This window comes from Homalodisca vitripennis, chromosome 6, assembly GCF_021130785.1.
Source record: "Homalodisca vitripennis isolate AUS2020 chromosome 6, UT_GWSS_2.1, whole genome shotgun sequence".
Classification (NCBI taxonomy): Eukaryota; Metazoa; Arthropoda; class Insecta; order Hemiptera; family Cicadellidae; genus Homalodisca; species Homalodisca vitripennis.
In genome coordinates, this window is record NC_060212.1 from 150,208,620 (window position 1) to 150,280,708 (window position 72,089).

Genomic DNA, 72,089 nt, shown 5'->3' on the forward strand with positions numbered 1-72,089 from the left:
TCTAAGAAATAGGTCACGCATAAGGCTGTAGAGGGTGTCATGGTAAGAGAGAATTTCTGTACCTTGTCAGTAGCATCTCTCTTGCAGCTGCAGGCCCGGGGGAAGGGGCATGAAGCCGAAGAAGTGGAGGCTGAAGGTCTTGGCGGGTCTCCATCCTCGCTGCAACTGGTCGTGCAAGGTCGAGTAACTATGATGATGGCCATCTAGTCCAGAGTCTTCATGGGCGAGAAGAAGAAATCGAGGAAGATTCGAACTTCACTTATATCTAATGTTTATACTAGGAACGGACTAAAATGACTGATATATATTTGAAAGATAGAGTTTCAAAAGAGAAAATTATTTAGAGAAGATACACAGCCGAAGGGCAGTGACGTGAACTGGACCAACCCTAAGGTGAAAGTAGGTTACCTAGTGAGGACAGTTTTAGAACGGATGTTTATGATATGAAAAAACTTGAGAAATTGCACTAATTTAAAGAAATATTTACTAAGTTCAGTTTTCTATTCACTAAATAAGCGGCACACTAAAAATATCACTGACCACGACACAATCCACCCCCACATTAGGTCCTGGGTGGGTGGTGTAAACAGTGAGTCCGGGATGATGTTGCTAGCATTGGGAGCCCGGTTGAGGGAGGTGGGAGTCAGGGGAGGTAGGGTGAGAGGGGGCGCAGCCGCCCTGCACCATCTCCACTGTTTGCTTCCCCGAAGTCGGCCGGTGAAATTGACCAACGTTACCTCAACCCTTGTGTTCAAACTGGAACTCAAATCGTTACTATGCACTACAACCCGACTGACACAGTTACTGAGCACAGCGTGGGCTCCTGTGGGGAGCTTGCTTTGGTTTCCAGCGATAACTATCTCTAGTCACTTAAATTTTATTATTTCTTTAGTTATTTTCACGTACAATCTTCTCATATTTACTCTTCCACTAGTTTAATTTTATTATGAGAATTATAAATAAGTGTTGTTAATAAATAAACATTTGAATAAATACATTTATTTTACATCCCTTATTTAAAGCATGTCGCAGTTAAGCATCAACTGTAGCGAAACAAACTTTAGGTATACACCGAAAGAGCAATGTAAACTACTTTTACACCTCATTTTTGGGGGTTAATGGAGAAGGCTATCTTAAGATTAGGGTGTGTATTAATCATATCTTTAACATTAGACACCTTCCACAACTCTAAAAAACTAAAAACAAGGTCGTACAGGTATTTGAAGGCATTGTGAGGCTAACATCAAAATGGCTGCCAATATAATCCCGTTAAATATTGTAATAATGTTATACGAAGGGCAACTTGGAGTAATGAAAGTGAAGTGGAAGAAACCAAAATGACGTTTAGTATTCAATGAATACAGGAAATTATACAATTTGCAAATTTCTATAATAAATATCTGAAGAACATGCTAATAAAAACAGAAACAGGTTATATATATATATATATATATATATATATATATATATAAAACTTTATATATATAAAGTTTTTCAACTATGTCATCTTGATTGATTTTCAGTTAAGAAAAATTTAAAGTTATAATTCGTTTCATCCTATAATTATTTATTCCTCAGCAAGACTCATTTGCAAAAAAGAGACTTTAAGCATATACAAAAACTTAATAAATTATGTACCTATGCAAGTAGCCTTAAATAAGACATGCAAGGAAGTGATTAAAATTAAGGGAGCAAATATTTTATTGTTCAATATTGTTAACATGGGTAATTCTAAGCAATATATGGGTCAACCTCGATTTTTTCTCATATTACAATATAATGTTCCAATAGTCAATTAGAAAAGGAAATGACTAGAATTTCTTGCCGGAAAGCAGTTATAGGGAGCAGGCAACCGCCAGACGGTCATATATTGCTTAGAGTTACCTATTAGTGATCAGGGGCACTGACGTGATCTGGACTTCAAATTTGGAACTACTCGAGTTAATTTTTTTCTAAAAGAGCAAGCAGCGCGAAGCGCTCCGCATTGGACAGGCATCGTGCGTGATCCTTTTTTTTATTAAAAATTTCTGATAAATTGCTATTACATATTACAATATAATGTAGGTAATGTATGTAAAACAATTTTAAACACATAATTACATGCTGGAAAGCAAAGTAAACCAATATAATCCGCCCAATACAAAATCTCCGTAAAAATCTGGTAAAGGAATCTGTGTCATTCCTTTGGCCTGAATCAATTCAGTATATACGAAGATCACGCACGATGCTTGCCCGCTGCGCAGCGCTTCGCGCTGCTTGCTCTTTTATAAAAAAAATTAACTCGAGTAGTTCCAAATTTGAAGCCCAGATCACGTCAGTGCCCCTGATCACTAATAGGTCATTCTCGCGGTTGCCTGCTCCCTATAACTGCTTTCCAGCAAGAAATTCTAGTCATTTCCTTTTCTAATTGACTATTGGAACATTATATTGTAATATGAGTTGCCTGCTCCCTATAACTGCTTTCCGGCAAGAAATTCTAGTCATTTCCTTTTCTAATTGACTATTGGAACATTATATTGTAATATGAGAAAAATCGAGGTTGATCCATATATTGCTTATTATTACCTTAACATGAGACTTAAGCAGAGTGGTTTTGAAAGCGCTGACTTTTTTAATTGATCTCTCATTCTGTTGCGTGCAACAAATTATGAATTTTGAAGGTAGGATAAAATGACTAACTACAGCTAGTGTTATTCGAACTGTATTCAATCTAAGTCTATTCTTAAGATATTTAACTTTATGTGTAGATCTAAGTCATTACATTTTAAACTTTCAGGCTTTTATAAAATTGGCACAACAAATTCAGTAGCTTCTCTGGGAAATCGTTTCATCTTTTCTTTCTTTTAAAATTTAATAATTTTTTTTCGTGTTTTTGTAGAAATTTAATGGTTAAATAGCCCAATGCGAATATGATAACGCTATAATATCTAACTCTACGTGTAATATAGAAAATTGTGTACATATGTTGCCATGCAATTTTTAATGTGTTGCTCACAAGTTAAACAAAGATAAACATCTGAATAATAACGTACCGTAAATATTTCTGTCAGAACAATAACCAGAAACGCTTCAAAGTATGAGGGATATTATTTCTTCTTAAAATGAACTGAGAAATATAAATATTATAGATACATTACTAAGGGTATGATGATAAACAAAGTCAAAGGTTTTGAAATGAACAAATATAAAAAGAAAAGAAAAGAATATTTAGCTAAGTAAGTGTGAGCCCATAAACAATGCTTAATGTTTTATTATAATCCATTTTTTACTTGCCTGTTATGTCTCATAATTAGTATTTATGTAAACGGATTAACTTTCATAATTTAAATTTCGGGTCTATACAATTTTTCTCTTGAAGCATCGTTAAACCTCGTGTAGGTATTTTAAAAACAATGTTATTATACAAATGTATCGATTACCGTTCGGCGATTTTAGGTGTCTAACTCTAATATTTTATATATATCTTTGTTGTTAATCCGTAGCTCTTAGTTTTTAATCCACAACAGGATTTGAAATAAATTCGATTAAAGGCTTTTTCATAAAGGATTCCACTGTTTCACTGTTAATCTGAGAGTATATTGTTCAGTTTAAAACAGCTTATTGCTAAAGCCCATGTAGAGTGCTCAGTCCCAATCACTGGCACTATTACTGTCTTTTCGGCGTTGATGACTACTATTTCCAGCAGTTCTATCGTAATATAATAAAACAGTCTTTTAGTGTTTTAATCATTAAACAACACAACATTGCAAACCCACATGTAGTATTATAAACATTTGCTCAGTGTTTCTACCTGTAAGGAAAACTATCACGACAAATTATTTCAAATCAAGGCAATAACATGAAAGCTGTGTTAAATATATCTAATTTTACAAAGATTTATTCTCAACCATTCCCTACACGGGAGAATATTGGTGGCACGGTTTAGATTCTGTCATTATGACAACCCTTGTACGGAGATTTGTACTATTACAGGATTAAGATAATATGTTACAATATGAAATAGAACTTTAGCTAATATAAAATGAGTTTTACTTTTAATTTTAGCATTTTAGAAATAAATATCAGATACGTTGGGCCAGTAAACAATTATGTTTGATTTTTATACTCGCTTTAAACGCATAGTCTAAGGTTTAGTTGCACTACTTATCTACACATGTAATGGCCCTTTTCCTCAGATCAATTTCTGCTCGAAATAAACTGTTGCTACAGTTACGTTAAGTATTACCCTTACACAAAATATATTGCAAAAAAACGCGGGAAGTAACACATGGTGTATCAACAAGTTTAATCATTCTAGTACCCTTTCTTCATGGGACTCGAATCATAGCCTGCAAGATTTATGCCCCCTCAGCCCAGATTAATATAACTAGTGCCCAGCTTACTTTTAGTAATCATAAACAATGTTGCCATTACGTTATTCAGTACATTGTACATCGACATGTCTGATCATTATAGTATCATTTATACTGGGACATGAACCATAGTCTGCAGTACTTATGGTCCCTCAGGATAAATTCGCCTAACTAGAGCCCGAATTGCTTGTAGCGACTTCATAAACAATGTTGTTATTACGTTAATCAGTACATAGTACATCGACATATCTGATCATTGTAGTATCCTTTATCCTGGGATGTGAACTATAGTCTGCAGTATTTATGGTCCCTCAGGATAGATTCGTCTAATTAGTGCCCGGCTTGCTTGTAGTGAGGTCATGATCAATGTTGCCATTACGTTATTCAGTACATTGTACATCGACATGTCTGATCATTATAGTATCCTTCATACTGGGACATGAACCATAGCCTGCAGTAGCTATGGTCCCTCAGGATAGATTCGTCTAATTAGTGCCCGGATTGCTTAGTAGGGACGTCATAAACAATGTTGCGATTACGTTATTCAGTACATTGTACATCGACACGTATGATCATTATAGTATCCTTTATTCTGTGACATGAACCATAGCCTGTAGTAGCTATGGTCCCTCAGGATAGATTCGCCTAATTAGTGCCCGGATTGCTAGTAGGGACGTCATAAACAATGCTGCGATTACGTTATTCAGTACATTGTACATCGACATGTCTGATCATTATAGTATCCTTTAACCTGGGACGTGAACCATAGCCTGTAGTAGCTATGGTCCCTCAGGATAGATTCGCCTAATTAGTGCCCGAATTGCTAGTAGGGACGTCATAAACAATGCTGCGATTACGTTATTCAGTACATTGTACATCGACATGTATGATCATTATAGTATCCTTTATTCTGTGACATGAACCATAGCCTGTAGTAGCTATGGTCCCTCAGGATAAATTCGCCTAACTAGAGCCCGGATTGCTTGTAGGGACGTCATAAACAATTTTGCCATTACGTTATTCAGTACATTGTACATCGACATGTATGATCATTATAGTATCCTTTATCCTGGGATGTGAACTATAGTCTGCAGTATTTATGGTCCCTCAGGATAGATTCGTCTAATTAGTGCCCAGCTTACTTGCAGTAATCATAAACAATGTTGCCATTACGTTATTCAGTACATTGTACATCGACAAGTATGATCATTATAGTATCCTTTAACCTGGGACATGAACCATAGCCCGTAGTGCCTATGGTCCCTCAGGACAGATTCGCCTAATTAGTGCCCGGATTGCTTGTAGGGACGTCATAAACAATTTTGCCATTACGTTATTCAGTACATTGTACATCGACATATCTGATCATTGTAGTATCCTTTATCCTGAGATGTGAACTATAGTCTGCAGTATTTATGGTCGCTCAGGATAGATTCGTCTAATTAGTGCCCGGTTTGCTTGTAGTGAGGTCATAAACAATATTGCCATTACGTTATTCAGTACATTGTACATCGACAAGTATGATCATTATAGTATCCTTTAACCTGGGACATGAACCATAGCCTGTAGTACCTATGGTCCCTCAGGATAAATTCGCCTAACTAGAGCCCGAATTACTTGTAGGGACGTCATAAACAATGCTGCCATTACGTTATTCAGTACATTGTACATCGACATGTATGATCATTATAGTATCCTTTATTCTGGGACATGAACCATAGTCTGCAGTACTTATGGTCCCTCAGGATAAATTCGCCTAACTAGAGCCCGAATTACTTGTAGGGACGTCATAAACAATGCTGCCATTACGTTATTCAGTACATTGTACATCGACATGTATGATCATTATAGTATCCTTTATTCTGGGACATGAACCATAGTCTGCAGTACTTATGGTCCCTCAGGATAAATTCGCCTAACTAGAGCCCGAATTGCTTGTAGTGACGTCATAAACAATTTTGCCATTACGTTATTCAGTACATTGTACATCGACATGTATGATCATTATAGTATCCTTTATTCTGGGACATGAACCATAGTCTGCAGTACTTATGGTCCCTCAGGATAAATTCGCCTAACTAGAGCCCGAATTGCTTGTAGTGACTTCATAAACAATGTTGCCATTACGTTAATCAGTACATAGTACATCGACATGAATGATCATTATAGTATCCTCTATCCTGGGACATGAACCATAGCATGCAGTACTTATGGTCTCTCAGGATAAATTCGCCTAACTAGAGCCCGGATTGCTTGTAGTGACTTCATAAACATTGTTGTTATTACGTTAATTAGTACATAGTACATCGACATGAATGATCATTCTAGTATTCTTTCATCCTGGGACTCAAACAATTACCACACAATGGCAAGTAGTATCTTAACATCCTGTAGTGATTAACCTTTACTTCTTATTATCATAATGTGCATATAACAAATAACTACGCCTGTATGTTTTAGTTCCTGCTTTCTCAGTATACAGGAAATAGGATAGTCTAATCTTTTGAACAACGAAAGTATGATTGCAATTTATAATTAATTTGTGCTTACTTTAAAACCAAAGAGCGTTTTTCATATAAATCTTAATGTTATTATTGGGTCTAAAATATTTCTTGAAATGGAGATAAGGATAACGAGTTGTATTTTTTTAAACCCATCACACAATATTGAACAAAATCGCCAACAAATACGGAGTTTAGTTAAATGCTAGGTAATGAACTAATTAAAAACTAACGTTAGTGAATTTTAGCTAAATTTTATTAAACCTTTTCCTATAACAGCGAATAACCTACAGCTCGCTAAAGCATGTAGGGAGACACGAGTGCTCAAATATTACATATTCAGGGAATGGCGCAACTGTAACTCACTTACAAACAAGTTGCAACCCACTTCTGTGCCGTGAACTTGAGTCCCTGATGTACTGACACACACTATTGTACTATTATCCCATTTTAAAAACTTTATATTAATTAGATTTTTTATTTATTTGTTAAGTACAACGTTTGAAATAAAAATTAAAACAACATTGCAAGTACCAAGATACTTTAAGCTTTGTTCATTTGCTTTTTCGCTGGGAAACCGACCTCCTACAGAACAGAAAACACAGAATATCTGAGGACTATAATAGTTTTGTTAAGAAAACAGCTGTTTTTAACACCAACTGACGGAAGTATGATTCATAGAAAAGTTAAATTTTTGTAACTTGACCTCTAGTATTGTTTTCACTGCAAGCTAGTTGATAAATGGTGTGCCACTTTTTAGTTTAAATTTACTGCTGAAAATGTAATTATCGAACCTTATGTCCCATTTTACATCGTTAAAAATTAATATCTTTTATTAACTTGATGTTTTTTTCGTCTATCTAATAAGTATATATTAGTATACATCCATATCTTTCATGTTTGATACAAAGAACTGTAATACTTAGAGATAGTAAATCTGTTAGTATTTTTATTGCACTATTAAATTAAATGAAAAGTATATTAAAATAGTTTATTTGCAACTTTATCTTAAGGTTTAGTATTAATTCACCTTATTTGTATACAGTTACACTCGTATTAATAATAATAAAAAAAAAAAAAACTGAGAATAAACAAACTAATAGAGTATACACTTTTAAAAACGCAGGTATCAACAATCTTATAGCCTAGTTCCTCCTACAAGAAGCCATATTCATATTCAGAGTTAATAAGTCTTGTAACAGTTCATTTTAATTGATACAAAAAATCACACGAAATATAAAAAAACGTGGTAAACATGATTGGCAATCACAAATCAATAACTTGTTGAAATATATAAGTTGACGAGAGTGATTAAGTATTACATCACCGTGGAGACTGCAACTCTTGGATGAAACTGAGTATAAGTATTCCAATATTACATATTCTGGGAATGGTGCAACTTTAACTCGGTTAATTGCAAGTTGAAACTCAGATATGCTGCATGGACTTAGATCACTGGTGTCCCCGCCCGTGCATGTATTTCATCATTACGCTGCTCAAACAAGAATATTTTTAAGAATGATGAAGCACAGAAATATATTTTAATGCTCAAATATGATATATTCTGGAAATTTTACAGCCTTATTTCAGATAACCTCAAGTTTAAACTCAATTGAGCTCCATGAACTTGGATCACTGGTGTCCCCGCCCGTGCATGTATTTCATCATTACGCTGCTCAAACAAGAATATTGTTAAGAATGATAAAGCACAGAAATATATTTTAATGCTCAAATATGATATATTCTGGAAATTTTACAGCCTTATTTCAGATAACCTCAAGTTTAAACTCAATTGAGCTCCATGAACTTGGATCACTGGTGTCCCCGCCCGTGCATGTATTTCATCATTACGCTGCTCAAACAAGAATATTGTTAAGAATGATAAAGCACAGAAATATATTTTAATGATCAAATATGATATATTCTGGAAATTTTACAGCCTTATTTCAGATAACCTCAAGTTTAAACTCAATTGAGCTCCATGAACTCGAATCACTGGTGTCCCCGCCCGTGCATGTATTTCATCATTACCCTACTTAAACAAGAATATTGTTAAGAATGATACAGCACAAAAAATATATTTTAATGCTCAAATATGATATATTCTGGAAATTTTACAGCCTTATCTCAGATAACCTCAATTTTAAACTCAATTGAGCTCCATGAACTTAGATCACTGTTGTCCCCGCCCGTACATGTATTGCATCATTACCCTACTTAAGCAAGTTTATTGAATGATACAGCATAGAACTATACTATACTGCTCAAATATTATATATTATGGATATGGTACAGCTTTAACAGTTAATCGCAAGTTGGGACCTACTTGTAAAGTCAACAGACTAATTTATTGTTTTAAACTTAAAACAATAAATTAAAATATAAACTTGAAGCTTAAAATTCGGTTCAATAAAATCATGAATTGGAATCGTGTTTTAATAAAAGACCTTTATCATAATTTTGTTTAAGCATACCAGAATATTTAAATAACTCTTTCATAATTTATATTTACTTTAATTACCCAAGTTATTGATATCGGCACACATTCGTTTGTAGGTTTATAATCCGTTAAGGGTGAAAGATTACTTGAATAAACATCTATTAAGAAATTAAGCAATGCCAGTTTATTTTACGTGTTATCGTAAAGTCTTATTACTTGGTTAATATAACGTTATCAAGAGTTTGTTTAGGAATATTTTTGAAGTAGTAAAATGTGCTAACAAGAAATGAAAGAGGTTGAAATAAATAAAACTGAAAATCATATTTGAGTACTCACCGGCCCGTTATTTACGCCACTAACGTTATTATGTTTAGTGTTAACAATTACTGTGACGTATTAAGTACTGTAAATAAAAATTAAGTTCAATAATCAAATCAAATCAAATTATTTATTTTTCTCAAGAAACATAATGCACATAGCAATATTATGAAAAACAATATTATGTATATCAAGTCAACAATTATCACTTTACAAAATATACTTTTTTCCCAGGCTGACCTATATACTAACTTAACTTTTAAACTTATTATAACATTTTTACTAAAAATAAAATACAACTTTGAGAAAAATATAGAGCCCCTAAGATTATAATTAATCTGATTAGGGGTTCCTTCATTAAAATAAAACCAGAAATAAACTTAAAGTTTTCAGAGCTCAGAGCGAAACAGTTTATTTAAAATAGAAGTAGAAATTTAAAATCATCTAACATCACAATCAATACGTGTGCTTACTGTCTATTATTAAATTTCAGATAATGTTAATCAGTTTGAGCAGTTCTTCCACAGAGAAGTAAGAGAGGGGGATTCATTAACGCTTGAGTTGAATTGGTTGCATCATAAAGTACCAATGGTGGCCGGGAGGCACCCCAGTTTTACAAATCCTTTAAGTCAGAACTCACAGGGGATGAGTACTGGAGCGTTCTGATACGTATTTCAATTTCATGTAACACGACTCCTATCTCATCCTTTCAACGCGATACTTGGAAGTTATGATAAGCAGTTATGCGTTTCTTCCATAAAGCAGTTCTCTGGCTTTTCTGTTACGCAATGAAATATTTATTAACTTCTCAAGTTACAGTGTTGCCACTGCGTGCGATTACACTTGGTAACTCATTTCTATATCTGTAAATAAATGTAATATTTCTCCGTTGGTTATGGCTGTTATTAAATATCTTTTACGAGCTAATAAAGAATATTAATTCTTAGTTGAATTATACGATGTCTGATGGATTATTAAACTGCAGTAACTGAATCTTCCGTCCCTCCTCTTCATATTTAAATATATACATAGATATGTATATATATACATACATATATATATATATATATATATATATATACATACATATATATATACAAATATATATGTATATATGTGTGTGTGAGTGTGTGTGTGTGTGTGTGTGTGTATATAATTAAAAAGGCTATTTCCATTGATACAAATTTAATGCAAATAAACGTCATTTGACAGGTATTTGGTCTTCCGATCATATGTTAGTTTGGTTATTTTAAACGCATATGTGACAGATACGGTCAAATACAAAATAATTGAATCGTAAAAAGTGAGGGCTCTGTGGTGTAATGGTAGCACATTTACCCGGCAAGTGAGAGATCCGGGTTCGAGCCCCGGAGAAGAAAGTACTTTTTGTGATACAATGTTTATTGAAATTATATATATATATATATAATTGCAAGTTGAAACTCAGATATGCTGCATGCACTTAGATCACTGGTGTCCCCGCCCGTGCATGTATTTCATCATTACGCTGCTCAAACAAGAATATTTTTAAGAATGATAAAGCACAGAAATATATTTTAATGCTCAAATATGATATATATTCTGGAAATTTTACAACTTTATCTCAGATAACCTCAAGTTTAAACTCAATTGAGCTCCATGAACTTGGATCACACTGGTGTCCCCCGCCCGTGCATGTATTTCATCATTACGCTGCTCAAACAAGAATATTGTTAAGAATGATAAAGCACAGAAATATATGTTTTTAATACTCAAATATGATATATTCTGGAAATTTTACATCTTTATCTCAAGTAACCTCAAGTTTAAACTCAATTGAGCTCCATGAACTTGGATCACTGGTGTCCCCGCCCGTGCATGTATTTCATCCTTATGCTGCTCAAACAAGAATATTGTGTTAAGAATGATAAAGCACAGAAATATATTTTTTAATACTCAAATATGATATATTCTGGAAATTTTACATCTTTATCTCAGATAACCTAAAGTTGAAACTCAATTGTGCTCCATTAACTTTGGATCACTGGTGTCCCCGCCCGTGCATGTATTTCATCATTATGCTGCTCAAACAAGAATATTCTTAAGAATGATAAAGCACAGAAATATATTTTTTTAATACTCAAATATGATATATTCTGGAAAATTTTACATCTTTATATCTCAGATAACCTAAAGTTGAAAACTCAATTGTGCTCCATGAACTTGGATCACTGGTGCTCACTTCATCATTACGCTGCTCAAAACAAGAATATTGTTAAGAATGATAAAGCACAGAAATATATTTTAATGCTCAAATATGATATATTCTGGAAATTTTACAACCATATCTCAGATAACCTAAAGTTGAAACTCAATTGTGCTCTATGAACTTAGATCACTGGTGTCCTCACCCGTGCATGTATTTCATCATTACGCTGCTTAAACAAGAATATTGTTAAGAATGATAAAGCACAGAAATATATTTTAATGCTCAAATAAGATATATTGTGAAGATTTTACAACCTTATCTGAGATGAGCTAAAGTTGAAACTCAATTGTGCTCTATGAAACTTAGATCACTGGTGTCCTCACCCGTGCATGTATTTCATCATTACCCTACTTAAACAAGAATATTGTTAAGAATGATACAACACAGAATAAATTTTTTAATACTCAAATATGATATATTCTGGAAATTTTAACAGCTTTATCTCAGATAACCTCAAGTTTAAACTCAATTGAGCTCCATGAACTTGGATCACTGGTGTCCCCGCTCGTACATGTATTGCAATCGTTACCCTACTTAAGCAAGTTTATTAAATGATACAGCATAGAACTATACTATACTGCTCAAATATTATATATAATGGATATGGTACAACTTTAACAGTTAATCGCAAGTTGGGACCCCACTTGTAAAGTCACCAGACTAATTTATTTTTTTAAACTTAAAACAATAAATTAAAAATATAAACTTGAAGCTAAAATTCGGTTCAATAAAATCATGAGTTGGAATCGTGTTTTAATAAAAGACCTTTATCATAATTTTGTTTAAGCATACCAGAATAACTCTTTTATAATTTATATTTACTTTAATTACCCAAGTTATTGATATCGGCACACATTCGTTTGTAGGTTTATAATCCATTAAGGGTGAAAGATTACTCGAATAAACATCTATTAAGAAATTAAGCAATGCCAGTTTATTTTACGTTTATTTTACGAGCTAATAAAGAATATTAATTCTTAGTTGAAGTATAGGATGTCTGATGGATTATTAAACTGCAGTAACTGAATCTTCCGTCCCTCCTCTTCATATTTAAATATATACATATATTTATGTATATATATATACATATATTTATGTATATATATACATATATTTATGTATATATATATATATATACACATATATTTATGTATATATATATATATATATAAATATAAATAAATATATATATATATATGTTTATGTATGTATATGTTTATGTATTTATATAATTAAAAAAGGCTATTGCCATTGATACAAATTTAATGTAAATAAACGTCGTTTGACAGGTATTTGGTCTTCCGATCATATGTTAGTTTGGTTATTTTAAATGCATATGTGACAGATACGGCTAAATACAAAATAATTGAATCGTAAAAAGTGAGGGCTCTGTGGTGTAATGGCATTTACTCGCATTTAATGCATTTACTCGGCAAGTGAGAGATCCGGGTTCAAGCCCCGGCGAAGAAAGTACTTTTGTGATACATTGTTTATTGAAATTATATATATACGAGATATATATTATATATATATATATATATTTATATTATATATGTATATATATATTTATTTTATATATATATATATATATATATATATATATATATATATATGTAGAACAAGACCAACATATTAATATTAACGTACTATATTTCGCTTAACGCTTCTTCAGGTGAAATAAACAAAATAATGAAACTTATAACATAACCAAAAACATAAAGGTTATGTAACTTGTCATTTTTACAGGGGGCTTAAATAAGGCATTTTTATTTTTTTCAGAGGAGAATATTTTTAGTTTTTTTTATGACATGTTATAATTTTTATTTTTTCCACCTACAATTATACTCCAGTAGCTCAACAACATCGCGGGAGATGTCAGCTGGCGGGGTCCGGCTCGACAGGGTAAGACACGGAGTTTCAGGACAAATCCGCCGGAGTTCGCTTCAAAGGCTGAAGCGCCTTCCAGCGGACGGCTCAGGTACTACAGTACGCAATTGCGCTGTGCCTGGCTGCCTCGCTCTCTCGGTCGGAGTCTCTCAGTCGGAGTCGTCGTCGAGTCGGAGTCGTCGAGTCGGAGTCGCCGCCCCCACATACGACACGATAAGGTGCAAGTAAGTCCTAGCCGTAGTAGGTACTTATTTACCTGCCAAAACACGTTTTTACCTGCACTTGCCCAGTCACTAACGATACGATAAGTACATGACATTACGTACTTAAGCTGCTAATAGAATATTATTTTAGATATAAAGTATAGCAAGAAAATAAACCAGCACGAATAGAATTAGATTCTATTACTAGTAACGAGGAGTTTGAATTTAGTTTAAATTTAGTTTTATTTAGTTTATTGTTTCGTTTCGAGGCCGCTGGGTCGCTTGACGTACGTTGGCACTAGCGTTCCTTAGTTTTGGACTAGGCGTGAATGTAGTTTAGTTTAGCTTATATTTAGTTTATCGTTTCATTTCGAGGCCGCTGGGTTGCTTGACGTACGTTGGCACCAGCGTTCCTGAGCTTCGGGCTAGGCGTGATTTAATTTAGTTTTACTCAGTTTATCGTTTCGTTTCGAGGCCGCTGGGTTACTTGACGTACGTTGGCACCAGCATTCCTGAGCTTCGGGTTAGGCGTGATTAATTTAGTTTTACTCAGTTTATCGTTTCGTTTCGTTTCGAGGCCGCTGGGTCGCTTGACGTACGTTGGCACCAGCGTTCCCTAGTTTCGTGCTCGAGTCGAGCTAGGCGCGGTTTCGAGCGAACTAGTGTTCGCATTTAGTTTTTATTTAGTTTATCGTTTCTTCTCGAGGCCGCTGGGTCGCTTGACGTACGTTGGCACCAGCGTTCCCTAGTTTCGTGCTCGAGTCGAGCTAGGCGCGGTTTCGAGCGAACTAGTGTTCGCATTTAGTTTTTATTTAGTTTATCGTTTCTTCTCGAGGCCGCTGGGTCGCTTGACGTACGTTGGCACCAGCGTTCCTTACTTTTGAGCTCGAATCGAGCTAGGCGCGGTTTCGAGCGAACTAGTGTTCGCATTTAGTTTTTATTTAGTTTATCGTTTCGTGTCGAGGCCGCTGGGTCGCTTGACGTACGTTGGCACCAGCGTTCCTTACTTTTGAGCTCGAATCGAGCTAGGCGCGATTTCGAGCGAACTAGTGTTCGCATTTATTTTTTATTTAGTTTATCGTTTCTTTTCGAGGCCGCTGGGTTGCTGATTCGAGCTTCAGTTGAACTAGTCGTACTTGTCGTTCAAACTGAGGTTGTAAAGATGTGATGAGTATTATTTGATCGTATTGATTTTACGTTTTATATATATATATATATATAATATATATATATATATATATATAATATATATATATATATATATAAGTGTACTTCTCAACTGTGCCATCGATAGTAACTCAAAAACAACTAACTGTGAATTGGGGACTTTAACTTGCTTTAGCGTCCATTACGAATATAAATTTTTATATTAAAAATTTGCACATTCTCCAATATGACGGTCAAATTTAAAGTATCTGTGGAATACCCTAACAGTTTTGAGTATCAAATTAAATCTTAAATAGTTTTAATTCTTTGTCAATGTTTTTTAACATACTCGTTTAGGAGCTAAAGCATACCAAAGTATTTTTAAAGAAGACATGTTAACATGTTAACATTATTTTGTGCCTAATTTCAAACTTATTGAAAAAACTAATAACGTTATTGTTATGTGGACTGTTGGTATTGTGTCTTAATAAATCGTTGTGGAAATCAGTAATAAATCATAATATTATAATATTCATTTCGGGCAGATAATTTTTAAATATTTTGTATTCCTTTCAATGTACTGGGAGTAAGCGTTTTTTTTACACAATAATATTATGCAATGGATTGTTGTAATTCATTTAAATCTAAATGTTGCGAAAGATTTGGTTTGTTACTGATATAAGCTGCTAGAGTATCTTCAATCCTGTTTGAAAAGATAAAAAAGACGGCAACGAAGAAGCTCAAAATGAACTCGTTACATCGTTTCGACATCATAGACCACAATATATAGTGTAACATAGTTGAAGAAAATTCTAATTACCTCATCAGGTGAACAATTGAGTGCACTACAATGTGATAGACAGGATCTCTAAGAGTACTCTTGATGGAGCAACAGAATTTTCTAAACATAAAGAAGTTATGGTAAAGAAGCTCTAGTTTTCAGTAGTCAAGTCTGTAACAGAATCAAATTCCAAACGCTGCAGTAAGAGGAAGGTGAATTGTGGCTTAACTCATCGTTCACACGGGATCAACCCTTCTCACCATAGCTGCGTTATGTGTATAAATTTGTTGGTTTACCTTCTAAAACTTTACTGAAATTAGGGAAAAATTTAAACTGTGAAAGTTGTGTGCCACCATCTTATTTTAGCCCCTTACAATATATTACATTGATTATTATGATACAATGTTTAGTTATGTCGCTATAGTAGTATAAAAAAACACAATTTAAGGCTGACCTTGGGATCTTGTAGCTGTGTCAGGAAGCATTTTTTGGCCAGTTTTAGTGAGGAAAAGTTTTATTCCTCACTCCCAGAATATGTCTTAAACAGGTGTCACAAGTGTTGAGAGAAGTATGTTATACTGCCCGGTTGACATAAACTAAATTTTAAAATAAAATACAAATACTTAAAAACATAGTTATTGTTTTAAAAATTATACTTTCCATTTATTTAGGTAAATGTTGAAAATAAAGTGCCCCAAATAAAAATAGAACTTGTAAAAACTGTCTCGTTCTTGTTGAAAACTGGGACAAAAGGCGAGTGTGAATGGCGTCTCAATTCCTTGGATTGGTAAACTTTACAACAGTCCTGGGTATAAGGGGACATTTTTACTTTGGAAACCTTGTAACAAACGCGTTCTCTCGGTTCACTGAGAAATACAGATTGGATTTTCAAAGTTGTCGGTTATAGAAACCAATTTCAACAGGGTTAGTGAAACAACCCTTTCTCACTACGTAACTTTCTTACTTTCAAATATAATTACATTGTTTTGGGAAGAATATTTGAGGATAGTAGGTTTATGTTGAATGGATAAATTCTGTAATCTGTTTATTGCTTTAATCACAGGATAAAAGTGCATAAGATACTTAAAAATAAAATGTTAAAAAAATGAATAATTGGTTATACTTTTTAAATAATTTTGCAAATTTAATTTTTTGAAAATAAGTTTAATTTAAATACAGTGTAAATATAGCATTACAATAGTCAGCTGTAGTATCAGACGTAAAAATTAAATTTCATATACAGTAGTACTAGTTACAATGTTTAACAAAAAAATGTCCCGTTGTATTTTTTGTTGCTAAAAAAGCTTTTATAAATTCATAGATTATAAACAAATAAACTTAATTATACTATGGTAAAGTATAGTTTGAAAAATATTACGATCTATAGAAATACATTAACACCAAAAATGTTCAGTTTCAGAATTTAAATTTAGAAACTAAATGTCTTGCCCGCACAACGACAAAACACACACACACACACACACACACACACACACACACACACACACACACACACACACGCACACACCCGCACGCACGCACACACAACGGAAACTTAAAACAGAACTGTGAGTTTACACATTATCGGAAAACGCCATACATTGCTACTTCTAAATGGGATTTGGTTGAGACATTGAAATAACATATCTGATATCATTATATCACTCAAACTGATATAGTTCTCTTATCACCTACTAAATTAATCACACAACTCCATAGTGTTCTTATTTCATTGAGAGTGCATTACCAATGCTACGTTAATAATAAAATCCCACAGTGTTGTCAGGCATTAGTAATTCAGTTGCTTGTGTTCTTGTTTGTATCTGTGATTTAATGAATAAAACGACTTTTTTGTTAAGGTATGACTTTTATTGTGTTCACAACGATCCAAATAATCTTGATATCCATTGTCACACCGCTTGGTGTTTTTGAGGTACAATTCATATTATCTAGGATTTATACAGATTATAAGAAAATTTATACGTAGTCACTTTAATAGTAATTGTTTTTACTTAATTATCAATAGTTTATTGTGAATAGGTTTTGGAACTGACACGTTCAGTAGCTTTTACTAATATTCACAACTGTAAAGATTGCTGAAGATAAAGAGCTGTGAAGATAGTGTACTAATTTAAACTCCCAGGGTATGTTTTAGATAAGTTACACATTTTTCAAATAATTCTTTAAACATTTCTTCGAAAAGAATTGCATGGTAATCACTTTTAAGAAAAACTTCAGAGAATGTTTGAAAACATTTCTGCTAAAAAAGACCAAAATGTATGAGAAACTAATCATATTCTTAAGAACTTTCTAGTTCCAATAATCGTGATTGATACATTAATAAAACTATGTTGTATAATTGGAATGGGGTCTCAATAATTAGTGAATATTGAAATACCATATTTGATGTACGTTTCTTTGTGAATAAATTTGTAAATGTCGATTACATTTGTACTAGTTAAAACAGTTCTTGGCAAAGTTTTAGTTCATGAATATCAGATAAGAACTAAGGAGACAGACAGAGACGAGTAATTTCGTACGGGATCCTCGTTTTTTTTTATTAATAAGGCTATTAAAGGATCCTGCTTGATTGAAAACAAATTTTAATGTAACTTGTAATAGAGTTTATCTCCGACACTGGCTTTTATGGTACTCAAAGAGAAAGCGAAGCTCTCAATCTTCAACTGAGTACGCTGTAACACAGTGACAGCTGAAATCTGCTGTATATCTGAGTCTGAAGAGATGACGCAACCGCCATCTTTAGGTTTCTTCAGGAGGCTAATGCACATAGCACAGTGGGTATCACCCATTATGCCTTAGCTGCCAAGTAAGTGGCATTTGTCTTGAAGGGAACAGACCGTTTTAACTCTGAGGAGTTTTTATCAACTCAGATTGAGGAGGAAGTCGTCTCTAGTGGGCAAGAGCACGACCAGGTAAGAAAGGCTGCCTTCCCCAGGTAGCGTAAACTACAGGCACTGAAGCTGCGTCCGTACATTCTGTGAAAGTGAGCAACAATGTTGCACTTGTGTAAGTCCAGAATTTTTATATTTCTCATTCTGTAGAGCAATCACCTAAGTCAGTTTGTCTGACATTCGTGGAGGACGTCTGTAAGTAGTAGATTAGAATGGCCAAGATGGGACGCCAGCTCATGGAATTCTTCGCTCTATCTTCGAGTACCATCCAAGCCAGTGTAGGAGATATAGGAGAATATGATAGGAGAATTCTTCGACTAAAACTTTCCTGGCTAAGTGGATCTGATAAACTTACAACTAGTTTATCTCTTCATAAATGCAAGTTGTTGATTGCGTTACGTTGTTGGATACTGTTGGCTATATGTAGTGATATGTATTTGAGATAAGAATCATGGGTAATTTTTCAATAAAAAAAAGCAAACATTGGTAACGATTAGATATACCCAAAGGTTTCATGGTTATCACCATACTTAAAGATTTGAAATTAGCAAAGATTTAAAATACATGCTCAGTTAAAGACTCACAGATTTAAATTAATATTATGTACTTAATTCTTATATCAAGTATTGTTTTTATTAAGACAGATGACGAAGAACTATGATTACAAAACATACACATGTGTTTGCAGGAAAAGATTCGTACTTCAGGAGGTTTTGCAAAACTGGTGACATCCTCTTTATTCGTGGACAAGACATTGCTGATCAAGGCTTGGTTCGAAGACAAAAATTTCGTTTTGCTGACGGCACCGCGCCGCAGTGGGAAATCCATGTTGCTGTCCATGCTGAAACACTTCCTGGAAATCCCAGTCGACGAGAGAGGGACAATCATGGAGATAAATTCTTCTTTAAACTATAAACTATTCAAAGAAAAATCGTTTAATATATTCAAAGAAAAGGCATTTTTCAGTGAACATTTCGGAAGATACCCAGTTGTCTTTGTAGAATTTAAACGCCATAGTGGAGAAATAACTTATAAAGAAGTACTAGACATTTTTAGAAGAACTCTGAGAAATATTTTTATTCAACACAAATATCTATTGTACCACAAGTACATGTGGTTGGATGAAGTGGAATTAGATCATTTTAACGACTATTTGTATAAGAAAAGGCGTTATAAACTGAGCCCACCATATTTGATTAAGGCTTTGTCATATCTGTGTCAAATTTTAAAGATGCATTACGGGAGAAGGGCTATAGTTTTAATTGACAACTACGACGCTTTGATAGACACTCTTGATTTACGGTACAACCCGGATATCCACCGGATTATCAGCTTTCTCGAGAGGTTTTACACAGTCTTACTGGGGTCCGTACAAGTGGTTGAGAGGACCCTGATGACCGGACTGTACCAAAGACAGGGTGTTACAAATCTGCCCAGTTACAGGGTACTTCCTAGAAATATTCCTAAATGCAACTACTTGGATGACAGACCGTTCTGCAATATCTTCCGGAGTAGAAGCTCTGTCAATATCTCACAGTAACACAGATACATTATCAATTACATTAATATAATCCAATTTAAAAAATAACAAATAATAATGAAAAAAAAATAAAATGAAATGAAAAATTGTTTATTTAAAAAGGCAAAGTTAGGGCCTCGTCGCCCTTTCTTACACTTAACCTGCCTGAACAATAATTATTAACATATACTAACCAAATTACTATTAACACTAATCTACTTTACTAAAGACATTAAATTAAACATTAATCTAAACAATAAAAAATTATAAATATGATACTTCTATAAAAAAAAACATATATATTGTTATACAATCATAACACAAAATAATATTACAACTTACATTTTTAATAAGAACCAAAAACTATTAATAATACCTAATAACAATAATTTATAAATAAATAATAAGAATATTTTAGAAATAAATAATATTTATGGTGTTTTATCTCACTCACACTCCTCACACACAATGCCAGCACCACACCCACAGACCCCTAGGACGGGCCCGCCCCGACCAACCGTTCATGGTACAAACGTCTCAGTGCCGCCACAAACCGCCGATCTCCCTCAATGGAAGTGATTTCTGGGGGGGAGGGAGTTCCACAGACGACAACCCATCACTTGAAAAGATCTATCAAATACTTCAGTCCTGTGTTGGGGCATTCTTAAGGTACGAGAACCAGAGGGAGTGCTTCTTACACTATCATGAGATATAAATTGGAAATAGTTTGAAAAATATTTTGGAAATCCAGATTGTAAAATTGAATGAACTAAATTTAGTATTTTGATTGATCGTTGTTCTTTTAATTTCAAAATATTTCCCTGAATATACGGTGTAATGTCCCCCAATAAAAATAAAATTAACACAACTGGTGCAGTGATTTCTCTATATGCATTTTGTCGAGCACAGAGCATCAATGAAGTTGTTATCGAACTCTCGCACTGAAAAATCAGGTTGTGATTTCGCACAATGCAAATTGACCCTTGCCTCCTGGACTATTATAGTAGTAGGTCGAGTTCCCTATGCAACACAATACCAAAAGAGCGGGCAATATCAGCGATTCATACACTGCGTGTGCAGGGTATAATGTCGTTCTCTAATTGGCGAACGCTGTGGTGCATAGCACTTGATATGCAGCAAATAAACAAAGTTTGTCTGTCTCTAAACTCTGCAGAGATCGTATTTTCTATTCAAATTTTTGAATCGTTATCTCAAGCCACTAAAAGTTTACAATAATAGCCATTTGGCCCGTTTGATATGGTTGGCTGACATTATTTAAACCTTTTATTTATATAATGTACTTTATAATTATATTATGTCTAAGACGGTCAAAGAAAAATTTCATCTTCTGATATTCAATATTTTAATGCACTTCTAAAACAAAAGTGGTTGACGATCAAATTCTTTCTTTGCAGAATTTGTTATAGGGATTTCACAAAAAAATTTGGTTGGTTACTTATACTGCAAATTGTGTCTCGGTTTCTAGACTCTAATTAAATAAAACACGGCATGAAAGAACTCACTATGCAAAACTGTTTTACAACCACTAATTATTTGAGGGGCTTGAAATCATTCATCTCTGTCTGTCCGGATGTATGTATTTCTGTCCGCACGATATGTAGAAAAATGAATTAATCTATAGATTTTTTTCATTTTCTGCTTTGTATCCTTGGTGGAAGTAGGTGCGTTTTAATGGAAAAGACATTTCTTAGATACTTCCACAATAAATTTATTGTGGAAGTATCTAAGAAATGTCTTTTCCATTAATCTATAGACTTCGAATTTTACAAAAACCTTCATTTCTACATAGGCAAAAGTGAGTTCAATGGTGGTGGAATGCTTGATTGGCTGAACGTTAGCGAGTATTTTATTGTGGTCTTATGGGGGTAACTATTATGGCAACGAGAACATCAGAGCAGAGTAAATAAACAAACTGGGCACAGTTATATTTTAACAAGTGACAGTTTTATTCATATAATAAAAAAAAAAACTCAGTGGAAAGCACGTTAAACGTTAGATATAGGTGACAAGATTTAATTTCAGCACACTATTGCGTTGCAGTACCGTCCATAGCTCACAGGTAATTTTATTATTTGAAAACTGCTATGAAACCTAACTTAATGAGGAAACATGTAAACGTATCATGTGGTCAGATATTTAAAGAAATATTCATCTGTAGATTTTAAATTTTGTACGAAACTTCATGTATAAATAAACAAGAATGATTTCCACGATGCTAAATGCCCAAACATGGAATTAGGCTGAGCATTGTTGAGACCTGAAAAATATCTCACATTTCGATAATTAAATGGGATATAGATTTAAAACTTTGAAAGCAACATCGGTGAAGCCTTTTATGCAACACGTGCTGTATCGTACTCCTAACTTGTTTAAAATAAATATGGTTAAAACTTCATATCAAACTAAAAAGTTGTTTTGGATACAATATAATATTAAGTAAACTATAAAATTATGGTTTGAGTTAGGTCAGGATCTTGCAGTAACTAAAAATGAGCTTCGCCAAAAACTGACATGACTATTAGATACTGTATAGAACTTCAATGGAAGAATATGACAATTACTCTATTGTTAATTCGTATCTCACTTACGCTTTAATTTACACCTGCAGTGATATAAATAACTTCTGGAACGACTTCCTCCTGAACAATGTGGAGTGGTAACCAAGACTATCATTCCACATATAGTTTTGTTCCTTTTCACTAAAATATAGAGTGAAAAACACCTTATAACCGCTAATACAATTTTAGAGTAAAATAAATAAAAGGGAGACTTAGAACAAATTTATATTTTAAAATTTAAAACTATCTCTCTCCAAGATATGGGATGACTCAATAATGGTACCACAAAAACCTTTGCTGACCTGTTAAAAAAAATATAATCCTTCCCCTTCCTTAAAGTGGTGCAAACTATTTTATTTTGGAAAATATAGCACTTTAAAATAACTTCCCTGAGTTATTGAGAGTTAGTTAGTGAGAAAAAGGACAACATTTTTATTCACTGACTTTTTGACAGCTTTAGTTGACAGTTTTAGCCAAAATGGTCAGGTAGTTTGGAACTTCAATAAATTTTATCTAACGCTTTAATTCTATTGGGTTGTAACTAACGTGTAAGTATATATATATATATACCCAATATATATATTATTATATATATATATATATATATATATAAATACCCAATATTTATTTTTATAATTTTATATATATATATATATATATATATATATATATATATACAGGGTGAGTTTTTTAAAGTGATCCAATAGCTAACTTTTTAATTACACGACTTAGCACCACACTTTAAATTTGGAACTTGCTCAATTTTAAGTTTCACTCAGGGATACACTTTCAGATTTTTTGAAGATGGCCGCCATTTTCCAATATGGCGGTCAACTTTAAAATCTCTTATGGAACACCCTGTATTTTATGTTGTTTTTAGATTCTACTCAACAAAATAATACATTATTGCTTTTGAGAGTTTTTTCAATATCTCTAATGGTTCAGGAGCTACGTGGACTGGAAGTTTTCATAATTTTTGCCAATATGGCGGCCAACTTTAAAATATTTTATGGAAAACCCTGTATTTTTATGTTGTTTTTATATTCTACACTACAAAATAAGACATTTTTGTGTTTTAGAGTTTTTCTATATCTCTAATGGTTCGGGAGCTACGTGGACTGCAAGTTTTTTTATCATCAGTCCGAAAAAATCCGAAAACTCGTTGACACTAGTAGTTAACATTAACAATGGAATCTGTTGGTGAATTGATTTGTCGGTAATCCTTAATTTATTATATATATTTTCTTCGCTATTTCCCGGTAGAATGTGTATACAAAAACAGCCTATTTAATACGTATTAGTCATGCTCTGCAGGCTTTAATGAATAGTTATTATCCCTAGCCTTAGTAGTAATGACTATGAATTGAAATGCGTGCAATACATAATACATTTTTAAAACTCACCTATCATATCGAACGATCTATTAAGCAGTAGAAATCTGCAATTAAAACCTGTTACGGATCCTATTTGAAACAGATTTCTTGCCTTTTAATGGCAAGCAAGAGGAACACTCAAACGCATCCAGTGCTTAACCCCGGATTAGTGCTTGGCACGGAAGTCACGTCCTAGCAGCTGTTAGAATCTCGTCAATTTCACATTAAGAGGTCGTAACTTTATATTCGCCGATCGTCACTCTAACGTAACATAAACTGAGATCTTATCTACCAAGGCTGGTCGGGCGTTAGACATTTGTAACGTTCGCATCCCACTGGATGTATCCCTGGTTTTCATCAGGAGCCTATGTTCAGTGGAAATTTTAGTCGTTTTTTGAACGGAGAAATAAGGATCGTCACTGTATTTAAACCTAACTTAAGGGAACATTTAAAATTAAACTGACAGTTAGACATATTTTTTAAATTTGAATTAAATTATTGAAATGAAATAATTTTAATACAAGTTCAATTTCTTTCTTTACTAATGTTCTTTATTTTCAAAGTATTAAATAATTTTCTCAAACTGTTAAATTTTCGTGATCTTATAAAAATTGGAGATGCTTGTTTTACTTTAATATATTGCTTTATACATAACGTAGCTATGGTAGAAAGTGTTGATTCAATTTGAATGTTGGTTTAGCTCAATTTCAATGCACGTGCTGAGACATTGAGACTGTCACCTACTGTTGGCGAGAGAAAAGAAGAGACCTGGCCCGTGCCGGCGCACAGCTGTGTACTAGTGTGTTGCCGCCCGGTAATTTCAGGCGCTTCGCGCCCACAGCCAACCCTGCGAATTGTTTATCCTAGCAATGGAACAGTGAAACAATAATGGAATTACGAAACAGGGCGCGGCAACATACTAGTAGTAGCGCCTGCAAATTTCAGATAGGCCAGAATCCAGGTCTCTTCTTTTCTCTCGCCATCAGTAATTATAGGTTCTCTGACGTCGAAACGGTGTAAAGGTTCGTTTTGAGCTTTTTACTTGCCGACTTTCTTTGGATCTCTTCATTCCAGGAGTAAAGTCTGAGACGGCGTCAGATACCAAACGCTGCACTAAAAGGAAGGTGAAAGCTAAACTCAACATATACAGGGTGACAATTAAGTCTGGAACCTCTTTTTTAATTTTTGAACCACAATAGAAAGAAATACCAAAGTTCACACGTGCTTACTGGTGATAGTAACGCACACATCTGCCCAATTACCGACCAGATAATCCCTTCGGGTGATGGTCCACAAGGAGTCGGACAAAATTCTGAAATAGCAACATAGGTCAAGTTTGTTATCAAGTTAAAGGTCTTACTTAGCAGAGTACAATGCCGCAAACCGGACTTCAAAAAGGTGGAGTCATTCAGTAGTTATAGCTATTTGAATTTTAAAACAATTGAACAATGTAAATTATTAAGTATTACAAGTAAACACCAATTTTTAAGTACCTGTGATCAAAGTAAGTGTTCAAAATGTTCCCCTCCCATCGTCTGGCAATGTCCTAGGTGGTTGTAAAAGCCATCCACTGCATTTTGAAGGTAGTCACGAGGAATATCTTGAGCTTCTTGGACTATGGGATTTCTTAGGTGCGCCAAATCTCGAGGCTTAGTACGATAAACTGTATCTTTGAGGTATCCCCTCAAGTAATATTCAGTAGTAATAATTCAAGTAGCTATAACTACTGAATGAATCCACCTTTTGAAGTCCGGTTTGCGGAATTGTACTCTGCTAAGTAAGACCTTTAATTTGATACCAAACTTGACCTATGCTGCTATTTAAGAATTTTGTCTGACTCCTTGTGGACCGTCCACCAAAGGGATTTTCCGGTCGGTAATTGGGCAGATGTGTGCGTTACTATCACCAGTAAGCACGTGTGAACTTTGGTATTTATTTCTATTGTGGTTCAAAAATTAAAAAAGAGGTTCCAGACTTAATTGTCACCCTGTATACTGTTTTATATTGCGTAATAAGCCCTCTCCTAAAACACAAGTTACGTCAAAAATCGAGTTACAGTAAGCATTTGTATAGCAAAATTTGAACATTACATTGGTTTTGATTTAAATCTTACTATTTATTGTCGTACATAATTTAAATACTTGACACAATTAAACACTGGCACAATGTTTGCCACATAACTTGTAACACAGTCACTCCAAATCCACTATAGCGGTTTCATCAGTATTATAATTACAATAATAAAAGGATATTCATGTAGTTTGGAATAAATTCAATTAACAAGTTTGTCGAATACCGCAGAATCCAAACCCTCCAATTTCTCAAACAAGGAGAGCAAGTTATCTTGCAACTTCTAGTTTATTATTTGTGTTTGACTTCTTCTTCGGTGAAACAAACTCTCGACTGTGATTTTGTTTAGACATCTCATCGCTTATATTTGTATATTCTTAACTGAGCTGAATCCATAACACTATTTATTTTTGCAAGAGAACATGAGAGATAGTGTTAGGCGTGGTAGTCCGATTATGCTGTAAACGTCTAGAAAACGTCTGCCTAGCTTCCTTATTTGTTATGTGTAATGGAGTTTTATAGGAAATGTAAGTTTGCCAGTGACCATTTAGTTAGGAAGGGTCAAGCCTCCAATCAACCAAACGTGATAGTACTAAGATTACTTCGATCCTTTGTATCCAACAGCTAAGGTGAATTTCTTAACTCATTCCACCTGCAAGAATAAATGTTATAATATAATAATCAAAAGTTTTCTGTACCGACTAAATACCTAAAGAAGGTCAGTTCATCAGTAGGGATATTTTAAACACCATACCGCGTCATTGCCTTTAGGTAAAGGTAACCTTTGAAGTAAATACATTAATGCGCGAAAATGTGCGGTTATGTCGCGTTGATGCAGCTATTGACGGAAAATTGTTTTGATTACAAAAGGGTTGGGACAACGATCTGACAGGTTGTCAATATTGAGGGGATGAAGGAACTGGGAAGCTGTCAGAAGTCAACCAGGTTTAAGCAGGACTTATGTCATAACATCTCACACGTTATCGACAATGTCAAAATATAAACTGACGTATTTATCTATCTATTCATTTCTGGCAGCATAAGTGGTATGAACAGACCTACAGTATATAAAGCTATACCATTTTAATGTGCACGTGTTTTAAAAGTAAGTTGAAAGAATATAGTTTGTTTTTCCATCCATATAAAAACTTCGTTTGATTATATATGTCAACAATATACAACCATGGAAAAAGTAAGTCTTTTACTTTTTACTTACTAAAATGTTTGTCATACATACCACAAGAAATCTCATTCAAACATACAATTTACAAACTTATATAAATTCATTCATACACCAACTATTCCCACTTCCAGCAACGGATAGTCTTTAATTGGTGGTCTCCAATCATATACCAAAAACTCTTCAACATTTTAAAATGTTTGTGACAATAAAAAGCGTTTCAAACGGATTTTTTTTTTACATCTTGAGAATTGGGATGTTTTTTTTTATATTGAATCCTGGTGATTTGTTGATGAAATGAACACCTGCCTGTGAAGGCAAGCGTTTATAAATCACCTTTCTCTGTCTACCAGTTTGGTAGTTACGAGCCTCTAGTCTCATACAAATGCATGTCTCGGCCATTCGTCTTGGCACATTTAGACATACAAAAACAGAGTTTTTTCCAAGATAGAGAGACTGGGCAGCGTTAACAGTAGCAAAATTGTTGAAGGGTTCCTTGTGCGATTGTCTAAATTTCAACTGTTTGCGATAGTCGGATCATTATTTTGTTTCTGCAGCTTGAACACTCTCATGAATTGATTGTTTACACAAGCTCTCCACATGAAACGTGGCCACTTTTAAGTGTTGGATATAATACAAATAATTATGTGTTTTATGGTCTGTTTTAAATGTATCAGGCTAAGAAAAATATCATCTGAGAAAAAATGTTTTGTAATATTTTTAACACTTTCGATACTATTAACTTTTAACCCCCACCAAAAATATCACGAAAACGACTAATGTCTTGCAATAGAAAAATCTAGGTTAGGGCCAATGCACTGCAAATCGGCTTTCAGCAGATAGGTACCAGCATAGAATAGTTAAATACTACCATTTTCATAATAGTTTCAAGATGATGTTAAAGTAGTTAAGCTGTATGTGCTAAAATGTCGTAAGTTAAAATATCGAATGATTGTTTGCAGTTTTTTACACATTTATCCCTCGTATTATGGGATTTTTATCGTTGCCATAAAAAACTCCAATGTAATAATGTAAATAGTAAATAAATAAATAGTAAATAAATCGAGTAATTTTTATGAATATTTTAAAAATAACGTCACGTGATTTGAGTTTATATGCGAAATTTCAGATCGATTGTTTAATGAAATGGTTCAATGTACGCAATACATTTATACGTCATGACGATATACACACATTATAGTTTGTAAGCTAATAGTAGCAACTGGGAAAAGATAAACAAAGAAATGCGGTAAACACGTTTTTTTTTAAATTTTTTACACCTGTAAGTAAGTACTAATCAAATTTTCATGTAAGTAGTTGATCTTGTGTGTGCAAATGTAATCAAGGTAACAACCGAAGGACGGCAAACATGTGGTACAATATTGATTACCTGCCCCCACTTGTAGAACACGTTGGGGTAATCAATCTTGTAATGCAGCTGCTTGTAAATAATTTCCGTCTCGCACTGGCTTGCAATGCCACAGGATACACATACGTTTAGAAAACGTTTAAATTTGAATTTTGTACAATGAATGTTTATTATCACATTCATTAGATCCAAGTTGTTCCCGATTAACAACGGTCACACACAGTAGAGAAGTCTTTTGTGAATGACAGACAATTGTAATCATTCAGATCTCAGTTAGGCTAAGTTCTCATAGACAGTTATTCCAATATATCAATCATTATCTGATAGTTTAAATTCCTCCTGTTATGAGACGGGGTGGTGGTGGTGGTGAGAAGAGGACCTAGGGTAGTGTTTTCCTGGCCTTCCAAAGAGTGCTTGCTTGTTTAGAACGTTTTAGGAATTTCTATACGTATTCTAATTTTAATACTTTTACTAACGCGTAGAAAAATAAGGTGAAAAGCATTTTATTAACAAGGATCGTCTACTGAGTTGACCATGAAAATATATTTTGGAGGTTGATTGGTGTTAGAAAAATTAGAGTAGCCTTCCATGGTGCCTTGCCACTAACATAACTTATTTTTTTGAGAATTTGCCTCCTGTTTGGCATGAAATACAGCAGGTGGAAGGTTATAAAACCCCTCAACACACAAACCTTTAATTTTTCATGGTTGACATTTACCCAGGGAATGTAGGGTTGCAATTAACCACTAACCAATTTTTATTAGGATAGTGTATTTAAATGTGTTCATGGCACTATATAAAAATCGCGAACAATTTATTAGAAACAAAATTTGGTAAACTAAAAGAGAAATTCCTTTGGTTGCATTTAGTTTTTAGCTCCTCTTGGTTCATGGAACAATATGCTAAAATTTGTATAGAGAGTTTTGTTACACCCTGTACATATGTTACATTACACGGCAGAGCTATCGTAACAACCGAAATCGTCACCTATTACGTAAGCTAAAATGGAATGACTACAAAACTTACAAGTGTTTTGTAAAGTATTTAACATCATATGGGATTAAAAAATTCAACAAGTTATTTTATGTAATTGTAAATTACGTAGCAATAAATAAACAGATCCTGGAAAACACATTATTGTTTATTGCATGTTTCAAAGGTAGAAGAAACATGGAAAACGAGTAAAGGAATCATAAACTTGTGTAGCTTTGGTGAGATATTTAGCTCGAGACTACTACAACATTTACAAATGTTTTGTAAAGTATTTAAAATCATATAACATTTCCAACAAGTTATTTTATGTAATTGTAAATTACGTAGCAATAAGTAAACAGATCCTGGAAAACATATTATTGTTTATTGCATGTTTCAAAGGTAGAAGGAACATGGAAAACGAGTAAAGGAATCATAAACTTGTGTAGCTTTGGTGAGATATTTAGCTCGAGACAGGTGTGTGAGGAGATTTATGAGAGTGGGAGAAGAGAATTGTAACAGTTGTTCCAAGCCCGCTTTTGTGTCAGTTTAATCTACTTGAGTTGCTGCAGAAATTCTCTAATGACACTGAGTTTAAAATGTCTTGTAAAAACATCTTGCCTTCTAACCATTTAACCGTTTCTATTTTTAGCACTGGTTCACCTATAAGGCATTACACAGATTTACTAAGATAGAATAAATCATGCCTTGCTCCGATTTGATACAGAATAAAGTACCAAATGCAAATATCGTCGTTAAGTTCAAACTTTGGATTCCCGGGGCCTCGTTCATGTCAACTGGAAGTATACATGAGTCTAGAGAGTAAGATCTATTTCAGGTTCTTTTACAAATACTGAGCTTGACGGATTCAATTTCACACTACATCAGTTTTTAGAATTTTAGCTATTAATGGGTAAAAATAAATAAACCATGAATAAGAAAGTATAATTCTACTAGCTGTTTCCCGCGGCTTCGCACGCGTCTCTTAAGCTTTGCCCGTATATTTCTTTGCCTTCAAATAGTGTTTGGGTATTTAATATACGTAACTGTGTCGTAATTGCAGTTTATAATGTGCAGGCGCTTTGATAACTTTTATATCTTGCAGTACAGCCTGGTGGTGAGTTACATCAATGGGCATTGCATATAAACCTTCTATTTTCCTACATTTTCATAGTGATCGGTCCAATAGTTTCTGAGTCTATAAAGGACAAACACACAAACATTCATTTTTATATATTATTATTGATCATTGGTGCAATCTGAATTTAAAATTAGGCAATGACGTCTTCTATGCAACCTGCATTACACTACTGATCAAACACTTTACAATAAAAATTTTCTAAATTTTAAATGTAAACAAATGTTTCTGCCTCTTTGATGAACTTCAGCTGAAAGTATTAACAGCTGTTAAGTATCAGTTCGCTTTGTATTATGTGTCGTAGCGCAGTCTGTCGGATCCAAACTCAACACTCTAACATCAACAACGATTTATAATTAAAAAATTAATTAAATAAACTATTTAAATTGGACCAAATTTACTCTAGTATGTATGCCTATGTTACTTCCAGGAACGTATAGAATCACTGTACAAAATTTCACGATGTTTCGTGCATTGGTTCCAGAGTTATAACGGAACATACAAACAAACATTCGCATTTATATATATAAGAAGAAGATAACAATAAAGTAATTTGCGCGTTAAAAATAAAATATTCAAACGAAAAAAATGTAAATTTCAACTGAGGCCTTCATTTTGAAATGTCAAACTGAAGATACATTATTAGGTTAGATATCTGAATTGCACAATAGCCTCTTGAGACAGTAACCCTCAATACTGGCATATAAATATAATCGCATCACATTAAAATATTTAGAAAGCCCATAATCTTGAAACTTTACACAACTAAAACTGTTACAAGGATATAAATTCCTTTGTAAACATCGTGGACATAGTTACGATTAATAAAAAGTTAAGTATGTAAACACATTCACTTATAACGGTTATATCGTATACTTCCATAAATGTAACGCCCACCATCTTCAAATCTTAAAGTTAAAAAAATAAGTAGGAATAAATGTTTTTTTTTTTTTTTTTTAACAGAGGGCCAGGTTTCCTAGGCCTGGTAGTCCATCCGGCTTATTGTGCACCCTCTCCCAGGTTTAAGCTGTATCAAATCCCAGGCCTTTACAAAACCATGAGATCTTCTGAACAATGCTTTCCTGTTCCAAACCCCTCTTCCGTATGCATAAGAACACCTAGGGATCTTGAGCGTTTGCTCTGTAATGCCGGACATTCAAATATGACGTGCTTGGCTGTTTCGTCAGCCTCGCCACATTTCCTGCACAGTGTTTCCTGAACTGGAATACCTATTCTGTTCAGGTGACTTCGGAATATCCAATGACCTGTAATAAAACCAGTCACCTTTCTGATCTCCGTTCTACTCATTCTAAGGACATCTGCTGCAATGTTCCTTGATGGTCCCTTGAGCATCCGCTTTGCTTGTACATAAATGTTGCTTGAAATTACTTGTAGGTTTTGGAAAAGTATCAATTTTTATTTGTGTTGTGGAAAACTCAAGATAAAGATTTTTCTGGACATTCCCCATCGTTCAGTAATAATACAAAAAAAATCAGTAACACTACGAATAAAGATCTGCAAACAGATCTCTTCGACAGGTGAATAACTAAGTTAACACATAAATACTATATAGATTAAAGTAAACAACCAAACAAACGTAGTGTTGCTGATTTTCTGAACGAGGGCAAATGTCCGGTAAATCCTGTGAAATCCACAATCCTTCCATCGTCAAAAAGAAACTTTAAAAAATCAACTTAAAGAATCCCTTGTAAAAGTAAATTAAAGTAAAGTGGTGTCTTATTTTACTAGGCAAAGTTAGAGCTAAGAAGCCCTCTTTATCACAATCAGGGAACCAACGGCTTAAAGGTGACTTTCGGACCACCCCCACTGCTTACAAGGACAGCGTCGCTCAGCGGTCACCCATCCAAGCAGCAGCCATGCTCGACGTTGCTTGATTTGGTTATCTCGCGATAACCGTCTTACCCGCTACTCTGCGCAATTGGCATTGGTACAAAGTTAAATTAAATTACTATAACAAATTACTGACTTGTCGTGTTCACAACTTGCTTTTTATTGCACAAGCATATATACGAGTATTTTTTAGGTTATGGTGGTGGTTTTGTTTTCTAAGGGGTTATGATTCAAGTAATTAAAAAATTCCAGAAATTCGGTCTTGACGCTGATTGTATCTACCTAAAACAAATAATCCAATATTATAATAGTAACATATTTTTCCAACCTTTGGGTAATTGTTATGCTTATAGGAATAGTGAGCTAGATTTATTCATTCAGATTTCTGATTCAGAAGTATTCGCCCCATTTTCGGTGATATGAGCGTGTTAAGTAGTTTCAGATTTTGAAAAAACAATCGGCAAGAGCTTCAGAATAACAGAATTAAACAGGGCGTCGATGAACCGTGATATTTTGCTCTAAGTTTTTTGTTTTACAGTCACTTTTCCTCAAAACAGGATTGTTAACAGAACTGAAGCAATACATTTATCAATTTAATAATACAACCTAACTCAAAATTTAGTATTTTCTTTTATTATTGGTTGAGTATTTAAATACGAGTAGTGCGAAACGTTGGCTCTTATATGTATTTCACGAAATAGTTGAAAGCAGTTAATAAAACTAAGATTAAAATTTAAAACACTGCCAAGTTTGCTTTTTAAAAGCTATTTTACTCAATTAAGTCTAAATTTCATTATTATTTATACAACAAATTGAAAAACGAAAAGTTTGGTTTTTAAAATTATGCCAATTTAAATTTGTGATTTCCATATTATGGGAGTAGAAAATCCAGGTTAATCACAACAGAAGGATTAAGTTACTACTTGTCGTAATCTGGTAATGGTTTCAGTCCCAGGATGAAAGGATACTAGGATGACCAGACATGTCCATATACTATGTACTGATTAACGTAATGGCAGCACTGTTGATGACGTCACTACAAACAAGCCGGGCACTAATTAGGTGAATCTATCCTGAGGGGCCATAAATCCTGCAGACTATGGTTAGAGTCCAGCAGAAACCTGCTGATTCCATTTAATACTACTCGGCCATTTACGGGACATTCCATTACTCCTAATTAATATAGTTAATTTTGACAAGGGTAATAACTAGCGTAGCTGTAAGAATATAATTTGGTTCATTTTTTATTTATTTTTATAAATAACTGTTATAAAAAGTGCGGAAATGTTTGTTAGTTTTACAGTTTGTTTCTAAGATCATATAAGAATTTATTTCAATGAATTGAACCTCTAAACAGTCATTTAATTATTCCCTTAGAGGCCTTAATTATTCAATGGAAAAAAGACATTTTAAGAATTTGTTATCAAAATTACATACTATATATTTATTTACTGTAAGTTGTTAAACAGTACCTTTGAAATAAGTTTACATTATAAAAAACGTATAAAAATAAAATTGATAGATTCATTGCATACAACAAGAAAATGACAATTATTCTTATTTTATCTAAAAAGCATTAGTAGACTTATGAAAAAGGATGATCAGTATCAGTACAATATATATAGAAAAAATCAAAAATCGCAACTAAATCTCATATTGTATATTAAAAACAGGTGTAAAAATAGACAAAGTTTTTACCTAAAATTGCTTCTAAACTGATCTTTGAAAAACTGCTAAAAACAAAGCTAAACAAGTTTTTTTAGTTGCGTTCCGATTAATCCTAAAAAAATGACTCCTAAAAAACAGCGTTATTAAGAAATTAACGTGGCTACACACATTTATGTTATACGGCGTATGCTAACATGTTATTTTTAACAGTCCAAATCTCCGTACATGGAATCTCACCGAAACAGTTGTAAGACATATGTAATTATTAGTAAAATAAAATTCATAGAATCGATGTACAGATAGTTGCTGGAAAGGAAGTCTTGTATTACAATTCGAGACAAACATCCTCCGGATGTAAGTGGATACGCACATCCGCCCAGACACCGATGGTGAACAAACAGGAAATGCTTGCTTCAGCAGCGGAAATGCTTATATATAAAAAAAACCGTGCGACGATGTAAGGGGCAGCCATGCTGATATGAAAAATTGGTACTCACCAATTATGATGGAGAGATTTGGCAGAGGCGTGGTCATGAGCTGGCGGGAGAATAACATCAAAACTGAAAAACAAGGAGGAGAGGAGGAAGTCGAGGACGGGAATTCGAAAAGCGACGTTCGGGAGTGCTAGTGCTTGTGTTCGTGTGCGGAAAAAATATCTCTAGGCGTAATAAGTGTGAAGTGGTGAAGTTTAAACCGCGTCATTTGATCATTTCCCGTGTGGGGTAGAGTGACAATGGAAAATAAGCCAAAGGTGTAGAGAATGTTGAATTAAAATTTTTAGACGATTTTCAAGCTTTGTCTCTATTTGGGGTAGTTTGCCAAGATAGTTCTACAGGTAACAACACTGAGCAAATGTTCATTGTGGAATTCCGGCGTGGTTTGTAGTAAGAGCACATGCGGGGTTATAGTTTCTGTTATTTTACCTTAATGTTTATCCCGTCACAACCCAGAATAACATAGTCAGACGACCAGGGCCGTACTCAGCTTTGGCGGGCAACAGAAGAGATATTCGGCTGGGCCCCGTCATGTTGTAACGGTTTAAATTACCAAAATTCAGGCGTTATACTGTATTATAACGTCTATTTTATTAAGATACCTAACATGTGTTTAAGCCATGTGTTTCAGTATACAGTTTGGACACTTACTATTGAAACTGACACGAATTTCGAACAATACAAATCTCATTACGCCGGTTCTGATTGAGTACGTTCGTCAGTAACTTTAAAACAATTCCAGAGCGACGTAGCCATAAATATACACTGTTTATTATATTTTCTTGATCGTGCCAACAAGGCAAACTCAGCATTGGCGTCGGAAATATAATTCACCCAAACCAGAAGTGCTCAACACGTGGAAAGCCTACAAAACTGCTTGCGAAGCCGCGGGTATCAGCTAATAATCGATAATAATGATCTAGTTCAACAGGGATACAGCACAGTGTGCCAGAGGTGTAAGACACTTTTCTTTAGTTTACCTTTACCTTTAAATTAACAGCTGATTTCTTGTTTCGATGCAAAAAGTAACAAATAAGAAATAATTTAGCCATACTCAAAGCTGAGTACATTACGTTATGTACATTTTATATATTATGGTTACGAGCGAGATAATTTTTTTCATAGAAAGTCTTTTTCAGAATCTTATGGTGAATTATGGATCACCACTTGTTCAAAATCGTCGCTTCTAAAATTCTATGTATTTAAAATGTTTGTAAAACATATACTTCAGGCATATACATACTGTATATGTCCAAGCAGTGCAGGTATTTCCGCGTTTTGCCGCTAGGTTGCAGCACGAAGCAGTGGAAACGTTATGGATTTTCTCTTGTCGCCTTGTTTGTATCAATGCCGGATTAGTTACTTTGATGTGGTCAAAGAGAACGATATTATGGATATATAAGTGATGGTTAACCTTTTATTCGATACAAATGAAACATTCATAATTTAGAACTAACCTGAAAACGCTAATTCTGACAAAGATAGTGTTAACACTTGAAGAAATAACATCTGCAAACCCAAAATCTAACCAAGGACTTACACTTTATCACATACTTATATCACCGGGTAAAAGTGATACTCCTACCATTTGGGAGTAAAGTCATTTTCTATTAAATAAGTGGATGCATGCATTATAGTGGTGTCCTCCCGTTGCTCAGATTCAGTTATAGAATTAAAATGTATTAAAATATTATATTTTTGTAACTTGGCGAAGGAGTAAGTACAAAAAACTGTCGTACATTTATACATTTGTTTGTTAGAAATATAACCAAACTATAAATGATAGTTTTAAAGCTATGTTTTAGAGCAAACCCGTTTAGTAATTTGTTCCCTTGACTAATAATTCTTAGCCTATAAAAAAATTATGATTACATACTGCGTATGACCGTGTGAAAATATTACCTAAAATAATTGGTATTATTTATAATATCGAAGACTTCTAATAGCCATATATATTATTAAACAAAATTATACAAGTTTGTCAACTGTACACAGCGGTATATGAGAGTGAGCTTTTGAATTTCACATTGTGGTTCAACGAAAAAACACTATACGACTGGTGGTCGTAGGTGGTTAGTAGACGAGTGAAGACGTATTGTGACCTGTATTCCGTAGTTTAGTTTTAATGATTAGTGTTTTGTATAGTTTTGTATTAAGTGCATGTCTTTAGTGTTAGTGAAGTTGACAAACAACATGTAGGTTGTGATTCCTGACTTAGGCGTGCCACAACGCTTTAGTAAGATTTGTTTATTTTAACCTAGTTTGTAATTATGTATTAGGTTAGTTCTTTACCTGAAGAAGAGATCAGATTGCAGATGTCGAAACGTAGTGTTACTGTTTCTTGTTTCACTGAACGATGGCAAATGTCCGAAAAAATCCTGTTTCCTCCTACGCATAGAGATGTTTTTAGATGATTAGAACATCAATTTCGCCTTGTTAATTACGTACAACGTTTACGAACCTCGCTAATCAATGGAGTATATGATTTTGTTTCATCATCCGTTAAGTTTTGTTTGGCCGATGTAGAATCTAAGCACTTTGACTGCAGTGGCTGGAGCAATGCCATGTATTGTACACAGTTCACAATGTCTGTACGCAATTTGCTTTGATATTCCTTCAAAGGATATTGCATTCTTTGCGTCATTCCTGGCCATTACATTCACCGAGGTTTGTAATTACACTTTGCTGTGTGCATGCTCCTCTGCGACTCGTGGCGCTAGATATCTAGTTTGATGTTTGAAACTTGGAAGTGGAAATAACTCTAAAGGTTAAACGTAATTTCACAGATTAAACAAGTTTGTTACATAGTTTTATTCCTCTCAAACTAGTTTTCATGTGATATTCAACATTACAACTTATAACAGCAACAATAGAAATACTACGTAAGGCATTTAGTTGATTGCCGATAGTCCTTAAGTTGCTTTATTGCATAAATGTATATTTAACATTTTCATCTTTTATAAAAATAATTAAAACTGTTATTTTTGTTCATAATATGATTGCACAACTTATTGTAATTTAAACATATTTTATTGCGTATGCACCCAAAATTAAAAAAAGGCATACGGGAAACAGACTTATGAACTCTCGGATACGTAAGTTTAATTTTAATTACTAAGGTTATCTCCATTAATCAAATCAAATCAAATCAAATCAGATTTTTATTGCCGGAACATTCTATAATGCATGGAAAAAGTCAACTTTTTACTTGCTAGAATTTTGTCATACACCCCACCATAGATCTCATTCAGACATACAATTTACAAATTTACATACATCAATTCATTCGCCAATGATTCCCACTTCCAGCGACGGATTCAGTCAGTCTTTTTAATTGGTGGTCTCCCAATCAAATGCTAAAAAACTCGTCTACATTATAAAATGCTTGTGACACTAAAAAGCGTTTCAAACGAGTCTTTAACACCTTGGGCGTTGGAGCGTTTTTTATTGAATTTGGTAATTTGTTGACGAAATGAACACCTGCCTGTGAAGGCAAGCGTTCATAAACCACCGTTCTGATTATTGTGAATCATTTATTGCTTGTATAGTAAGGTTTTCTGATGAAGCCTTAAGGGCTATTATGAACAACCCTTTTACCAGAGGTGTTGCATGAAGAAAGGGATTTCAGAAAGTATCAGCATAGGTGTCTCTTGTTATCGATTTTCAATATCGATATTTCTCCTGCTTACAATATTGCTTTAATAATGCAATGATTTATTTGTTCGTTTTATAGTTTATACGTCACCGTCTGCATTATAACTGAGTTACTTATGTAAGAAAATGGAACTTTTCTCATTTACTTAAATATGTATTACAGTTAAGAAATTTATACCACATGTCAAAAAAGCCTGACCTATTTTGAACGAGTTACTAAACACTCATTAACATTGACTATTGGCTCTAAACTTTTGTAACTGATCCAATTTGCAACTGGAACAACTTTTCTGAATCTAATGTAAAATGCATTTAACTTCATTTGTATAAAACTGGGGTTTTCAAATTGGAATACATTATATCCAGTTTTAAATTTAGATAAAAAAAACTTTGAGTCTGGATTGGATTAACTAATATCTAAATGAAGATGGAAGTTACAGGAGTAAATAATAAATAATACAAGCGTTATTTCTATTTTCGTTTTAGAATAATTATTTTCTCTCTTGTAAAACTTCCCCTTTCCCTACGAGATATATATTTTAAGAACGAATAATATTTATTTATTACTCTACTTATTACAGAACCTAAACTAACTGGAGCTTCGGAATAAAATTAAAACTCCAAAATTAATATAAAACGGCTTAATTGATTTTCTAAAAGGTTTTAAAACACATTGATATTTTCATGTTAAATCATTTTCTTCGCGCGAGAATTATTCCATAATAATATAAAGTTAATAAATTTCACAAAATCCTCTTTCCCACATAGGTTAACCTCTGACCACAAAAATGTTTCAATGTTCTTTTGCAATCAAAGAAATAAATATCACACAAAACAATACAAACTTGGTAGAACAAAGCTAGTAAAAAGTGGCTGAAGGGTGTCTTGAGACATTCCTGTCCATCCGGACATTCTTTGTTTTCTATTCAGTTTGTATTCCTTTCAAGTTTTCTTCTTATGTGAATTCTACTGAATACCAAGTTTAATTGAGTAGTTGTTTGGACAACAAAGCATAATAAATGTAACATTATAACAATATTGGTCTTGCATATGCGTAAAGAATATATAATTTCTACATTTTTCAAATGTTTCGGATAATCCACCATTTAACAATATACCATACATATGGGGAACCGGCAATTTAAATAAATTTAATGGAAAGGGCTTATCGGTCAAACACGTAAATATAAAACAAAACATCTAATAAATTAAAGTGATGATTAAAGATTAATGACTTGTATACTTTAAAGAATTACATATAGTTTAATAACTGTTTGCAACAATATGAATACGATGAAGTAACTGTAATAAAAATAATTACAATTTATTACCTTACCGTTGCATTTGAAATGTATGCAGTACAACATAAATAATTTTAAACTTTTTTGGAAAATATATTTTTAACGATTTCGGCTATTTTTTATAAGTATTTCAAACAGCTTACTCTGGAGCAAAGTTACGTTACGTACTAGGTAACTTAATTGAAGTACATCTCAATAAATTCAGTTCAGTTCAGTTTCAGTTCAGTTCAAAAATCTTTATTTTTACAATATATTGTAGCATATACATATTGTCAAGTGCAGTATGCAGGTGTGACAAATCTTACACCTATCACATAAAATTTTTATATAATTTGGTCGACTGCACATTAAATTAACAAACTAATCCTGCTACTACCATTATTATACAATGTTTATATGGTATATAACTTATACTATATTAAACTAAAGAAATGCCAACAGACTCCCAGCTCATACCAGATCCAATTTTCACATATGACAACCACAACAACAAGTCTACATATTCACACATACATTCATAAGCTAATAATAAGTATATATTAAACTATTAATACAAATAACAACAATATACATCTATATAATTATTATGATAACAACAATAAATAAACGAGTCAAACAAAATAACTATTCATATATGAATTACAATAAATAAACAGATAACATTATAAAATCTCTAATTAAAATAACAATACAAATAACATTTAAATAGATATATAACAAATAACGAACTGTAATAAATACTATAACAAATTTTAGTCATTATAAATCAACAGAAAATACACCAATATCGTGAAATATAAAACATTCAAGAATCATTCATTGAAAGAAGGGTTATAGACTTGGACAGATTCACGTAATATTGTTATGAACATATTCTTTGACTTTCATTTTGAATTTGGGCTTACCTTGAAAAAACAGATCATTACCACATTCCTTCAAAAATTTATTATAAATTTTAATACCGTTATAACAGAATTGGTGCCTGGAGATTTCTTTCGTAAAATTAGGAACAATTAATGATATTTGACTAGATGATCTAAGATTTAGTATACTTTGCTTAACACTGTAATTAAAGATATGTTGTTGAATGTAATTTAAAATACATGACACATACAATTGGTTAATGTTCGGTATACGTTGTTCTATAAACAAATGTGAGACAGGTTCAAATTTTTTTTATATTGTTAATGTTTCTAACTGCAAATCTCTGATTAGTTATAATTGGTTTTAGGATACTCTCATATGTTCCTCCGTAGTGTAAAATACCAAACCGAGTGGTGCCTTAAACCCAGGAAGTATATAACTGCTTCAAATGTTCATTTTGTATATAATCTCTTAAAAAATACAAAATATAATTAATTTTTCGTAATTTTCCTGCTAAATAATTTATATAGTGATCCCATTTTAAGTTCCTGTCAATTATTAATCCCAAGTACTTTACATAATCTACAATTTCTATTTCCTTGCAAGAACACTTATATAGACATTGATGTGTTTGGCAATAAATTTTGTAGCTGATTTGAAGTTATTTACTCTCTTTATTCCGATCAAAAAATAAAACACATTTTGATTTAGCTGTATTTATGAGAAGTTTATTATGTATTAACCATTCCGAAATTATGTCTAAATTCTGTGTAATCCACGTCAAAAGCCCATCCCCACTGTCTGAAGAACATACTAAGGATGTGTCATCTGCATATGCATAAATTTGGGAATGTAATTGCACATTTAACAAATCATTCATGTAGACAATGAACATGAGAGGCCCAAGAACTCCTCCCTGAGCAACTCCGTAACTTAGGTGCAAAACATCACTGACAGCTCTGTTTATCTTGACCACCTGTCTTCTATCTTCACAAAAAGAGCTTAATAACTGTAGGGCCCTACCACCTACACCATAGTTTTTACATTTTTGTAACAAAATATCAATATCAACCATATCAAAAGCCTTTTGTAAGTCCAAGTAAATTGCTAATGTATATTTATTCTTATCTATGGCTTCTGCTATGTTTTTTATGTGTTTTTCGATAGCTAAGTCTGCTCCCTTATTTGGGACAAATCCAAACTGATGACAATTTATTATTGATCTGGAGAGAAAGTAATCCATAATTGTTCTTTTAGAAGTGTTTCAAGTATCTCAGCTGTGCAATTAATCAAAGATATCGGTCTATATGAGGAAATTTCCTCCTGATCACCATTCTTAAAAATAGGAACAACACAAGCAGTTTTAAAATAATCGGGAAATACTCCTGTTGACAAAGCCAAATCAAATATATAAAACAAAATTGGTACAAAGATATCTAAATTTTTCTTTATTGTGATTATATTTATTCCATCTATACCACTACTGTTCTTATTTTTCATTTTACTAATTACCCTAATAATATCTGCATGGTTCACATGAAAATACCGAAAAATTTCACTAATTTGTTCTGTTTGTTGCTTAGGAAATAGATCCGATCCAAAGGCTTGTTCCCTTAACTGAGCGGACACTTTAATAAAATAGTTATTAAAATAATCTGCAACTAGTTTTTCATTCCCATTTACCTCAATTAAAATATCATTAAATTTTATTTTTTTGATACCAGTTTTACCCTTATTTTTATTCAATATAGATTTTACAACTTTCCAGTACTTTCCCGTATTTCCTGCATCTCTCTCAATCAAAAATGAATAATACCTAATTTTTTCCTTCCTTATGGACGATGGACTAATTACTCATCTTGGTATACTTTTTGCTGGGGATCAGTGAACTAACAAGTTTATGTGTAAACAATTTTATTGTATTGATATATTGTATATTTATGCTGTTATATAGTATATATATATATATATATATAGTGTGTGTGTGTGTGTGTGTGTGTGTGTGTGTGTGTGTGTGTGTGTGTGTGTGTGTGTGTGCGTGTGCGTGTGCGTGTGTGTGTGTGTGTGTGTGTGTGTACATATATAGAATAGTGTTCATGTTATGACTATATCAATACATAGGTTTCTGAGAATATAACTTGGACGATGGACTAATGTACTTTGATAACAATCAAAATTGAAAAACGCATTTGTTTAGACGAATTTATTATAAACAATATATACATATGAATTTTATATATATGCAACGTACATTTGTTATTGAGGATTTTGTTGCTGTATGAACTGTATATCACCTGTATATTAATATCAGTTGTATTTTAGGTTGTAGTTTATACATTTGCCCTTTCAAGTTAGTTATGTAATGATCTTATGAAAGATAATTCTCACCAAGATTACAAGATTTAACAGTTAACTTTCGGTACACAAAAAATCATACATAGATGTCTGACTAACAAACTACTGGTTATAGCACGATAGTAAATCATTTTTATATTCTTCAACAAGAAAAAACATCCAAAAGTGTTATAGTTTTAATATAGTACCTAATATTGAAAGAAAACTGTCAATTAATTAATATGTGAGTAAATTACTTACAAATTATTACTGTTTAGAAAAGTTAACTTGTAGACAATATGAGCAACCATTACATCTCCAACAGGGATGTATTTAAAGTAAAATAGTCCTTCCGGCTTAGACGAAAGCATGACGAAGATTTTGTTGCCACAGAAATGACAAGGTACACCACACCACGGCAAACAAATGTTTACATCCCCGCCAAACAAAAGAGACAATTAATTGTGCCAGACAGCTGAGTGATAGGCATCTGGCACGCTCAGCCAAAACCCATGTTTGGACATGCTCTACGATGCTGCTCGATGTTGAAATGAAGTTCAATTAAAAATTTCAAAATGCCTACCATCATTCTCGAGATATCTTGCCACATGACACATAAAATTTTTGTTCATTGAATTGGATTTCATATCAGTGGTTAAATAACACAAGTATACACACAAAGTTACCATAAACAATGTTGGATGTGTTGAAACAATTAGACCACATGTGTTATATCTCACATGTTCTGATCTCTTATTGTTTGTCTACAAATTGATTTGTTCTGTTATTTTCCCATCATGGGTACTCATAAGACCGATGTAAAAATATTCGCAAACGCTCATAAAAATCCCATGGAGTGACATGTACCATCTTCGAACCTGCTGTTGCTTAGATATAAATGAATCTTCATTCACAATTCGAGGAATATGTGTCAGTGTTCGTATTCGACATATCGTGCGTAAGACAGATAGACTGGCAGATATGCAAAGTTTCTAGATCCACGAGCGACGGGCTTCACTAACGCTCAGCCAATAATAACTAATTTAGTATGGAATTAATATCTTTTGGATAGTTTTGGGCTCTGGGGAACATATTCGATGAAGTTATAAGAGAATTAGGAGGATAATTTCCTTAGGCTTATTTTATATAGGAATTTACCTAAAAGTAAGGAAGACATATTCTTACCAAACTTAACGTTTTTATCGTTTGTAATGAAACGACATAACGATATAAAAACGACATATAACATAACGATATAAAATATGATAATTTACAATATGATTACTGTATATAAAAGTTACATATACAGTAATTGTATAAATGGCAATAGCCTTATTTAATTTCAATAAACATTGAATCACAAAGAGTACTTGCTCCGCCGGGAGTCGAACCCGGATCTCTCACTTGCCGGGTGAATGTCCTACCAATGTAAATGATATCGATGTGTCTATATGTCTTCCGATCATATGTTAGTTTGCTTATTTAAACCCATATGTGACAGATACGGCCAAATACAAAATAATTGAATCGGAAAAAGTAAGCGCTCTGTGGTGTAATGGTAGTACATTCACCCGGCAAGTGAGAGATCCGGGTTCGACTGCCGGCGGAGCAAGTACTTTTTGTGATTCAATGTTTATTGAAATTAAAAGCTAAATTTATTATACATTACATATACTAGTAATTACCCTTGGCTTTACACACAATGTCATAGATATACGGTCATTGTAATTTACTCCGGTTTTGGAAATGTGTATTCCATAGTGAATTTAACCTTGTTTCCCGATCAGGAAAATACATACAAGTTACAGTTAATTTGTTATATATCATACACAAATCTTTTAAATGGCAACTTAGATGGGCTTTTATAACACTCTTTAAAATTTATAATAAGTTAGATTGTAACTTTGTTTTTTTTTGTTATCTAAGACCTAATATTTGCTAAAAAATATACATTTAAAAGTATATTATTACTAAAACTTTCCTATTTAGATATTTGCTTACTCCGTGTTTAGTGTTGTTGATATTACGCTTGCTCTATGCTCAACACGCTCTCTCAATTATATTTCACAAGACTTTATTGTAACAATTACATTAAATATGGGGGTTTCTATTACTATAGAGATCAGTGAAGGATAACACGGAGAGATTTTTGAAATAAGCATAGGGCTATATTCTTACCAGATACCCTAAGAATGTCCATGTAAAATTTCAGTACAATCGGTTGAACAGTTTACGTGTGAAAGCAAAACAAACAAACAAAGGCACTTTCGCAGGTATAATATTAGAAGTAATTTATAAATATCATTTAGTACACTCAACATGCGTGTGCAACAATATGAATAGCATTACAAGGGCAATAGCGTTAAATAAATGCTTTGCCAATGCAAATCCGGTTAAAACATAAATAATGTTATTATTATGATCTGGTTTGTGGTTATTACAAACTTGATACTCATACGTATCACACACACAACTGAGTTTGTTCTACGATAATTCAGAGGAATGAAACCAAATTATATGTTGTTTGATTTCTATGAATAAAGAAAATCATGTTAATGAATATTCAGAAACGTACAATAACCCAGGATCCGAAAGTCAATTTTCACTCTATAAGTACACAAACTGGGTTTTCTTTAAACCGATAGAGATAATTTTCTTGAGAACGAAATTTGTCACTAACCACGCTGTTGTTGGTGGAGGTCGCAATGGAAATGTATAAGTGTTAAATATGAAATGATTATTATTTAGCATATTTTTCATATCTTGACGAACTCAAAACCAAACGTGGAACAAGTAAATAAATGTTGTTGTACACGTTGAGTTTAGCTCCAATTCTCTTGAGATAATGAGAATACCTCTTCACTGGTATTACACTTACATTACACTACATTAACACTGGAAATGCGGTACAAAGAGCTTCGGTTGAATACCTATGATCTTTCTTTAACACAGTTTTTATAAGTGACCCTCTGTGCGACCGCGAGTGATTCTAAAACATTAGTTGACACCCGTCCTTACGCCAGGGTAGCATACTGCACACTAACTGCACATTGGCAAAGTAAAACGGTCCTGCACTGATCCACCATCAACACTTGACTCAACTATGTAAACCCGTATATTAAGTGTCGATTTAACATTTAGAACGTGTGGACACTAAGGAAGTTTATGATGTATTCTTACTCCTAAATATTTATATTGGTTCACTTATATATTGGGCAGTTACGTTGTGTTTAATTTTAATGGTTTGTTTAAAACTATTAAAATATTTGTGTATAGTTAGTTATATGAGTTTAACTTTTAAAATTAGAATAAGGAATAAACACAAATCAGAAACGTACAATAACCCAGGATCCGAAAGTCAATTTTCACTGTATAAGTACACAAACTGGGTTTTCTTTAAACCGATAGAGATAATTTTCTTGAGAACGAAATTTGTCACTAACCACGTTGTAGTTGGTGGTGGTCGAAATGGAAATATATAAGGGTTAAATATGAAATGATTATTATTTAGCATATTTTTCATATCTTGACGAACTCAAAACCAACTGTGGAACACGTAAATAAATGTACATGTTGAGTTTAGCTCCAATTCTCTTGAGATAATGAGAATACCTCTTCACTGGTATTACACTTACATTACACTACATTAACACTGGAAATTCGGTACACAGAGCTTCGGTAGAATACCTATGATCTTTCTTTGATACAGGTTTAATAAGTGACCCTCTGTGCGGCCGCGAGTGATTCTAAAACATTAGATGACACCCGTCCTTACGCCAGGGTAGCATACTGCACACTAACTGCACATTGGCAAAGTAAAACGGTCCTGCACTGATCCACCATCAACACTTGACTCAACTATGTAAACCCGTATATTAAGTGTCGATTTAACATTTAGAACATGTGGACACCAAGAAAGTTTATGATGTATTATTACTCTTAAATATTTATATTGGTTCACTTATATATTGGGCAGTTACGTTGTGTTTAATTTTAATGGTTTGTTTAAAACTATTAAAATATTTGTGTATAGTTAGTTATATGAGTTTAACTTTTAAAATTAGAATAAGGAATAAACAAAAATCAAATATAATTGTATTAATCAGTTAGTACTTTGTTCGTTAAGTAATTTAACCATTATTAGACTGGCGCTTTAGGTTATCTAGTGCATACAGAGTACCTGTTAACAATATTATACACAACACTAGTAGAACCCAGTTCAGTACAAAGCATTGTATTTAAAAGATCATTTACAGAATGGAACCTCCCTCCCTTATTTACGTTGTGTCAATTACGTTTTTTTTGTATGTAAATGCAACCGTCCATAAAATGCACGCACGCACGCACACACACACACACACACACACACACACACACACACACACTCGCGCGCTCTTGCGTGCTCGTGTACCTGCTTACCCAAGAAGGGTTGCTCCATTAAGTGTTGTTTAGATTTTTTACTTGTATGGGGTGTTAAATATTCCAAGAAAATTATGTCCTACATAATTTTAATCATAAATGATTTTACCACTCAATGTCACTTCTTGGACAGCAAAACGACTCTTGATTACATGTATGACAGTACAAGTTCGTAGCAGAACATGTGTGACTAATATATTCTACTGCATTAGAGCACGCATAGCATTGGTTATCGTCACAGTGCATGTTGTTGGCAGATATAATCGTCAAAGTTTTATCCTGATTTTCACCCCATTGTCACTTTGTCATTGCAGTCAATTCAGTACGGATAACGGATAGTTGTTTAATGTTTAATGCTTCGGATTTAATATAACTATCGGTGGCTATAGTCAAAGTTAAATATCAAATTCATTGGCCTTTCGGATAATGTTTCGCCTTTCATTATTATTCCTGTTTGATCCCTAATATATCCATCCACATAATTATGGGAAATGAAATTTAGTGCACATTGAACGCAAATTATTGAGTTTTCCACTACTTCCCCGTCAAGTTACTAATGAGTATAACATACATGGTTAATCATATACGACAGTAGCTGGAGCAAAAGTCTAAATATTTAAACGTAGTTTTAAATTATTTATTCTCTGCTAGAAATATTCCATCATAATTTTCGTCCACCAAATATACAGTTTGTTTGTGTCATTTTGTAATTCTGAGCAACTCAAGATCCATTGTAACCTGAGTATAGCCTAATACACCTGAAAGTATTGCAGGATTTAGGATACATATGCAGGTTTTGTCTTTACAAGATTTTATAAACTTACGTATCCATTGGCAATAGCCGGAATAGAAATATTTTGAAAGTGTTACTTACTTTTGAATACACTAATTAAAGAAACATTTAACTTTTTCAATTTTAAATTGTAATTGAATTATTAGTTCTATTCATGGAACTGTTGTAAATAATAACATTAATTATAATCAAAATATTTATTTACGAACTACCCTCCGCCACCCCACAAGTACAGTAAACACTTAAGTCAACTAAGGCTATTACAGATTTAGAAAGAATATGTTATAAACAATAAATTACCAAAATTTCAGGGGGTTAGTCAAATGTTAACACTGGGGACACTATTACTTGTCATCTAAGTAATTTACTGCCGACATTAATTCAGGTATTGTCAATGCAGTCTGGAGCGATGACTGATTTTGAATATTAGTGTCACAAAATACTTCTTTGACGGAGAATTTCTGGCCCTTCAAATGACGTGCAGGCTAGGATCACTGGGATTTAGCGTGTTACTGCAGATTATAGTGTACTTCGTCGACGGAGAAAATTCCTGGGCTTCTGAATGATATCCAGGCTCGGATCTCTGGGATTAACGTGTTACTGCAGATTATAGTGTACTTCGTCGACGGAGAAAATTCCTGGGCTTCTGAATGACATCCAGGCTCGGATCACTGGGATTAACGTGTTACTGCAGATTATAGTGTACTTCGTCGACGGAGAAAATTCCTGGGCTTCTGAATGACATCCAGGCTCGGATCACTGGGATTAACGTGTTACTGCAGATGATAATGTTCTTTGTCGCCGGAGAATCTTTGGCTCTTTAATTGACGTCCAGTTGGGGATGACACGGATTTAGAGCGCTATTGCCGTTAAAATTTTCTTTTTCTATGGAGAATTCTGGTTCTTCGAATGAGTCGATAACTTAGATTTAAAGTATGCAATGAATCCAGTCCATTGTGACTGATTTGAAATTTGTAGACATAAAACACTTTTTCTTTTAAAATTTATAGATGTAGTGTACTTTCCTTAAACTGACATCGTTTTCCCCAATAGCTGTTTTACTAACACTTCAGAATTGTTATGTCACGCAAACTATATTCGAATTTTTAATAGATTTTTTCCTAATGTGTAATAACCATAGTTACTAATTTCAACAATAATAAAATAAATATATAAAATGCGAATAGTGTACAAAAATATGTGTGGCTGGATTTGGTAGCCCCTGATTCCGAGTGCATTTGGTGGACATAACTTTCAGGAAGCGAATGTTTCATTTTCATTTATAGAGAGATTCTAAAATTTGAGAGATTGTTAATGTGTGTTAAATGCTATTTATATGACGCTATAAATTCTTATAAATAATGATCAATTTTCAAATTAAGGTGATTTTTGATAATCGGTCCCAAATTATTTTGTGGAAAATAAATGCATTTATCATTACTGGAGTTATGACATAACTTTACCTCCATAACCTCTGTAATTATTTATCTCCATTGTAAGATATAAGTTTTATAGAACGATCGTGCCCCTTGTCAAATCGAGATATAAATCAGTGGCACTACCTGAATTGATTATAATTATTAATAATAATTATAAATAATAATTACCCAAGTTGCTTAGTATGTATTAATTAACTGTCTATTTAAAATGTAAGACTCTTCTGGGTTACATTAAGAAAAATGTTTGATTTCGCGTGTGGCTGTTATCTCAAAGTATTAAATAGAAGTTACATTAGTTTTGAAGGATAATTTGAGACAATAATTGCTATGACGAATGTATAGAATGAAATGTTCATAAACATAAAATCTTTACTCTTGGAACCATTCGATATTATATTATCATTATTATAATATGTAATGAGTGCTATATATGTGGACTTAAATTATGTAAACATAGTAGAAGCAAGAGTATGTAAACATATATATTTGTAATGATTCATTGTTTTCGTAGTTCTGAATTAATGGTTACTTTTATGAAGCCTTAAGAAATAACAAGTGTGAGAATAAAGGTTGCTTGGAATTGCTTATATTTCGCCAAACACTGTACAAAAAACGATGGAAAATGTTTTGTATGAAAAAGAAATCCGACATTTAGTAATAATTTTGGTAGCTCTGATTCTGTAATGATAGTGTTACAACTGGTATTTTAACAAACCAATATAAAAACTCACATTTTGATAATTTTATTGTTTAACAAAGGTATCAACAAATACCTATTCTTGCAATACAATGTAAAATTGTCTTAATGAAATAAAAAAATTATTATTATTTATTATATATTCCACACGCCATGGCCTTATTTAATGGTTAGTAATGAAATACAGAGCAATTGCGAATAATAATATAGAATGTATCTGTAGTAGCTTAAGCAATCATTGTAATTTATACTGCAAAGATTGACAGATGTGTTATGAATTGGGTTTATCAAATAAGTACAATAGGTAACGCACGTGCGTATAATCGTATACGATACTTAAAAAGTTGGAGCAGTTTTCGTTTTCAGAAGCTCGCGTTCTATTGTAAAAGTGCGCTCACACATATCATAATTATATTTATTTTAAAGTACTCAATGTTCTTGCTTGAAAAATCTCTCAGATACCAAGTAATGGCGTCATGGACTTCACATATAGTTGTAATCATTACAAATACAATTCTAATATTCAAATTTATCTATGCGGCCAAATAATTTTGGATGAAATCCTTAAATCTTTAAAACAACTCCAACTGTTTTATGTTCTACGTTACAATATATTAATGTGGGTGGAATAACATGAAATAATGGTTTCATTAATAACATAGTTTCGTGCTTAAGTTAAGAAAAGTTATTTTGATTATGTACCAAAAACAATTCTTTCCTCAAATCACATTTGTTAATTTTTATGGTATATTGGATGTTTATATTCTTCTAGAAAAATATTTGGAATATTTTACATTTTTTAACAACTTGATTTTTTGGTAATAACCCCCGATTATGTTTATAAACGAAAATATAACTAAAATTGTTTTAATTCTACCTTATCACAAATGATAGATAATTAAATAATTTCTTGCTAATTAATAATTAAATAATTTTTAATCCTACTTAACTAATAACAAAGTTTGAGGTTAGAGATTTGGAAATCTTGATTTGTTCACTTGCTTATTTTTCAGATCTCTGTTATAATTTAATAAAATAAATTTAAGGAAACTTTTGAGTACCATACATATATACTAATTATGTAGTAAGATAAAAGTTTTCATTTTTGAACAACAGTTTGTTTTCATTGATTACCTGGTATGATCTTTAAACAAGAAACAGTTATTAAAATAGTTTTGATTTTACCGTAGAATAAACGACTTAAAATCAATCAATCATGTTGTTTTCCTTTATATAGTTCAAAAATATTTACTATCAAAGGTCCAATTTCCTGATCCTATCGTCTGATTTCTTACTTTAAAAAAGAGCTCTGCCAGACTGTACGATTTAAAAAGGTTTGAATTGAGATAGTAAATTGAATATAACCTCTCAAAAAAGAGTAAATTTCAGTATTATATAATGTAATATAATAAAAAAGATCTTAAAGTGTTACCATTTTCATTAAAAAGGAATATTTTTAGAAAACGAAGTGAAACTTTACTATTCCGAGACGTCGCTTAGCTCAGGGAATGCTGACGAAGGCAATATTTCTTGTGAGGAAAGTTTCATGCTCGACTGATGCAGCTGCCCCTGGGAGACCGAAACACTTGTAATTTACTTCCACAAAATTGCAAATAGTTTCCCACGTGTATTTTGCAGTTCCACTTTTATAACATTAAGCGACTTGAATAATATACATGGACTTCAACTTTGTCCATTACCACGTAGACTCGTGTTTATTACATATATTAAACTGAATTATTTTAGTTTAAGCAAATACTATGTGCTTTGCAGTTTAACTTAATAATATACGGGATTAAAAGGATCTTTGTATTTGCCAAGCATATAACGGGCATAGCTTTTAGTTTTATTCCCATTAATAAAATCAATATTTAGTTTTAAACTTATTTTGCAGAAATACACTTTTTCTCAGTCGGACATAGTTTATTTGAACAATAGTATATTACAAATTTCATGTCCTGATTATTTCAATGTTATATATAAATTATGAGTGTCATTAAGGAGTAACTACTGTACAGTTCGTAATAAATTTACATTTATCTAAAATTTAATATCTCAATGTTAGTGTAATAATTTACAATAACTTTATTTAAGAGCATCAGTTATTTTTATCCCTGTACTTATTTATTTATTAACCTTGAATGTTTTGAATGTAAAGTACGCTGTATCTAATGCAGGACCCGTGGTTTTGTCTTAATTTATTTTTACTTCGTATTGAAACTGGCCACATTACTGGTAAAAACTGTTCAATGTCTTTCCAACAACATTTTATAAAATGTATATGGGAAATAAGTGTACTTTTTATTTTCATATTCATTGATATTTTCATATCACTACTAAATTTACACTTTAAAATTACCATTACAAGTTTTTTTTCTTTTTGAGTTAAATCTTCTGATTATATTTGATAGTTGACATAAACTGAATGGGGCAGTAGAAAACCACTTGATTTCTTAGTTTGAATAGGGTGTACTTCTCTTAAAAATATAGGTTTTATTTGATAAAACCTATTTTATATGTAACATGTTATTTCTTTTTTAGCAGTAACAAAATTGAAAATTTAAATTAAAAATATTCATTAGGAAAAATTGTAAAATTAGAACAGACAATTTTTTTTTAATATTACGAATAACGACTTGGGTTTTAGAATTAACATAAAAAGAGCGAAATTAATATTTACTGACGATGAGTCAGAACGCCATATCTGGCAGGTCCGTGCCCGCACGGATATCGCCGCTTCCCCCTCCCGATCACGGCGAGAGAGAAGGTCTTCCCCCACCCTCCGCGATCGCGCGAACCTATATAAATTTTGGGGAAAACGGGGCCGATTGAAGACACGGAAGACAGTCAGTGACCGCGACACCGCCGACGACCGCTGCTCACCACGGACCTACTTCGACCCCTTTCCCCGACACCCCCCGGCCTTGTTCGCTGAACGACTGTACATCACACTCGACGCCCCGCCGCAGATATCCCAGCCACCAGGAAGGAACAACGACCCTGTTCCTACTAAATTGTTTTATCTCCGCCATCAACAATTCTAAACCAATTTTTTTTAATGTGGAAAACAGAATTTAATATTTTATTTGTCATTTATGAAAATAAATCGATCTGAAATATATAGTAATGTTTGATGGTTTATAGGATTTGATTTGATAAAAAAAATTGTTTGATTTTTTAAATATACTCTTATAATTTAATTTGATATTTAAGGGGATCATTAAATAGAAATAGAATATATTGACTTTCTCAATTTACCTGAAACGATTAAATTTCTTTTTTATCAGACTTTGAATTATACTAAAAGTTATTCTTTTCCCTTCAATTTAACTTAAATTTAGAATTTCAATACTCAGATGATTTTTTTTGTCATTTTCGACTAAATTTTAATTACTGGTGTTTAAAAATTTTCCTTTCTAAATTTTTCAGATCTCCGCATTTCTTTCTGGCGAACGATCTGAGCACCTCATTTCCCGGAGTTTTCCTTTACGAACTTTCCTTACCAATTATCTTCCTACCCGAAAAAAAATTATAACAGTCGGGACTCGCCTTACCACTGCTTTTCTTTCCGGGCGATAAGTACTGCATCCTATACCCACACTTCCTTTTATAAATACTTCTTCCCACCGACCCCGATCCCCTCATAAACTAAATCCTTAAGTTTCAATCGATGTAAATTTTTATATTAGGTATAAAGTTTTTCTCGACCATCATTCTGTTGATCTGATTAAAATCACATATCTTGAGGATCTCTAATCTACCGAAATAAATTTTTCTTTCTTATTGAAAGTTCATCTAATTTTTCATTTTATTAATTTATTTATATCTTTGGTAAGTGATTATCTTATTATTCCTCCTTAATCCTATTTCGGGACTTCGCAACGCTTTTTTGCCCTTCTTTTTATTTTTGTTGCGTAACGTCCTGAACACCCTCACCCCGATAAACACCCTCATCAAAATATTATTTAACTGATATTTTTAGTTTATTTTTCTGGTGACCTGTGCAATTAGTGTGAGGTGTTTCATTTTTTCTTTGATATCCATAGGAGCCCCTAATATTTATAGTAAATTTCGCTTATAGCCTTATTGCATATTTAAACCATTTTACCTTTATCTTAGCTTGCATATGGTAGGGTAAAATTCTGCATGGTGTGGTTATAAGATGATTTTTTTTTTTTTTTTTTTTTTTTTTTTTTTTTTTTTTTTTTGTTTTTTTTTTTTTTTTTTTTTTTTTTTTTTTTTTTTTTTTTTTTTTTTTTTTTTTTTTTTTTTTTTTTTTTTTTTTTTTTTTTTTTTTTTTTTTTTTTTTTTTTTTTTTTTTTTTTTTTTTTTTTTGTTTTTTTTATTTTTTTTTTTTTTTTTTTTTTTTTTTTTTTTTTTTTTTTTTTTTTTTTTTTTTTTTTTTTTGTACTTACCTTAGTTTTTTTTTTTCCAAAATAATATGGCCTGAGAAAGTAACTTGATATTTTATTTTTGGACTATACTCTAATTGCCTACAGAATAAATACAGCTTGTATTATTTTTTTATATATAAAGCAATCTAGCTTTTGCCATCCGTAGAAATATTTTTTGTTAATGGTTAGTGCTTGCTTTATGTAATATTAAGTTGCACCTGTGAATAATAGGTGCATGCTAATTTTTAATTTATAAGATTGTATATATGGCTATGTGGTTGTTATTTGATATTGCTTGTTTTGCCATCTTGCTATTCATACTTTGCTTTTGATTTTGGTATTTTTGCTTCTACTAACCATCATTTTTAACCGATTAATTTATTCCCAACCCCGGGCCTCTTACAATAAATTACTGATACGACACCCCGACCAAGTTATCAGTGGAGACTACTCAGCTACTTGTAATTCCTCACTGACTCGACGTATTAAAAAACAATACAGTTGTTTTCGAAAATCGAAACTCGCTTGAACAATAACTTTCCTAGAACAAGAAATTTTTTTATTTTTCTGAGCAAGATAATTTTTTTTTACTCTTCAAAATTATATTGGAGTTTGACGGGATAACGTAAGCCCTACGTTAATTTTGAAAATCAATTCTTCCGCAGGCCCTCCCTGATTTCGACTCCTAACAAGTAATAATAAAAGTTATATTAAATTTCTCGAACCCCTGGAAATTTTCTAACCCACTCGACCGGCTTATCTGGCAAGTTGCAATATATTCGGCTTGCCCCGAAAATAACATCGCAATATTATATAATTTATATTTTCTAATGTCTAATTTTATATTTGCAATATAAGGTAGGGCCTTGCGTAGACAAAGGAAACATTGATTTGGGTCGATTGGGGTCGACTTTAATGGTTGGAACTTTAATACAGTATTTTTGAAAATGGATACTTAAAATCCACATGCTTCTGTGGGAAGGCCGAATGAGCACCTCACCTTGCCTGCAGTGTCACAAATGTGACACCAAAACGTGAACTTGCTTTAGAGCTTTACGCTGAGAGACTTCACGGCGGTCTTGCTCTTAATATCTTCTCGATAAATCAGTACCTGAGTGTCGATGTGTGGTAAGAAGACAATCGTCAGAGCAAACTGTGCTTACATACCAGAACCTCGCCAAGAGTCGTCTCGTTAATAATTACAGTGAAGTCGAAGCTGTAACGGATGACAAAGGTATCTTGAGGCATTTCGATCAGGAGAATATGTCGTAAAAACATTTTATATGCCCAGTCGTATGATAGAACCCTGATATAGGCCTGCCAATTATCTTCTTCCTGCTCATCACATCGTGCCAGTCGTTGATCAATAACTGAGGTGGCTGTGAAGCAAACTCAAATGGTAGGGGGAAATAAACCTATAACTCTATAAGTAAATCAATATAACTGATAAAAATGAACGCATTTTGTATGTCCAGCATGGCAAGAACGACTAGGCGATATGAGCGATGAACCCGCACTGCAACACCCCAAGGTCTCTATTACTTCACCAATATTCTATACAGGATTCACTGGGGTTGTCTCATATTAATCGGATAAATTGGAAACAAGATATCCACTATCCTGGTAAAATTTAACTAAGATGTACGTGTTAAGTACTTAATTGATAGCAGTGTATAATGTGTCCAAAAATACCTTAGCTCGCTCTTGGCATGACACAGCTCGTTGATTATTAACAAATATTTATTTTTGTTCTTGAGAAACCTCTCAGACGAGGTTATTCTAAATTATATTTTGGTGTAGTTTGTTTTGGAGAGTGTTTTCTATAAATAATTTAACTAGCTTAGTTGGAACTAGCTATCCTTTTGAAACGAAAAAACATAATCAAGGTCCACAAGAGCACCACTAGTTCGTGTTTGCTGAATCTTACAGACTTCTGTACCCGAATTACCTGGTTTTAAGTGTATTCAAATTTCTTTTAGCAGAGAGCATATGCCCTGCTTCTATAAGGCTTTGTATATTTCATACAAAATCATGTATTTTTTTAGCGACGATAGTCTAATAAGTGTATCAAGTAATAAAATAATACTTTTATAAGTACAATATGTATACAAATAGTTATAATATTTTCATAATCTGCCTTAATAAGTCAAAGTGACTTGTCAGAATTTTAAATGCTACTAAAGTAATGTTTAAAGCAAAAACAAAACGAGTTTGCCACATCACAGTTTAACATCAGTCCTTTAATTAGAAGAGTACTTATCCTTTTGTGAACAGTAAAATCACCTTCAATTAATGGTTATCAGAACGCTTATCCCATTTGAGTTTGCGACAGTCAATATACGCACTACAAAGTATAAGTTAATACGTGGTAATAGGTATTACTTCACTTATTTATTTATATTAATTGGCAGTTTATTCCGATACAAAATCAACGGTTTTAGAGCATGTCACTATTAAATATTTTCTGAATATGGTTTCATTGTGATGAAACCATATTATATTATCATATTATATTGTAAGATAATATGTTATTATACTTGGATAAGCGTTAGCTGGAGACATATAATAATAATATAAAAATTTTAGTTTTAGTTTCTGCTCATCATTGAATTTCAGAGCAAGCTGACACAATTACTTTTTGCTAACGGGGGATGCAAAAATTTCATTTTTTTGCCTGTCTGACCGCAGGGCACCTCGAGTGTGAAATGATCTGGGCTTGAGATTTTGTATACAACCATAGCGAAGCATGTGACGTAATACTAGCTTGTACGTATAAGAGCGTTTCATCATTTGACATGTAGAAGAAAGCTAACTGTTGTGGCTGCATATGCGAAGTGCATGATTGTATCCTATTACAAATACATTTTAATAAAAATAAACTAATAAACTGTTTCCCATGCATTTTAGTGTTTTATATATATATATATATATATTTGTTACTATCATTTGTGTTTTTATATATATATATATTATATATATTGTTGTTTTATATTTGTTATGTTATTAACTCCACATTACAGGGTTATCTTTATATTAGTATAAAGATTAGTAACTGACAATAACTACATAAATATTGAAAAGAACATGAAAATTGTAGATATCGAAAGGAAAGAAGAAAAATTAAACCCCAAAGATGAATTACATATCTATATAAATTATAATAAAGATCCTCATAATATTTTAAACAGTAATCTGAAGAATAAGACAAAGCCAAATTAGAAAAAAAATTAAATATTAAATACAGATTACTAATCAAAGTTACAACTGTGTCATTTAAATTGAACATGTGTTTAAATGGTCCGCAAGTGTATATTTAATTGCTTATTATTTATTTAGAGTTTAATATACACTGATGATGGTTGAATACCGAAACACGTGTATGGTAATAAAAACATTGAAAAAAGGGATTTTAGTTGATTTTTCATGATTTTTGATTATATATATATATATATATATATATATATATATATATATATATATATTAGTAATTTTATTGGCAGTATTTCACTAGCTCTAGAACTTGATGTTGCACTTAGAGCTTTAAATGACTATAATACTGTGACTGAAGAGGGTCAGATTGCTAAAGACAGCCATATTATAATGCACTAATGGCGTAGATGCAAACCCGGTGTTGGGTCAACATCGGCGGCTTAATCCTGTTCACTGCGCTCCACTGTTGGGCGGGTCACAAAGACTTTACGCTTTCGTTTACCTTGCACAATAATGATCGCATCATCCGCCACACTATTTTCTGAGGCTACATTTATTTCCGTATCGGACAAAATAAATCAATTGAATGCCACGTGTAACTAAAACTATCGATATATCGATTTCACTAAAAATTAAATGATTTATTCAAATAACCATTATTAATCATGAACTTTGCAGATTCTAATGCCAAATATTAAATTATAAAAAAATATATTAACTTAGTTAAGTAAATTAAACAAAATTAATAAAAAACATCAATATGAATTAAAATATTGAAATTCTGATAGTTTCCAGACGGATTGAATAAACTAAGAGACACTTCCAACCGGTTACTTGTCTAGATAGTGTGCCAAATTATAAGTACTCTTCTTCTGAGCCAGTTTTGTTGCTGTAGTTTTCTTAATATTAAATACCATTGTTTTACTTATTTGAACCGATATTTAGTTGCACACTATCGCACATATATTTTTTCAAAACCGTGTTACTCGTTACTGGTTACTATTATTTTTCTCTGATATTCTTGGGACTAAATTCTTGGCAGAAAAATAATATCCTAATTGGCAAGCGTTGTAATCTTATCTCGCTTCAATTTTTTTAGCTAGTCCGCAGCTTACCGGTTGCCACCTGGCGTAACTTGATCGTGTGTAAAATTTACATTTTCGTATTATAAACCAGTCCTTTCATACGAGACATCTATTTGAATATAATATTAAAAACATTGAAAACAGCAATGTTAATTACCTATGATGATGTTTTATTTTTCAGATTAATTCAAGTATTAGTTGTGATAATGTCTTTCTAACAAGAACACGCTACCTTGATTATAAGTTGCCACGATAATTCACTAATAACGCCACGATTTTGTTTTAGGCGAGTTTTTGTTCAACTTCGAGTACTTCCAGTATTCATGTACTGGACTTCTATTTTTTTATTTCCCTTTTTGCGACTACAGCTGCAATGTCGAACTTAAATGCTGGCACCGCGGTTTGTGAGTAGACAGAAACGTGAAGAGAAGCCATTTTAAAGTTTTATTAAATAATTAAGTTCATAGGAAACATTTCTGAAAACATTGGAACAATTAGGCCAGCCCCCTCCCTAAGATATTATTTAAGTTCACTATTAGTTTATCGTGGCAACAACGAGGCAAAGTCTAATTTTTTACTGAAAATCTAAAAGTGGTGCTTTTAAGTTTTATTTGGCACAATTAAACTTTACAATACTGAGTATTTATTACTAAGACCGCAGAGAACTCCAACCCCATGTGTTTCGTCCATTCCGTACAACTCTAATTTTATATGTACTCATATACACATAATATTTGGCCTGTACAACTATGCAAATGATGATTAATTTCTATTCAAAAACAACTACTATTATAAGGGTAATTGCAATAGCACCGTCATGAGAGCACCTCAGAAAAATGTCAACTTTATCGAACATGACTCACAGAGGAAAAGCCACCCCGAAACACCAAACCTTCGTTAAAAATGAGATATTTTATATATATATATATATATATAATTTAATTTCAATAAACATTGAATTACAAAAAGTACTTGCTCCGCCGGGATTCGAACCCGGATCTCTCACTTGTCGGGTGAATGTGCTACCATTACACCACAGAGCCCTTACTTTTTACGATTCAATTATATTGTATTTGGCCGTTATCCCAAAACTAACATATGATCGGAAGACCAAATACCTGTCAAATGAGTTTTGTTTACGTTTATTAAATTTGAATAAGTGGCAATAGGCTAATTTACTTTCAATAAAAATTGAATCACAATTTTATATATATATATATGTTATGTGATATATATATATATATATATATATATATATATATATATATATATATATATATATATCTGTGGTACATAACGCGGCTTACGAAAAAGATCAATATGGCGGGCGTATAAAATGTAAAAGTTCACAACTTCCTTAGATAAAAACCTAGAACAAACCTTTTTTGAAACGCTCATAAGATTTACTAACATTTTTTAATGAGCAGTTTTTTTGTTATCTCGGGTTTCGATATTCTGATTGTATATAAATCCCATACGATTTTTCTATTACTTTGATATAAGAATGATGGAACATATTCACGTATACTTGAGTGTCTAAAATAAGATAACCTTATTATCTTATTATTGATAATAAGATTTTATCACTTAATACATACAAAATTTTCTTGAAAAAAATGAAAAATGCAAGCAGTGTAAACAGTTTATTTCTTCTGAATAAAAATGTAATATTTTAATAATAAATTTAATATTTTATTTTCATTTTTCTAAGGAACGAATTCTTATTATTATGTTGAAGAATGTTCTTATATATTATTTATAGTATACTTTTGTGGTACATTACTCCATATAATATGGTTATGAAAAGTTCCCGGGGAATTTTACTTAATATGAGGACCAGTCAGTATATGATGAGCTGACCATGAATGAATGACACCCATCTAATTATTTTGCTCATAAATATCATATTAGGGTTGACTAAAACTTATTGACCATAAAAATAGAAAAAATGTTTAATTAAAATCCCACAGAATGGGAATAACGTTATCTGCATTCACAAATATAAAAAGAATAGAATTACAGACCCTCCGATATTAGAACCAAATCTTGGTTGTTTATTACCTTTCCTGTGACGTACTGCGAAGGAAGATTGGATTGCTATATTAAAGTTATGATTTGCGGGGTATCTCTTTTCAGAAGTTATTGCATAATAGGGAATCCTAGAAACTGATTTGATTTATGTAGATAGGTTTTACCAGGTTTCTTCTTCTATTTTCAACGCTCTTTAAAAATCCTTGAAATAATGTAAATAAACTAAAACATGTAAAATAATTGACCCTTTATTCGTTTTATTGTCGAACTGTTAATAAGTGAAGAAACGATGAATTTAACATACATGGTTGGACTAAACTTGCAATCAATTAGGAATGTGTTCTCCATTTTCAGTAGTTATAAGTGCATTTGTATTTGATGAAAAATGTTCTAAAAACATTTAATTTGGTAAATGTCTTGTGAAGTTCTTAAGGTATTAGATATTTTAGTTTTTGTTTTGCTTGAAATGTAAAATGGGTGCTATTTTTAAATTTATTTAAAATCAGTAAAACCTTTTCTTGATATATCTTGTCAATATAAGGAGTTTACCAAAGGTCTTTTAAATGTTAGTTCATTATTTATTTAAATATGTTAAAAAAAACATAGACAGACCGACGGGAAACGTAAGTTTTTTGCTTTATTTTACCTAAGGAGCCATATCCTAAGATTATATATATATATATATATATATATATATATATATATATATATATAAGTAGATATGAATATGGGGTTCCTAGCGCACTTTTGGGACAGACAGTAAATCAAGGGAAAATACTGTTTAAAGGACAATAAACGAATCTGTAAAATCAAACAGTAACTCACTTTTGGGACAGACAGTAAATCAAGGGAAAATACTGTTTAAAGGACAATAAACGAATCTGTAAAATCAAACAGTAACTCACTTTTGGGACAGACAGTAAATCAAGGGAAAATACTGTTTAAAGGACAATAAACTAATCTGTAAATCACGAATGAAAAATAACCGAATCTATAGCTGTTTGCTTCTACTTTCTTAAGCTGAAACTTAGTCAAATATGCTTCGAATCAATCTATTGATCTCATATCTGCTTCTAATCAACGAAAATTGTGTGGTAAATATATTAAAATCTTAATGAAAAATCTTGGAAAAGTTAAAGAAAAAATTATTGAAAAAATAGTATAAAGAATTTAAATTACCTCATACAAACCAATATAGTAATAAAAGTACTATTTTGTCCTATAACTATACAATTTTTTCAATAATTTTAAGTCTTAGTTTACAGATTTTTCTATAATAAATAGAAGAATCTATCACTGTTTCACCAGAAATTGTGCTGATTTCTGTCAAATTCAAGTAAAAATCATTACTTTTTCAAATTCATAGTTAAGAAATTTTCCCTATTTAAATGGAGAGGAAAAAGGTATCATGCCCCTACTGCAAAAAAGACATTTTTGAACACCATTACACCAGGCATTATAAGTCAAAGAATCATCTAAAAAAACAAAGAAATTTACGAGAAAGAACTAAATTATTTCAGGAATTGGGCTAAAGAAAATCAAATTGCCGATCATGAAAAGATGTACGATATAGAAAAATTGCGTGAATTAAAGAAAAGCTTTAAGGAAGATAAAAAAGATCTCAATCTATTTAATGATGAAAAAATTCAATCAATCGCTGAAAAAATTGTCCATAGAAACAAACGATAAAACTAAGTCTGAAATGATCGAAGAAATTGACAAAACTCTTAACGAAAACCCTAAAAATATCATTGATGTAGAAGTGTTTATCCTCAATACACGGTCTTTTCAAGCAATACATTTTAACAAACTTGAACGATAATTCCATGTCAATTTACAAATATCTATCAATTATGAGGCCAGAAATTAAAAGTTTTAATCGAAAAATTTCAAGAAAATGTTAAAAATATGAAGGGCTATCTCTCTTTAGAATGTGAATACGAACGAACTTTAGTTAACGGTGAACCACAAATATGTCCAATGTACTTTACTATAAAATCCGATGAAGTCTTTGACGTAAACGATTTTATCACTAAACAATTTAATAAATTAACGCATCGTGAACAATCTAATCATCCAAATCGAGGTTCTGGATGGACATTAAAACGCTGTAAACAACTGATTTTGAGCCTTAATAAACACGAAATGCTGAACGCAGGATCATATATCGATTTACCAAAGAAAATCAAAGATAAAAAAGCTTGTATAAATATCAAAAATAAAGATGATTATTGCTTTATTTATTCTATCCGATGTGCTATTGAAAAACCCGAAAGAGACTGCGAAAGATCAAAACAATATGAAAAATTTGTAAATGACGAGATATTTTCAGGTTTCGAGTATCCAATGTCCTTAAAAGATATACAATTATTTGAGAAACGAAGTTGCAATTCCAAGTACAAATATCCAAAAATGTCTATCAATGTCTACAGTTATGATGAGAAATTTAACATTGTTCCGTTACAAATTTCTGAAAAATATGATGCTGAGTTAAACATTGACTTATTGTATGTTAAACAAGAAGACAAATCTCATTATGTTTTGATAACCGATTTAAATAAGCTCGTGAGTTCTCAGTTATCCAAGCATAAAGAAAGAAAATTTCTTTGTAGAAGATGTTTAAGCCATTTCTACAAATCTGGAGATTTAGCAGATCATTTGGAAATTTGTAAAAATCACGAAGTATGCAAACCTATTATGCCATTTCCAGGTCAAACAACAACATTTACTAATTATCAAAAGAAATTTTCTCATCCTTACGTTATTTATATGGATTTTGAAAGCATATTAGAGAAGATTCCCACATGCAAAAACAATCTGCAAAAATCGACTACAACGAAGATTCAGAAGCATATTCCTTATGGTTTTACTCTATATTTAGTGTCAAATGTGACGAATCGCATGTATAAACCGATATGTTATCGAGCCGAAAATGAAGACGATTTGCCTAATGTTCCTGCAAAATTGTTTGAAGAGCTCAACAAAATATCAAAATACATAGCTAAAAAGTATAATTCTAAGAACAAAAAACCTATGAAATTGATCGAAGAAGAAGAATTAGCGTACCAAAATTCCAGTCTTTGTCATATTTGTGAATGTGAGGGTTTTGATAATCAAACAAGAAAAAAAGTACGAGATCATTGTCATTTAACAGGTAAATTTAGAGGTTCAGCTCATTTATCTTGTAACTTGAATCTAAAATTTCCTCAGAATATTCCCGTTTTCTGCCACAATATGTCAAATTACGATACTCATTTGTACATAAAAGAATTGGCAAAACAGTACGGTAATGTTGATTTGATTGCAAACACCGATGAACGATATATAAATTATTCTGTAAATTCTGGATATGGGTATGAGTTTGAAGATGATAAACCAAGAAAGTTCATCAAGTTTTCATTCGTAGATACGTTCAGATTCATGGCCTCGTCTATAGAAAAGTTAGCTAAAAACCTCAAAAAAGATGATTTCAAGCATACAAATCATTTTATACAAGATGGAAGAATATTGAACGCAATTCTAGATAGACAACCAAATGACGAAGAAGAAATCTTTAAAATTCTATTCTGGAAAAGGCATATTTCCTTACGAATTTATCGATAGTATTGAAAAACTTGATTACACAGAAGAATTGAGAATTCAAGATTTCTATTCACTTTTGACAGACGAGAGCATATCTGAGAAAGATTATCAACACTATTTGAGCGTTTGGAACAAATTAAAAGAGAAAAATCTAGGAAATTACTCTGATTTGTACAATATCCAAGATGTTCTATTGCTCGCTGATATCTTTGAAAATTTTAGGAATATTTGTCTAAATTGTTACAAACTTGATCCAGCACATTATCTAACAGCTCCAAGTCTCGCATGGGACGCTATGTTAAAATTAACGAAGATAGAATTACAGTTAATTAGTGATTATAATATGTATTTGATGATCGAAAAAGGTATTCGCGGAGGCATTTCTCAATGTATTAAACGATATGTTAAAGCAAATAACAAATATTTGAAAGATTTTGATAAGACAAAGCCCGAAAACTATCTGTTGTACGTCGATGCAAACAACCTTTATGGGTATGGCCTCATGCAAAATTTACCATATAACGAAATCAAGTGGATGAACCCGAAAACATATACAACAGCAGAATGGCAAGAAACAATTTTAGAACTCACTGGCGACGAAGATTATGGCTATATTCTTGAAGTCGATCTAGAATATCCAACAAATTTACACGAACATCACAAGGATTTACCTCTTGCTCCAGAACATTTTAAAAACAAACTTTGCACAACTTTACTGGATAAAACTGAATACGTTGTTCATTCAAGAAATTTGAAATTCTATCTGGAACAAGGTATGATTTTGAAACATGTGAATAGAGTTATCGCATTCGATCAGAAGCCTTTTATGAAAGATTACATTGATTTTAACACAAACATGAGAACCAAAGCTACAAGTGACTTTGAGAAGGACTTTTACAAGTTAATGAACAACTCAGTTTTTGGAAAATCTATGGAAAATGTGAGAAACAGATGTGATATTAGACTAGGAAATGAAGAATTTTCAATGAAACAAGCTAAGAAAACAAATTTCAAATGCTTTAGTATCTTTGACGACAACTGTATAGCGAGTCACATGTATAAACAGAAAGTAAAATTTAACAAGCCGATCTACATAGGATTTTCAGTTCTCGACCTCTCAAAATTGCTAATGTACGAGTTTTATTACAACAAATTAAAGAACTATGATCCAGATTTGAATCTGTGTTACATGGATACAGACAGTTATTTTCTAGAATTAAAACGTGATCCTTACAAAATTATTAAAGAAAATTTGAATGACTTTGATACGAGCGATTATCCAAAAGATCATGAATGTTTCGGTACTAAAAATAAGAAAGTCATAGGAAAATTCAAAGACGAACTAAATAGCGAAGTTTTAGAAGAATTTTGTGGTTTAAGATCAAAGATGTACTCGTACAAATATCTAGACAAAAATCCAGTTAGGTGTAAAGGAATTAAGAGAAGCGTTGTAAATAAAACAATAAATATCGAAAACTTGAAGAGATGTTTGTTCGAAGATAAAGAAGAATTTAGGGAGATGACAGTAATCAAAAGCTACAAACATGAGTTGTACACAGTTACCATAAACAAGCTGGCACTGAACGCTAAAGATGATAAGAGAATTGTCCTAGAAAATAAGATCGATACAGTACCTTATGGCTATAAAAATGAAGCAAAATCAGATATATTAGACGAATTAAATTAAACAAAGCTGTAATTTTTTCTATATAAATGGAGGCTCAAAAGAAGTGTACAATTTGTCAAGAATATAAATATTTTGAAGAATTTCATAAAAATAAGTCTAAAAAAGGAGGAATAGAGTCAATGTGTAAAGTTTGTCGTAGTAAATATGAGAGAGAATTATACGATAAAATAGAAAAATTAACGTTAGAAGAGAAAAAATGTTGCGTTTGTAAAGAAATTAAGGATATTTCCCAATTTTACGATTGGCATTATAGTAGAGATAAAAAACATACACATTGTAAAGATTGTGCTATAAGAATTCAACGAAAAAGTCAAAAGAAACCGACTCTTTGCGAGTGTGGACGAATCATTCAATGGTTACCTTATCTTCAAAAACATTTACAGACAAAATATCATAATTCTAGAGTTTAATAAAATTTAGAAACATTTTCATCGTAAAGTCCAGATTCATTGATAAAAACAGTGTCAGGATGAAGATTGTTAAGGGGCCATTCGAATAGCCCCTTGTTTCTCGGGGTCTATGGGATAGACTCCTGTAATTTATACATACAAAAGTTGTTTTTATCATCATTATCGACATTATTTATGATAGCTTGCCTCGTGTTTTCATATTCTAAAATTTCTGCAACATCTTTTGCTTTGAACCAAATTTTGAAACGTTTCTGCTATCTTCGTTTTTGATTTCAGTATTAAAGAATATATGCCCGGTTCATTAATGAAAATAGTGTTTTTTTGAAAGTTTGAAGGTAAGAACGATTCGTTTCCCCCCTTCTGAATCTATGTTATCGTAGCTTTTTTTTATATTTGTCTTTAAACGTGATCTCTAATCGCTTTTCATCGTATTTTTAAATTCCAATATTTCTGCAATATCTTTTGCTTTAAACCAAAATTCATTATTTTCGTCAACAAATGTTAAAATTTCTTTATTATTGAATTTGAGTAGATTCACAACTGACTCCATTTAGATAGAAAAGAAATTTAACTAGTAATTTTTATTTCGAGAATAAAGGCCAGATTCATTAACGAAAATAGTGTCAGGATGAAGATTTTGAAAGGGTCTATGGCATAGACTCTTGTAATTTATATATTTAAAGGCTATTTTCTTGTCATTATCAATATTATTTATGATAGCTTGTCTAGTATTTTCATATTGTAAAATTTCTGCAACATCTTTAGCCTTAAACCAGATCACATTGTTTTCGTCTACAATCGTTAAGATATTCGTGTTATCGAATGTAAGTTGATTATTTCTTAGATCTATGACTGACTCCATTTTAGATAGAAAAAAATTTAACAAGCAATTATTATTTTGAGTTTAAAGGTCGAAAAAATAGTGTCTGGATGTAATTTTTGTAAGAGTCGCGATTCGATACCCTTGTCAGAATCTATGTTTTCAAAGCTTTTTTTGTATTTTTCTTTAACATGATCTATGATAGCTTGTCTCGTATTTTTAAATTCCAATATTTCTGCAAACATCTTTCGCTTTAAACCAAATTTCATTATTTTCGTCAACAATCGTAAAAATATGTTTGTTATCGAATGTAAGTTGGTTATTGAGCAGATCCACAACTGACTCCATTTAGATAGAAAAGAAATTTAACTAGTAATTTTTATTTTGAGAATAAAGCCCAGATTCATTGATAAAAACAGTGTCAGGATGAAGATTGTTAAGGGGCCATTCGAATAGCCCCTTGTTTTTTAAGTAAAAATATTGAATTTTGTCATCATCATCAACTCATTTTTATTCCTTTTTCAATCTTAAATATATTGTTGTTTTACTCTCATTATTTAATAAATTTCCCTCAGAGTCTTGTATAGTTAGAACGATTTTTTGAATTCTTTTAATATTTTTTTTCTAATTGGAATATAATCAATTACATTCGGTTTTTCACTGATTTTTGATCCATAAAACAACATTTGGAAAAATATTGACAAATTTAGTGATCTATTTAAAATTTTAAGTTTTCTCTTATAAAATAACCTGATTCTCTATATTGTTTTAACAGATTTATACCTTGATTGGTATGCAATTTTGCGCGACTGTGATCAAGACTATTATCGTTTTTGTCATAAAATTCCAGGTCTTTGTTATCATTTTTATTTTTATAATATAGATTTAATCGTTTTTTATTTATACATTTTTTACAAGATGATCTGATTTTTTCGAGTTGTTTTCCAAATTCTGCAATATCTTTTACAATGTTACAAGTAGAACATTTTTTTAAAACAGTTATCCATTTATTGACGACAAATTTGACAACATGAACGTAAAAGTTGACAACATGAACGTAAAAGTTGACAACATGAACGTAAACAGGACAACAAAAACGTAAAAAACGTTCCACGTTCATGTTTTACGTTCGTGTTTACGTTTCACGTTCATGTTTCACGTTCATGTTTTACGTTTCATGTTCACGTTTTTACGTTTTTGTTTGTCCTGTTTACGTTCATGTTGTCAACTTTTACGTTCATGTTGTCAAAATTTGTTGTCAATGGATAACTGTTTTAAAAAATGTTCTACTTGTAACATGTAAAAGATATTGCAGAATTTGGAAAACAACTCGAAAAAATCAGATCATCTTGTAAAAAATGTATAAATAAAAAACGATTAAATCTATATTATAAAAATAAAAATGATAACAAAGACCTGGAATTTTATGACAAAAACGATAATAGTCTTGATCACAGTCGCGCAAAATTGCATACCAATCAAGGTATAAATCTGTTAAAACAATATAGAGAATCAGGTTATTTTATAAGAGAAAACTTAAAATTTTAAATAGATCACTAAATTTGTCAATATTTTTCCAAATGTTGTTTATGGATCAAAAATCAGTGAAAAACCGAATGTAATTGATTATATTCCAATTAGAAAATATATTAAAAGAATTCAAAAAATCGTTCTAACTATACAAGACTCTGAGGGAAATTTATTAAATAATGAGAGTAAAACAACAATATATTTAAGATTTGAAAAAGGAATAAAAATGAGTTGATGATGATGACAAAATTCAATATTTTTACTTAAAAAACAAGGGGCTATTCGAATGGCCCCTTAACAATCTTCATCCTGACACTGTTTTTTATCAATGAATCTGGGCTTTATTCTCAAAATAAAAATTACTAGTTAAATTTCTTTTCTATCTAAATGGAGTCAGTTGTGGATCTGCTCAATAACCAACTTACATTCGATAACAAACATATTTTTACGATTGTTGACGAAAATAATGAAATTTGGTTTAAAGCGAAAGATGTTGCAGAAATATTGGAATTTAAAAATACGAGACAAGCTATCATAGATCATGTTAAAGAAAAATACAAAAAAAGCTTTGAAAACATAGATTCTGACAAGGGTATCGAATCGCGACTCTTACAAAAAATTACATCCAGACACTATTTTCGACCTTTAAACTCAAAATAATAATTGCTTGTTAAATTTTTTTCTATCTAAATGGAGTCAGTCATAGATCTAAGAAATAATCAACTTACATTCGATAACACGAATATCTTAACGATTGTAGACGAAAACAATGTGATCTGGTTTAAGGCTAAAGATGTTGCAGAAATTTTACAATATGAAAATACTAGACAAGCTATCATAAATAATATTGATAATGACAAGAAAATAGCCTTTAAATATATAAATTACAAGAGTCTATGCCATAGACCCTTTCAAAATCTTCATCCTGACACTATTTTCGTTAATGAATCTGGCCTTTATTCTCGAAATAAAAATTACTAGTTAAATTTCTTTTCTATCTAAATGGAGTCAGTTGTGAATCTACTCAAATTCAATAATAAAGAAAATTTTAACATTTGTTGACGAAAATAATGAATTTTGGTTTAAAGCAAAAGATATTGCAGAAATATTGGAATTTAAAAATACGATGAAAGCGATTAGAGATCACGTTAAAGACAAATATAAAAAAAGCTACGATAACATAGATTCAGAAGGGGGGAACGAATCGTTCTTACCTTCAAACTTTCAAAAAAACACTATTTTCATTAATGAACCGGGCATATATTCTTTAATACTGAAATCAAAAACGAAGATAGCAGAAACGTTTCAAAATTTGGTTCAAAGCAAAAGATGTTGCAGAAGAAATTTTAGAATATGAAAACACGAGGCAAGCTATCATAAATAATGTCGATAATGATGATAAAAACAACTTTTGTATGTATAAATTACAGGAGTCTATCCCATAGACCCGAGAAACAAGGGGCTATTCGAATGGCCCCTTAACAATCTTCATCCTGACACTGTTTTTATCAATGAATCTGGACTTTACGATGAAAATGTTTCTAAATTTTATTAAACTCTAGAATTATGATATTTTGTCTGTAAATGTTTTTGAAGATAAGGTAACCATTGAATGATTCGTCCACACTCGCAAAGAGTCGGTTTCTTTTGACTTTTTCGTTGAATTCTTATAGCACAATCTTTACAATGTGTATGTTTTTTATCTCTACTATAATGCCAATCGTAAAATTGGGAAATATCCTTAATTTCTTTACAAACGCAACATTTTTTCTCTTCTAACGTTAATTTTTCTATTTTATCGTATAATTCTCTCTCATATTTCACTACGACAAACTTTACACATAGACTCTATTCCTCCTTTTTTAGACTTATTTTTATGAAATTCTTCAAAATATTTATATTCTTGACAAATTGTACACTTCTTTTGAGCCTCCATTTATATAGAAAAAATTACAGCTTTGACTTTCTCAATTCATATTCGAAAAAACTTCCGGTTATTTCTCAATTTTCAAAGTTTCCAAGTTTATTTAATTCGTCTAATATAATCTGATTTTGCTTCATTTTTATAGCCATAAAGGTACTGTATCGATCTTATTTTCTAGGACAATTCTCTTATCATCTTTAGCGTTCAGTGCCAGCTTGTTTATGGTAACTGTGTACAACTCATGTTTGTAGCTTTTGATTACTGTCATCTCCCTAAATTCTTCTTTATCTTCGAACAAACATCTCTTCAAGTTTTCGATATTTATTGTTTTATTTACAACGCTTCTCTTAATTCCTTTACACCTAACTGGATTTTTGTCTAGATATTTGTACGAGTACATCTTTGATCTTAAACCACAAAATTCTTCTAAAACTTCGCTATTTAGTTCGTCTTTGAATTTTCCTATGACTTTCTTATTTTTAGTACCGAAACATTCATGATCTTTTGGATAATCGCTCGTATCAAAGTCATTCAAATTTTCTTTAATAATTTTGTAAGGATCACGTTTTAATTCTAGAAAATAACTGTCTGTATCCATGTAACACAGATTCAAATCTGGATCATAGTTCTTTAATTTGTTGTAATAAAACTCGTACATTAGCAATTTTTGAGAGGTCGAGAAACTGAAAAATCCTATGTAGATCGGCTTGTTAAATTTTACTTTCTGTTTATACATGTGACTCGCTATACAGTTGTCGTCAAAGATACTAAAGCATTTGAAATTTGTTTTCTTAGCTTGTTTCATTGAAAATTCTTCATTTCCTAGTCTAATATCACATCTGTTTCTCACATTTTCCATAGATTTTCCAAAAACTGAGTTGTTCATTAACTTGTAAAAGTCCTTCTCAAAGTCA

General features: G+C 32.2%; 1 protein-coding gene and 1 non-coding gene across 2 annotated transcripts; one reads left to right on the forward strand and one right to left on the reverse strand.

The window, feature by feature from the left end:
* The first annotated feature begins 17,655 nt into the window (after positions 1-17,655).
* On the forward strand, positions 17,656-20,464 carry LOC124365281. The gene is made up of 2 exons (XM_046821243.1): positions 17,656-17,809; positions 19,477-20,464. The coding sequence occupies exons 1-2, from the start codon at positions 17,738-17,740 to the stop codon at positions 20,326-20,328; spliced, it is 924 nt and encodes a 307-aa protein (XP_046677199.1). The 5' UTR covers positions 17,656-17,737; the 3' UTR covers positions 20,329-20,464.
* A 39,699-nt stretch (positions 20,465-60,163) lies between these two features.
* Positions 60,164-60,234, reverse strand: Trnav-gac. Its single transcript has one exon. It is a non-coding gene; the product is annotated as a tRNA-Val (tRNA).
* Between the last annotated feature and the right edge of the window lie 11,855 nt (positions 60,235-72,089).

Coding starts and splice junctions, on each gene's coding strand:
- LOC124365281 (XM_046821243.1), top strand. CDS start 17,738: ATGACTTTTATTGTGTTCACAACGATCCAAATAATCTTGATATCCATT. Junction 17,810..19,476: donor CACCGCTTGGTGTTTTTGAG/GTACAATTCATA, acceptor ATGTGTTTGCAG/GAAAAGATTCGTACTTCAGG.